Here is a 72089-nt window from a genome sequence, read left to right as displayed (position 1 = left end):
GGTGTCATGCTAATTGATAATAAACATGTCAGGGTAAATTAAGTATTGTTGGAAAATACTGACATAAATAAATGATTATGAAAATTAATGTATTTATTATAATAACACTATATCAAAGTTTAGTCTGATGCATGAAGGAAAAAAAAGGTAACAAGCAACTGAGAGTTGAGATGAATTATTCTGTGAATTTACTATAAACGTATCCTTTGGTCCTGGTGCTGCTTTTAGTTTCATTTACTGGCTTTGTGGGTGTGAGAAGTGCCTGAGACTCCACGTTTAGGGTCTTTAACTGAGTCTTGTTTGGCTAAACCTTGCCTTATCTAGCACACTGGTGTTCCAAGTCATCAAGCTTTGATAGAAACATTTGAAATATAGGACTTACTAAATAAATAGTTTAAAACTTAATTTGTACTGTCAAAAGAATGCTATCTTTTTTTAATGGTTTGTTAGGTTAAGTAGCACCCACTAATGTATTGTTACTCTAAGGGTTGCTTGCTTAATTACTTCTAACTAGACTTTTTTTTTATTAGCAAACAAAAGTCCAGGTAGTCCAGACCCTCTAAGTCAGTAACAATAATAATAATAATGATGATAATAATAATAACCTGCCTAATATCATATGAAATCTTTTAGTCTTTTAAAACAGAATCTTGAGCTAAAATATGTAGCTGTGAAAATTCCCCCTCTGGTCTTTTTTCAACATGTAGATCTCATGTTAACAGAAAAAAAAAATGTTATAGTAATTTTACAAAACAGTAAAGGAGGCAGAGTGTTTATACGTTTTAAAATTTGTTTTGACCTAAAGGAAGAAACTCATTTTTCAATGGAGTGTTACCCAGTCTGTGTTCATACGTCTACATTTTTGCTCCAGCTTTATCACTTTCTGGTTTTGACGTGATAATTATACACCTGGATCATCTGCTCGTGCTTTTTGTTGTCATATCCAGTCTAAGAAGCTGAGCCCTCCGCCCTACATCCCTTCATCATTCTTCATCTCACAAAATGTCTGTGGTTTAAATATGAAATGGAGAATGACTGACAGGCTGGCACAAGGAAATAACTATCACCATTTTCTTGTAGTGGTTAAAGCCCTTTAAGAGTGTCAGGTTTGGTGGAGGAAGTGGAGGTGCTAGTAGGGAGGTGGGTTTCTTATCTCTCCTAAACACCTGTACCTGCTCTATAGTGCCATTTAAGAATTCATCACTGCATAAACAGGAAACACAATGCAGATTTTTGGGTCCCTTTATGAAATACTGCAGGCTAACTGATAATAGTTCCTGGGAACAGTGAGTCTTGTATTACTGAGCCTTGAATTGACTTGTATTGCTTTGCAGAGGCATTTATGTTTTAGATATATATCTTTGTGGTAAAATTACTTAGTGCTAATTTTTGGAAATGGTTGTATTTTGTTTATAAATTAGTTAATTGTTGGTATCTAATTTTTGTGATTCCTAAAATGCACGATCTGATATCGTCGTGTTGGTGTTGTTCCCAGATCAACATAGTAAATGTTGTTCCAGGATCAACATTGCACCAATCAGAATGTTGTGACGTCATACTTTTGCGACTTCGGGAAAAACCGCCATAAAACAAAAAACTGTACTTAATCTGCGAGAAACCGCCTCTGTCAGACGATCAACGTACCCTGACCCTAACCTTTTAATAAACGCTAAGCAGAATTGATATTGTCCTTGCAACATTGGAATTTCATAAATGCACTAATGGCTTGGCGCGCCAAAGAATAACGTCACAACAATGTGATTGGTCACTTGCAATGTTGATCCTGGAACAACATTTGCTATGTTGTTCCAGGAACAACATCAACACGACGATATCAGATCATCCTCCTAAAATAGCCTTATTGTAAAGGTCACAGTGGAAAACAGTAATTGAAGTAATAGTAATAGAACAGTAATACTCACTTTAGTCCAATTTCCATCATTATATAGCATGGTCATGCAAAATTACTGTTGGTTTTCCTGGAATGGCATTTCTTTCAAAGTTTTAAGGTGGATGACTGTCGCACCTTGATTGGACTGACTCAAGCTGGGAAACTAGAGAGTCCGTAAGTCTCAGACAGCTAATTAACATGTTGATTTTAATCAGGCTGTCATTAAGCTGTCACTGGTCTGAGGAAAAGGGTGGTGTGAATTTGTTCATTTACCATGCAGTTAAAATCATGGTAAATATTAACACATTCAAATGACTCAATAGGGTCATGCCTTTTATGTGAATATGCTAAGATGAAATTATAGAACATGGAATGACTTGTCATTTTACATACGTAAGAGACAATCAGCTTAATAATCATCTGTCTATCTATTTCTTTGACACCAGCAATTTAAAGATTCACACTTTTGTCTTGTCACAAAACACAATTTTGACAAAGCCAATTGTTTCGCATCGAGTGTGCTTTGCAGATGCTGGTGATGAGTCTTCATTTTTAAATGCATTTGTCAAAGTCAGAGACAAGAAAATTATAGAGAATCCAATAAAGTATTTATTTTTGTTCAATGTCAAAGAGGTGCAATTTCCCATTTAGAAGCCCAGTAGTTTTATTTCAGAGAAACAGGCCAGTTAATTTTTGTTGCAGGCTAATACCTCCCTTTAAACGTGACATAAATGCCCATCACTTTCTTTTTTTCACCTCTTCTTATTCCATTAAAAAGTAAAGTGAAAGTGAAACTGCTTTGAAGCAATGTCATCAAAGTCGGGAAGTCTGTTGGGAGGGGGCTGATTTAGTGGATGGCAGGGATAAGAGGATCTTAATGGAGAGCAGCACTTTCTGTTTTGTTAGATGCAGTTAGATATAGCAGGCTGGTGAGTGACTACTAATGAATGACCAGACAAATCACACACAAACAGATACACAGTCAGATGTGAAACACAATGAAGAGTCTGATTCTCATTTGGATCTATTTTCTTCTTGGTATTCTGTCCTTTGTGACTCTTTGTGTATATCTGTAACGAACAGCAGACTGCAGCATTGTTACACTAACAGCAATGGTGGATCACCAAACAAAGAAAGGCTTGATGTTTATAACCTTCTGGTTGACTTTGACGTTATTCTATATGCTTCATATAGAATGATCAGGTGAGCACCTAATGAGCACGTGGTGTGAAAGAAAACAAAATGAAACAATCGTTAAATAAGTCTCAAAAGAGGTAAAAAAAAAACAGAACTTAAAGGAAAAGGTTAAAAAACCAAGATGTTTTAAAATATACTTAGCAAATATATCAGATTCTACACTTGATTAGGGATGTTACTTTGTTAACTTTCATCAAAAGAGGAGGACCTAAAGAACAGATTATTATCTCAGCTTGACAGTAGACAAAAAGATAACGTGTGACATTCTTGGCATTCCACAATATTGCACAGGCAATTTAAAGCACTAATATTCTTAAAAGCTAAATGTAGGAGATGAAGGAATAGACTGCAACTATGCCTGTAGTTGTGTTTCTGGTACATTTTATGACTTTGCATTCTACGGATTCAAACATGCTCAGAAATTTTAGCCAGTCAGGAGCCTCAGGGGCAAATGATTCAGTTTACATCACATGGGCCCTTGCAGGCCCCCAGGGTGATGCTGACTGGGAAAGGAAAATTTGAGATTAATTTTTTTTAGCTCTTTATGTGTGACCATCTGTCAAGTCAAATCATGTCAGTTTTATTTACAAAGCCTAAACTTACAAAATATAAATTTCACTCAGGCTACAACCCTGATCTTTCCTGTGTTTCTTAAGAAGTTATGCTGGTTTAGCTAAATGATTACTTCTCAGCAACTGTTCAATGCTTCACACTCAGAGGGCTGAACTTTTGGGTGCTGTCAAGTGCTTCTCCCCGCCCCCTTTGAGGTTGTATCAGGAAGGGCATCTGGCGCAACCTCTTCCCAGCACTGTGGTACAGTTTGCACTTACCATAGCATCACATGCATAGATTCAGGGGAAGAAAAATGTGTGTACGTGCTTATTAATTCATTAATAAAATCAATGCAAAGCATTTCTCACGTGGCTGCTAACGCTGCTGTCACTTTCCATTGGCTTGTATTAGGAAGCTAGTGGTTGGTTTACACATTTACTTGACTTTGCTAGCATTTAGCATAGACAGCATGAGAGCAGCCAGCAGAAACAGGGACAGTTAAGCATCACATCACTGCACTACACATCACTAAGCTTCTACTTTTTGTTTCTGGCATTGTTACGTTCCCCCCGAAGAGGTCTAGGCATGTGAGTGAGGGGACCAGTAACAAATGAGTCCAGAATCAGAATGAAAAGGAAAACAGACAGAGTTGTTCTGTATTAATTTAGCTTTATTACAAATGATATAGGTTTATTACAAACGACATTAACTTAAAGAGCCGGCAACGCCGTTTTACCAATAATGCCAAAGAAACAAAGGAAACACTCGCAGCAACAAAAGACAAGAAGACTACTAAACAAAAAAGGGAGGCACTTCCTACCCTACTCCTCACCACGGGGAGACACTCTCAGGGCCCACAAGCCCATCTACTCACTAGTCAGAAGGAGGCTGTCTGTCCAAAACGTAGCACAAAAACGTGTCGAGCCACAGAGGGAAAAAACCACCCTGCTCACAGCTCATCCCCAGTTTAAATAGCCTCAGAGGTGATTGCTGACTGGAGTCAGGTGGCAAACGAGGCTAATCAAAAGCAGCTGTGTCCTGGGGAGAGAGGAGAGTGAGAGAGACAGAGGGGGTAGGAGTGGCAAGAGAGGAGGAGGCGGGGAGAGCGGGCAAACACCCCACCCACACACTCCCACAGCCTCAAAGGATGTAACATTCCCCCCCCCCCCTTACATTAAAGCTCTACCAAAACAACAACAACACCTTATCGCGAGCTGCGTTAGAGTGCATCAGCCACTATATTGTCAGTACCTTTCTTGTGTATGATCACCAGATTATAATCCTGGCATCAGTCGCTGGTTGTGGTTGTACATCCGGTTCAGAAAAACGAGGGGATTGTGATCTGTGAAGACGGTCACCGGGGAAGCGCTGGAGCCCACATACACTTCGAAATGCTGCAGAGCTAGAAGCAGAGCTAAGGCTTCCTTCTCTATGGTAGAGTAGTTCAGCTGATGGTGTTTGAACTTCGCAGAGAAATAACAGACCGGATGGCACACACCCTCCTCATCATCCTGCAGTAGAACTGCTCCGGCTCCGGTGGCACTGGCATCGACCTCTAGCATAAAGGGTCGAGAGAAGTTAGGAGCCGCCAACACAGGGGTGCTGCACAGGAGAGATTTTGCTGACTCAAAGGCATGCTGGCACTCAACTGACCATTCAAAAGGCACCTTTGGGCTACACAGTTTGGTTAGCGGAGTCACGACCACAGAAAAGTTCTTACAGAAACACCGGTAATATCCGGTCATACCTAGGAACCGCCTTAGTTCCCGTCTGGTGGTTGGACTCGGGTAGTCCAGGATCGCAGCAATCTTCGCCTCCACTGGGCGGACCTGTCCAAACCCCACCTGCTTACCTAGGTAAGTGACTGTTGCCTTACCAAACTCACACTTAGCGAGACTGAGGGTCAATGAGGCCTCAGCTAGCCGCTGAAACACTGTCCTCAGAAGGGACATATGATCTGCCCACGTGTCTGTGTATAGCACTACATCATCTAGATACACATTGCACTGGGGCACATCTCCCAACACCAACTGCATCAGACGTTGAAAGAGCTGGGGCATTTTTCATGCCAAAGGCCATTACTGTGTATTGCATGAAGTGGTCAGGAGTGACAAATGCAGAAATATCTGAAGCTCTGGAAGTGAGAGGCACCTGCCAGTAGCCTTTAAGGAGATCAAGTTTGGTGATGAATTTGGCAGGGCCGATGCTGTCGATGCAGTCTTCCATACGAGGAAGCGGAAAAGAGTCAGAGACCGTTACAGCGTTTACCTTCCGATAATCTGTGCAGAAACGGGGTGTGCCATCAGACTTAGGCGTTAGTAGACATGGGGAGCTCCAGGGGCTACAACTAGGTTGTGCCAAGCCGTTTTCTACTAAGTACTTAACTTCCTTTTTCATCACCTCACGTTTGGCGATGGGGCAACGGTATGCATACTGCTTGATTGGGGCTGCATCTCCAACATCAATGTCATGCTCACAAACATTGGTACGTGAGGGTACGTCACTAAAGAGAGACGGGTAGGAGTGCAACAAGTCAAGTAAATCTTTACACTGGGACGGAGGAAGGTGAGACAAGTGGGCCTCGGCCTTAGCTAGAAAAACAGAATTTGACAACTGCCCACATTGCTGTCCCTCAGAAAGGGTACCCAGATCATCATCGCCCTTAACTTCTACACTTAGCAGGGTAACAGGGACTGAACCGGGGACAGCCGTCCCAGCAGTGTCTGATGATTCTGTCATGCTGGTGTCTCTGGTATGGTATGGTTTCAACATGTTAACATGGCATAGGGGAGTCTTCCTTCTGAGTTCCGGGGTGTTGAGAATATAGTTGGTGTCGGACACTTTTTTCACTATCACATAGGGGCCTGAGAAACGAGCCATGAGGGCAGAATTAGGCATGGGCAACAACACAAGAACTTTGTCCCCAGGCTGGAACTGTCTTTCCACTGCTTTTTGATCAAATCGTTTTTTCATGTTTGCCTGGGATACACAGAGAGCCTCTTTTGCTAACAAAGTAGCCCGTTGCCACCTGTCCTAAATAAATAAATAAATAAATAAATAAATAAATAAATTTATGGTATTAATAATGACATATTACTCTGAACATCAAAAACAGCTTCCATACATAGTTGTTTGTTTGTTTGTTTTTAAGGTCATCTCTGTCTACATGCATGTCTACTGGACTCTTTGTCCACTCCATTCATAAAATCTTTATTTAAAAAGAAAAAAAAAAGAAGTGGGATTAAATTAGTTTCATCCTGTAGTCCTTTGCTTCTTTCATCCACCTGCTCTCTCTTACCCTTTCTGTCTCTCTCCAATTTGAGTGTGTTGGGCCTTTTGCCAACAGTTAGATCTCAGTGGGGCCCATCCATATGGCCAACATGTTCAGCAGTCATTATTGGCCCATTTAACACATCTAACTGTTCAACATTTGACATCTTGTCAAGACAGTTAGTGTAGATTATTCCTGCCTAAGACACTGTGATGTTGATTTTCTCACAAATTTCTGGTGATTTGTTTGTGTTGCCATGCATGATACTGGTGCTATAAATAGTTGTGCATGTGACAAATATAACAACCTACTCAATAGTTTTCACACTCACGCTCTTTCCCTTTTTTCACCCTTTCCCTCATTCTATTGTATTTACTTGTTCAACAATGCTGTTTAACATCACGGTAATGATCTCATTCAACCTAATTTTTTTGGGTGTAAGCAAAGAGACAAATTGAAAGATAACCCAATGCATAAAGAAACATGTTTTAATTTTAAGTGTTTTATTTATTTACTTTGATTTATTTTATTAATTAATGTATTATTTATTTATTTGGGGCAGGGGTATTACAATGCATTAATATTTCACATTTTTTGTTTTAAAGGGTGGCATGACAAAAAAAAAAGATCTGTCACAAAACTCTGGAAAAAAAACTGCAAATTTCCAGGGCCCAATCAGGTCCCATATTAATTACTTTGTCAAACAGTGTACACCCAAAGATTTTAATTTGCAATGATAGCTTATACAACAGGGATAAATAAGGATTACCTACATTTGAGAATTTTACATCAGTGATTTTTTGTTGTTGTTTTTTGTTGTTTTATAAATGATATAAACATATCATCAGTTATTCTCTGTGGATAGACTCTGATTAATTGAAAATTGCAATAGTCCTTACATAGTTAAATAGAGGAGGTAAGTTTTACAATGGTTTTATATATGTTTTTACATTCTAAAGAAATGGTACATACATATGCTATAATATTAACATTTTGAGAGTCTCCATAACAGGATAGTGTGTGTGTGTGTGCGTGTGTGTGTGTGTGCGTGTGTGTGTGTGCGTGTGTGTGTGTGTGTGTGTGTGTGTATGAGAGATAGAGAGACCTACTACAGTAGAAGCGCATTCGTCCCTGAGGAGAGGTGGAAAGTGTAATTACCTGGCATCTGTCTTGCTCTACCTCATTCACCTATTTAATTCCATCAACACTCCCATTTTTCTTAATCTATTTCCTGATCAGTTCATCTCTCACCTCTTTCTCTCATCTCTTTATTTTCCTCAATAACTATTTTTTTCTGATTCCTACAATTTTCACTAAACATTGTTCTTCTACCTCATTTGTGACGCTGACGCTGAAAAACTAGTTCATGCATTTATTACTTCCAGGCTGGACTACTGTAATTCATTATTATCAGGATGTCCAAAAAACTCACTGAAAAGCCTTCAGCTAATCCAAAATGCTGCAGCAAGAGTCCTGACAGGGACTAGAAAGAGAGAGCATATTTCTCCTGTTTTGGCTTCCCTTCATTGGCTTCCTGTTAAATCCAGAATTGAATTCAAAATCCTGCTCCTCACATACAAGGTCTTAAATAATCAGGCCCCATCTTATCTTAATGACCTTGTAGTACCATATCACCCTATTAGAGCACTTCGCTCTCGCTCTGCAGACCTACTTGTTGTTCCTAGAGTATTTAAAAGTAGAATGGGAGGCAGAGCCTTCAGTTTTCAGGCCCCTCTTCTGTGGAACCAGCTTCCAGTTTGGATTCAGGAGACAGACACTATCTCTACTTTTAAGATTAGGCTTAAAACTTTCCTTTTTGCTAAAGCATATAGTTAGGGCTGGACCAGGTGACCCTGAATCCTCCCTTAGTTATGCTGCAATAGACATAGGCTGCCGGGGGATTCCCATGATGCATTGAGTTTTTCCTTTCCAGTCACCCTTCTCACTCACTATGTATTAACAGACCTCTCTGCATTGAATAATATCTGTTATTAACCTCTGTCTCTCTTCCACAGCATGTCTTTTATCTTGTCTTTCTTCTCGGTCGCAGCAGATGGCCGCCCCTCCCTGAGCCTGGTTCTGCCGGAGGTTTCTTCCTGTTAAAAGGGAGTTTTTCCTTCCCACTGTTGCCAAAGTGCTTGCTCATAGGGGGTCATATTATTGTTGGGTTTTTCTCTGTTTCTATGAAGCGCCTTGAGGCGACTTATGTTGTGATTTGGCGCTATATAAATAAAATTGAATTGAATTGAATTGAATTCATTTACCTCCATATTCTCTTTCCTTTTCCACCCTCTCCTCACTTGTCTACCTGTACTCCCCTTTTATCTTGCAGCTCCAATCTGTTACTGTGTCACAGGAAGTTAACAGGTCAAGCGTAAAGACTAATCTAAATTTCGTTCTCTCTACTCCAGAGAGGGTTGTATTTTTATCTAAAACTCTCTTTTCTTCTTTCAGTCTGTGACAGGTATATCGCCCTTTCCTTTCTTCCTGATTAATCTTTTGCCATGGTGTTTAGTAATGTAAGACTGCTATCACAGTAGTAAAGGGCACAGATTCATGGCTCCAGCAAGGCCCTACAGTTGTTCTTGCTGGTATTAGGCAGAGCTTTGAAAGAGAGAGGGACACATGGAATAATATACTCTTATGTTTGTACTGTTGTTGTACAAACTACTGTAGAGGCGTAGTTAAGTTTACAGTCTGTCTTTCTTACACCATAATACTAAATGAAGAAAGAAAAAAACTCTTTCAGTCAATGATGAGCACCATAAGACAGCAGTACGTTGGGACCTTGTACCTTCATTATAGAACACTAACTACCTTTTAATTTTTGGGAGTTGCTTTAAATCTGTCATCAACTTCTGCAACAAACAGATGTGTTGCTTGGTGATCCTTAAAGACATTTGTGGCCCTCACAAATTAATATACCCTGAGTAATTTTGAATCTTCATTTAATGGTCTGTCTTTCATAATTAGCTCAGAAACTGTTCAAGTCTATTTATGTGTAAAGGACATGCTACATCCTACACCACCACAGACTCACAGCCTGAAGAGAATACTTAATCATATGTACTTAACAGATCACATGCAGAGAGAGATTAAACTGTAAGTGCTACTGCAGGTCACAAAACATTCATGCCCTTTCTCAAAAGAGTGATATTTTAAAGTGTTAGTATGCATAAATTCACAACGTTGACCTTCATGTGACATGCTGTCTGCTCCTAAGAAAGTGAAGTGTACATTAGTGTGTGTGGAATCTTACCATGGGGAGCATTGTTGTCTTCACCTTCCACACCTTCTCTCAATTTCAGCACATCATAGTTCTCAAGCTTCTTGTGTTCCTTCTCCATGACGTTGCTATCACTTGGTATTGAATCAGTCACTACAGCCTTCTTCCTCTACTTGTCCACTTCTTGGTTAGCCATATCTTGTTTGTCTTAGCTTAGTCATTCTCAACCAACGTCGGGGGTCTGTCCCATTTTGATCTTGGGACTACAGGGCCATACTATTGCAGATGTTCCTGTATAGGCCTGGTAAATTCCAAGTATGCCCTGCCTGCTACCATTTTAGACTCTTCTGTTATGAGCTGGATTGTCTCAGGCGCATCTCTGCAGAGCCTGCACCTTGAGTCGAGCCTGATGTGGTAGACCCCAACCTCTATTAATGTTGTACTTAAAGCTTGTTCTTGTCCTACCATCATTAGTGCCTCTGTGCTGTCTTTTAGTCCAGCTTTGTCCAGCTGCTGGTAGGATTTCTCAGTATGAGCCACTATGTCTATCTGCCAGTGGTGCAAGCCATGCTGGGACTTTGTTTCCAACAGTGGTTCCTCTGCTTCATTCTCTTCTATTTCATTCTATGGTTTCTACCACCTGAGATATTTACTAAGCACATAATCAGCTGTGTACTCATTAATGTTTTTTCTGATGCACTCATGAATGTTTATGTTCCATCCTGGATAGTGGTTCTAGCACTCACTAGTTTTTGGTCACCCTTCATCCACTCAGTGTGCAGTCTCAGAGTGCTGGATTTGGGTGAAACTGTTGATACATTGTAAGGAGGTTGTTTGTCTTGATGTTAGTGGCTTATATCTCCTCTTTCAACCTCCTTTGATGTTCTTCCAGTTCTGCTGACTCCTCAGGATTTGCCTTACTCTCAGGCAGGTAGCTGTAGCTTTCCTAGTGGTTAGTTCATGGTTCCCATTTGCCTGTGATTCCAGACTACTTGTAGTTTTCCTTGTCGTTATTATCGTGGAATCTTTATCTTGCAATATAAAGCACTGAATTTAATGTCTGTAATATTGCCTTCTGACTACCTTCCCTCTCCTTGTTGCCACCTGAGTACACTTCTCCAGCCCAAACATCGTTGCTGTAGATCCTAGTGATGTGGACCACTGAATCAATATTTCATTTACTCTTGGCATACAGCTTGATGTCATCCATGTAGAGGACATGACTGATGTTTACGTCATTTTATTGTCATTTTTTCCTGCGTACTCAAGTTCAATTAAATTAAATTCTGTTTTATTTATATAGCTTGTAATATCAAAATCAGTCAATGTGCTTTGTATTGCAAGTTAATGACCAAGAAAAAAACCTTGAAGAATCAGACAACCTCCTATGAGAAAGCATTTTGTGAAACCTAACAACTCTGGCAGAACCAGTCTCAAGGAGGGGCAGCCATCTGCCATGACTGGTTGGAGCTAAAGGGAATTCTAGATTGGTCGTAGGTATAATGTGGATTGTGAATATTTGTCACCACTACAGACTGGAAAGAGTCCTGAAGAGAGTCCTGAATACTCTGAGCAAGAAGTAAACAAAGCCCTCTCACTAAGTAAGAGGGCTTTGCAAGATACAATATTTTGTGTAACTACAAATTGAGGACTATCAACATAGGCATAGAAATTGTGAGGAACAAACATCTTTTCAAGAGTAAGACCAGATTACCTTGTACTGTATGGCTGCCAGTGAAGACACACAGGCTTGACACGCTGCACACGGCTTTGTAAATGGGTCTGTTAGTATTCTCAGTGTGCCCCTAACAGGAGCTTGATGATGTACAAGGTATTTTGATGCATTGAAATTTTAATGATGCCGTGAACATTCAGTAGCCTAGTTAAAACGTCTGAGAAAGAGGAGTTGCTTCACAGTTAAAAATGTCAGTGGTTATTGTTGATTCATTATAAATGACTGGGTTAACATGATGAGTATTATGCAATATATATATATATAGTCACTCCCTTGCATTTGTGCTCCCCATCACTGTCTTCTGGCTAGTTACAAATTGTCGGATATGAAAACCTTTTATTTGTACTGATACGGTAATGAACTCACTCTGAATGCAGCTTACTCCAATAGCTTACTCCCCTCGTCCACAACCTGTGTGCCCTTCTCTGTGATTATGTGTCATGATGGATGTGACCAGGTAACTATATTTAATCATACTGATAGTCATGATGGAGAATTTACTACCTTGAACTGGCAGCATGGCAGTGACATATGTTCACACACACACACACACACACACACACACACACACACACACACACACACACACACACACACACACACACACACACACTCACATTTGTACATTGCCAACACATAAGTCCCTTTAGAAGGATAGCTGGCTGGTAGTGCTACACAAAGCTAACCATCTGTGCTGTATGAAGAAGTAATTGACAGTTGGGACAATTCAAGTTAATTTTATTATTATACCTTCAAGCAGGTAATAAAATGAAGACCTTAGCCTGCATTGGTAATTCTTTAAATATAATCTATGCATTTTTTCTTCAGAATAAATAAATATTAATGACAACAACAGGTGTCCCACTCCTTTCCCATTGATGAGGAATGAACGTTAACGGCACACAAAGTGTGCCAAAGTCATATTGTTACATTAGCAAACCAAAGTTTATTTTTACTCAGCTAAAACTAAGGCAATTCAGAATAGCAGTGCTAATTAAAATTATATTAATTAATATTAATGCTCAGTTCTCTCTTCAACATAACAGCTTGTAATAGCATCTGCATTGTTGCAGATGCAGCAGCAATGCATCTGTCAATCTCCTACTTCATTCTCCTCTGGTTTTCAAAAAAATAAAAATAAAAAATCTGTGGAGCAGCTCCTTTACACCTCAGAGTGGGCACCCCGCCCATCTCAAATGCTTAATACTTGGCTCCTCAAAATTAAAAAAAAGAAAGAAAGATGGGATCCCAAAACCTTCTGCCAGTTGGCTATACCAGAAATTCTGTCGATATAAATATGGATAAAAGTTGATGATAAAGGGTATCTTGCAAGTAACAAGTCTGAGCTCATAGCAGCAGTTTTAACTATGCTCGCTCTATAGTTGTATAGTATATGTATTGTCTGTGACGATGGGCCCAATAGCCCCATACTCCTGAAGCACCTCTTGCATGGAAGCCACCTGAAGGGATGCAGATATGTGCCCTCTTCACGTCCCCAAAACACATGAAAAATGGCTGGGAAAACTACCATAGACACTGTCTAATGTCTTTTCAGAAAGTTTTCGGAGATATCCGATTTAAAATTACAAATTAGATGCCGATGTGAACAATTTTTTTGTGTGTGTTTGTGTTTATATTTGCTTCTATCTCTATTAGTTTTTCTTATTTTCTGCTCACAATGACAAACATGTAGGACTGGGGGGGACACAAATAAAGAAAAAAAGAGTAGGTGAAAGATTGAATAAAGCACTGGTGGGAAAAGGAGTTAAGAGGCAAAGTATGAAGAAAGAAATAACAAACAGGTGAGCGAGGGAGAGATTGTAACGAATGAAGGGGGAGGTACAGGTGGGCAGAACCAGCAGATGGAAAGTTCAGACCCTGCTTGTTTTCTCTGAAATGTCACAACTGTAAAAATGGTTTTATAAAGCATCAATCACGGTGGAGCTGTACCTCCAGGAATAGTCATGGGGCTTCGGAAATGAGACCTCCACATTGAACTGCAAAGGCAATCACCACTGTGTGGTTCAGGTCACCACACTGCTCACAGACAGGAGGAAATGGAGAGGAGAGGACCTGAGTAATAAATGAGCAGGGAAGAGGAGGGAGGGAAGAGAGAAATGTGAAAAGGTTTGGTATTAAAGCTGCTAGTAGCATTTTCTGGTGATAATATATTTGTTTGACTTTCCATATAATAGCAGATCATACAGACCAATGCCATGATTAATCTATTCAGACAAGACAGAAATAACAAAAAAGTCACCTTTCCTTTTTCTTATTCTTCATGTCTATGCATGGAAACATGATTACATCACTGCACACTACTCAATTACAATGCATATCTTCCATAAAACACTTTATACAATTTCTGCCCACTGTGTGTTTGTGCAAGCTCAAACTTTCTGAATCATCTGTCTGTACACATGTGATATTATGGTTAATAACTGTCTATTTTTTATGTTTGATTTAATTGTTTCCTTACTTTCTTTTTTTCTAAGTTACACCTTGCACAATCCCGTTATAAATAAACTCGTCAATTTCACATATCAATTGGAAAAATATACACTATTGCGGTTAGATTTCACAACTAGCAAACTATACTATTTATCCTGTAGTCCCTTGAGTTTGCATTATTATTTTAGTGCATAGTGTTCCTTTATGATTGAATGAAGCTTTATAGCAGTTGTTACACTGATTTTAGGCACCGTATGAAATTTTATATGACATGCAAAGTGCTTCAGGTTCTCTGGTATTTATGGATACAACATATTACTCTGACTTTGCAGAAGTATGAAGAGTGCGTCTTTTATTGGTAGTGTGTGTGTGCACGTATTTGTGCATGTGTCTATGTGAGTGCTACCTACATATGCAATCTGAATTTGTGTGTTCTCAACTTGATTAACAAGGAGACGCTTGCCGGTAATTTATGTTGGGTAAACAAGACAATAATACTGTGTTGCTGATTTATATTCACTTGCAGTAAGGTTCACTGATAAAATGTGACTGTTATTTATTGCTGTTTTATCAGTGCATCTTTAAAAGAAAGATTTAAGGTTTTGAAAAACTTGCTCCAAAAGCAAAGGAACTATTTCTGAGAAGAACAGAGTGTTGAAGATGTTTCTTGAATTGAGTTTTCTGTGGCATTTGCTGTATTTCATATGCCCACTTTATTGTGTCAGATTAGTTTAGCCCACTGGTAGAGGACCTATAAAGCTTTCATATAGATCTCTGGCAGTGCTTCAGAGTTTGAGCAATGAGGATATACAGCAGAAAGCGAATCAAAACACAACACAAAGCCATATAGTCACAGTAATTTGCAATGATGGGACCATGCATAACATTGTCAGGACAGTAGCAACATAATTGGATGACAGAAAGTTGTTTAAAGTCATGTGAAATACCTTTGCCTTTCTATTCAGTAATACTATTAGAAAATCAGAATCAAGGAAGACAGCAAGGAAATGAGCAAGGACTTCACAAATGGGTTTTTTTTATTTTCTCTTCATTTCAACCTGCTTTTATTTTCTGATTCTGCACCCTCTCCTTCCCTCTGCATGCCCATGCCTTTTAGAGTGCACCTTACTTTTCAAAAAGTACTAAGGGCATTTGCTGCTCTTCAGTAATCAATAAATAAATACCCCTTCACTCCAACACTCTTTTTTTAACACGGTAATTCCCAATGCAGTGGAGCAGTACTTTTGTAACAGAACAGTGTGACCTCTTGTTCGATTCAGGAAAGCCCACACACATTTATAATTAAAACAGATCTCTTTTTACTTCTGTGGAGTCTGATCATCTCTAACTTTGTAGGAGGGAACAGGGATACTGGACATCAGCCAACTTTCTTCTTTTGATTACCTGATAATCAAAGAAGAGAGAATGTTCATTTTACATTTACATTTTTCAGCCATACACTGATTGTGATTAAAGTTAATTGAAAAGGAAAATGTTTTGTGACCGGTGTGATCACAGGTGGGAATGAAGTCTATAGGTTCTAAAGGTATTGTCCAATGAGTCTGACATTTGTAGTTCTAATCTAGGTAGAAAAAAAATGCAACAATGCAACAAAGAAAATGTAACATTTCATTGTTTGCTTTCCAATAAGCCATTTAAACCTGTCACTTGTAATTCATTTCAGCTACATGCTTCCTTTTCACACAAAGAATAATAATGTGCTATTGATGCGATGAATTTTCATATTAGATTCATACTCATAAGGTTTTCAACTTTGTTTCTATTGGATATACTTTATAGTTTCCAGGGCATTCATGTGCCCCAAAGTAGGGCTGCATGATTTTGCATAAAATGAGAATCACGATTTTTTTGCTTAGAATTGAGATCATGATTCTCTCACGATTTTCTTTTCCAATATAAATATTTATTGCACTTATTAACTGCACATCAACTTTGTAACAGTTGAGACTGAACATAAAAACAACAAATGTCTCACATTTTGTGGTTGCCGCAAAATGTTGTACTGCTTGAAATTCCGTCTCCACCGTTGCTCGACACTGCGTGTATAGAGCAGGTAGTGCAACAATAGAAAAATTGTTGCGGGACGGCACTGTGTAGCGTTTGTCTAGGGTGTTGATCATTTTCCTAAATCCCTCGTTTTGCACAGTGTTGATGGGAGCCATATCTTTGGTCAGGTGATAAGTAATAGCCTCCGTAATTTCTTTGTGCCTGCGGGAGTTCGACGGGTATAGGGAAGCAGCCAGGTGGCTTCTGTATCACGTGGTATAAGGCTCCGCCCTTGTCATTTGTTGAGCAGGAAGAGTGAGCGCTTGTTTTCATGCAGATTATGTCCCGGATCAAAATGCTGTACAATCGTCATCTTTTTTTTTAAACCGTTGCCATTTGGAAATGAGATCGCACATAAGTATGAATTGAGATCGCGATTTTCTAACGATTAATTGTGCAGCCCTACCCCAAAGGGTGAATTAAAGTAATTAAATCAATCTCTTTACATTGCCCCAATATAAACTTTGGATTTTAAGAAAAGTAATTGCACAACACAATTTGCTAAATATCACTTAAATATTCAACAAGTTTTAGGAAAGAAGAAAACAGCAATTAGTTTGTTGCAAAATATATCTATTCAAGTCATATTACCTTTTTATCCATTGATGTACAAAATGTGCTAAAAGTGAGCAAAGACTTTAATCCACACATTTTGTCCACAGTATTTTCAGTCCCTATCCCTACAAATAGAATTATGTGAGATTTTTTTATTCCTTTAGCTGCACTTTGCCTTGATTACAGCTTTGTGTGACATTTTTGTATAATGCTGTCCCATGAAATGATTTTCAGATTTTAAAAAATGTAGACCTTGTCAAAAGTAAACTGGTAGAATTTCTTTCAAAGTTGCAATTGTGCTTGAGATTACTTGAGCTTGGACTGGTAGGACCGATACACTGGTACATCTGTTTTAATTAAACATGACAGTAAGACGCGTTCAGCTATTCAAGGATGAATTATTCCTTTGCTAGAGACACCATTAGTGATTCCTTTAAGGCCGCGTGGCTACCACAATATTCTGCAGCAGCCCTGGAGCGATGGGCAATGAGCCAAAAATACACCTACTGCTATGACACCACAGACTGGGATGTGCTCCTGAGCCCACATGGTGAGGACATAGAGGGGGCGACACACTGTCTTACAGACTACCTCAACTTTTGTGTGGACACAGTCGCCCCTGCTAAGACGGTACGGTGTTATCCTAATAACAAACCGTGGGTAACACAGGAAGTCAAAGCTGTCCTCAACATGAAGAAGAAGGCTTTCAGGAGCAAAGTGAAGGAGGAGATGAAAGCAGCACAGCGGGAGGTGAAACGCTGCCTGAGGGAAGCAAAGGACACCTACAGGAGGAAGGTGGAGCAGAAGTTGGAGAGGAACAATATGAGGGAGGTCTGGAATGGTGTGAAAACCATCACAGGCCACAACACCAAGAAAAGCACAGTGGGGGGGACTGTGGAGAAGGCAAACGAACTCAACAACTTCTTCAACAGGTTTGACCAGCCCACAACCCCCCCACCCTCACCCTCACCTTCACTACAGAGTCCTCTCCCCACTCTCCTGCCTCCCTCGCTTCCCCCCCTTCCTGACACCATGACACCCCCCTCCTCCAATCCCTCTCTCAGCAGCAAGACATCTCCCCCCCTCCCCTCCTCCCAAACATCTCCCAGTGTCACAGTGGATCAGGTCAGGAGGCAACTGAGGAAGCTTCGCCCCAGAAAGGCAGCAGGCCCAGACAAGGTGTGTCCTAGGATGCTTAAGGCGTGTGCTGCTGAACTTGGGGAGCCGCTACAACGAGTCTTCAACCTCAGTCTGCGACTGGGGAGAGTGCCCGCCCTATGGAAGACATCCTGCATCGTCCCGGTCCCCAAAAAGAACCGGCCCAATGAGCTGAATGACTTCCGACCGGTGGCACTGACGTCACATCTTATGAAGACTCTAGAGCGGCTCTTCCTCAACCTCCTCCGACCACAGGTACAACATGCCCAGGACCCACTACAGTTTGCATACAAGGTGGGTGTCGGAGTGGAGGATGCCATCCTGTACCTCCTACACAGAGCCCACTCACACCTGGATGGGGGAAAAGGCACGGTCAGGATCCTGTTTCTTGACTTTTCCAGTGCCTTTAATACCATCCGGCCCTGTATGCTTCAGGAAAAACTGAACAGGATGGAGGTGGACCCCTGCCTGGTGGCTTGGATCTCCGACTACCTCACCGACAGACCACAGTACGTCAGGCTGAAGGACATCACGTCTGACACAGTGGTCAGCAGCACAGGAGCACCACAGGGAACTGTGCTGTCCCCTCTTCTCTTCACCCTGTACACCTCTGACTTCTGCTACAACTCTGAATTATGCCACATTCAGAAGTTTGCAGACGACACAGCCATCATGGGGTGTATCTGGGATGATCAGGAAGAGGAGTACAGAAGTCTGGTGAGGAACTTTGTCGCATGGAGTCACACAAACCACCTGCAACTCAACACCTCAAAGACTAAGGAACTGGTTGTGGACTTCGGAAGGTCCAGAGAAGGTCCACTGCCAGTTCAGATAGAGGGGGAGGAGGTGGAGGTGGTCAACAAGTACAAGTACCTCGGGCTGTGGGTGGACAATAAACTGGACTGGTCATGCAACACAGAGCACCTGTATAAAAAAGCCCAAAGCCGACTGTACTTCCTCAGGAGGCTGAGGTCTTTTAACATCTGCAGGAAGCTCCTGAGGATGTTTTACCAGTCAGTGGTTGCTGGAGTACTTTTCTATGCTGTGGTGTGCTGGGGGAGCAGCACAGCAAAGAGGGACTCATCCAGGCTGGAGAAACTGATCAGGAGGGCTAGCTCTGTGGTCGGCATGAAGCTGGACACTCTGGTGACAGTGGCAGAGAAAAGGACATTAAAGAAACTGATGGACATTATGGACAATGCTGGGCATCCTCTGCACACGGCCATAAACAATCAGAAGAGTCTGTTCAGTGACAGGTTGCTTCTCCCCAAGACAAGAACTAACAGACTTAAAAACTCCTTTGTCCCACACGCCATCAGACTGTTTAACTCCTCTCTGGAGGGGAGAGGGAGGGGAAACAGGAGGACAAAGGAGGGGGGAACAACTAAGCTGCAGTGCCTCTGCACCTCACTGTACAATACCTTGTGCAATACTTTTTGTAAATAGTCAACAGTGCAATAGACTCAATACTTGAAATGTGCAATTCACTTGTATTTTTATTTTTTATTCCTATTTATTCTATTTATCCCCTTTGTATATTTTATTTATATTTGTCTCTGTATTTATATATGTGTGTGTGTGTGTGTGTGTGTGTGTGTGTGTGTGTGTGTGTGTGTGTGTGTATATATAACAGTTCTGTAACTGTAACTTCGGTCGTTGCTGTGCTTTTTTTGGAAGTCGAATTTCCCAGAGGAACCCACCCGAGGGATTAATAAAGTTCTATCTTATCTCTTATCTTATCTTATCTGTAATGGTTGTTTGGGCAAGAAGCAGAGTGATGGAGTGCTGTATTAGATGACCTGGCCTCCACAATCAACCTACCAAAAGCCACTGAGATGTTCAGAAATTACTTTGGACTACAGAGTGAAAGAAAAGCAGCTAACAAGGATTTAGTATATGTGAGAATGACAGACTGAATAAATAAAAAATCTCAAAACGCTGACGGAGAATTAAACTGATTTTAGTTGTTTTCGTTCTTTTTCTTTTGCTTATGTGTTACTGTAAATGTGTCACTGTTATTTAAATAGGGAAAAGTTCACTTACAGGTCTCAACGTGAGAAAACAATGAAAAGTCCTTAAATGTGTTACTGTATCCAAACTGTCAGTGTGTGAGTCCCTTCAGTCTTTCGCTCTGTGTCACACACACACACACAATGACAGAAGCACATTTATCCATTTTGTCCATCTCTGGGATGTTAAAGATTCTCTGCCATACTCTCTCTTCAAGGCTTTATCTGTGCTATTTTCAGAGACCGCAGTAAGTGAAGTATTGTGAGAAGTGATACAAAAGCTTCCTTAAGAGAGGAGAGCGAGAAAGAGAGAGCGCGGGGGGGAAAAAAAGAGTTCATAAAATATGCCTATTCATCTCTCCTTCTTCCTAGTTCTGTTTCACTCCATGACTCTTTCCAGACTAGTAGAGAGGGCACTTCAGAGGCTTAGTCAAGAAGACTGTTCAAAGTATTAAATAATGCAGGTAGTCGACAATTCCTCCATTTCTCCTTCCTTTTTTCCCCCTGGCCATTTTGAACACCAGATCCAAACCAGTGTATAAGCTGTGAATAACAAATGTGACAGATCATCATAAACACATTTCTGTTTTTCTCCCGCCTGGTACATTATTTAAAATAACTGTTAGAAGATTTTCTACATTATACATTATAACCAAATCTCTATAATACAATATAATCAAGTAGGCCTTATATTCTAACCAAGTATGCCTTATATTTTGTGTGTTCATATATTTTCACATAACCAAGCCTATTGTTGAAGAATTACCTAATCAAGTTTATTGTAAAAGAGAACATAATGCATTCCTTACTTAAGTGTCTGAAATGTTTGACAGCATGATATAATGATGCATTCTTTCCTATAATGTCTGTGATGTCAGATAAAGCATGATATACTTCAGTATTTTTATCCCAGTGTGTGAAAGATCAGATAAGCTGATTTAATGTTTAACCTCTTCCCTGACTGATAAAAAGAGGAAGTACTATGTAACCCATTTTTGCCTTATAAATAAAGCAAGTGAGCCTGTGCTCGGAGTGTGTGTCTTCTCAGAGAGACATTCACCCGTGCGCACGTTTTCTAATTACACTCTGAGTCGGTCTGCAGTTGTCTCATTTCTCTTACTTGTGTCTTGAACAAATGTCTACCCCTGACATTTAATTGGTCCTTCGAGCCGGATAACTGACTGTTATTTTTAACGTCTAGTTTTCCACAGCGGTCTTCATCGGATCCTGACGTCGTGACGCCTGCGCTGGAAAAGAGTCTGTGCACAGCAAAAGAAAATCCGGGAGCGTGAATTCGATCTCCGGTCAGCGTCTTATACAGGCCCCACGGCGCCAGGACCAGATGAACCGAATTCAAAACGCAGCGCCACAGTAAGGTGAATATGAAACACTGCATTCCATCAAGCGTTAAAATACGTTGATATTGAGATTTTCCTTTAAAATAGTGTAAGCCTGGTGAGCGCCGACAGATCTCAGTCCAGAGAGGGACTTAGGAGACAACAGGCAAGAGCGATATTCTAGAAATCGCTATTAAAAGTTCCGGTTGCTCTGGGTAGCAGCTGTAACGGAACGAGTTCCGGTCACTCTAGGAGTGGCTGCAACGGAACAGGTTGAAGGTTACATGAAATAGGCCTATGGAAAATCTCAATAAAAATTATAAAAACGCGCTTTGTTTGTGTTGAAATAGAGGAGTGAGTTGTTTTTACGACCCAATAAGCGGTCGAACCACTTAAACTGTTTTCCTGTGTACACTCACGTATTGGTTAAAGTGGAAAAAGGGTTGTGCGTCATCACGTAAAATCAATAACCGCTCACTCGAATAGCGAGTGAGTAGAAGGCTGTTATTGAAAACCCATTCTCACTTTTTCATGCCAAAGAAGGTGTCACAGTTCTGACGTAATTAGTTCAAAATGGGTAATTCTAAAACTAAAGTAAAATTAACAGCAGATGAAGAAAAGCTTGAAAAAAACTGTCAAAATGCAGGAAAAGTCAGTGCAAATAGGTGGAGAAATCCACATAAAATTTATTGTCCAGCCTGGCAAGGCAAATGTAATCAAGAGTCAATAACTGCTTTAAAGGCTGCTTTGCAAAAAGAACTATTTGAGGAAAAAAGTCAAAAGAAAAAAGCAAAACGTGTAGCAGAATGGCGACTTTTCAAAGCATGGGAAGCAGAAAATGATAAACGCAGTGCTAAACGTGCCCAAAAGCAAGAAAATAAAGATAAACAGAAAGCTGCTGGAGAGGGAAAAAACCCCCCTCCTTATGCACCTTCCTCTCAGCCCACACACACAGCAGCAGCAGCAGCAGCTGCACCAATTCCTGCGTCACCGCTTCCTGTAATCTCTCCTCACAACCCTTTTGCTCCAGATCCCTATGCTGAGGCAAAACATCAGCTTAATCTTATGACTAAACATAATCACTACAAAAAAGAAGGAACTGTAGGTCAGTTTCCAATGGTTGCCTTATCAAATCCTAGGTATGGGCAACCCAGTGGGCCCATAGACGCCCAAGGAATCATACCAATAGATGGAGAACCTCTGATATACGCATTCAGACCCTGGTCCCATAAGGACAGAGAGAATGTGCTAAAAGATGTCCCACCCCTTAATGAAGGTTTTCAACAGTGGCGACATGCAGTAGAGTTAATTCGTCGTGGTTGGGGTTTGAATGGTCATGAAATGCAACAAGTTCTTCAAGATTTATTAGGTTTACGTTTTCCTAGAGTCAGAGGAGCCTACACAGGAAACGACCAAAACGGCGATGTACTAGGACCAGACACTCCTCTGTTAGATCAACAAATAAATGACTTGTACGGCAGAATAGAAATCAATTTAGCCCCAAGGCCAGATTATGGAAAAATAGGAGAGTGCAAACAAAAGGAAGGAGAGACAGCATCAGACTATCTGGATCGCTTACGTCCTGTTTTCGGGCAAAATTCAGGACTGAATCACGATCCAAATCCACAGTCTGCTTTTCAACAACAATTAAAAAATGCCTTCCTGAGTGGCCTAATGCCCAAAATAAAGACACATGTAGACAAACACTGGGTGACACAAAACACAGGCACTCTGCCTGACGCCCTGCAATATGCTGAGCATGCAGTTAAAGTGTATAAACAGAAAGAAAAAACAGAAGGAGTTTTCATGATTGACCCAGAGACAGGCTTTATAGCTTTCTCAGGACAACAAAAACACACAGCAGGTTTTAAGCCACGTAAGGGAAAGCAGAAAGTAGGACAAAGAAGAGACAAAAGAGATATACAATGTTATAACTGTGGTAAATACGGGCATTTTGCCCGAGACTGTAGAAGTGTAAGCCAGGAGCAAGAAAGTGATGATGACAGGCGCAGACGCCGTGATGAATGACTAGCACGAGAGGAAGGAAGTGAAACAAGTGAAGGGGAAGTTTACAATATTGAACAACTACTGCTAGGATCAGAAGCAAAGCCAACAGTTATAGTACACGTGAATGGTGTCCCAGTAAAATTCCTTTGTGACACAGGAGCGTGTAGATCTGTCTTAACAGTAGAAGTCCCAAATGTAACTTTTTCAAAAGACACTTTAATTGTGAAATCAGCTTCAGGACATGTGACATTGCAACAGCTAACCGTTCCCCTCTTCATGTCACATAGAGAAAGTGGTCGTGGCTGCAAAAATCAGTGCATCTATGACCCATCTTGTCCACTAAATTTGTTAGGAAGAGATGCTTTAACAAAATTAAAAATAGGAGTTATCCCTGAAGAAAGTGGCATGCAAGCCAGACTCCTACTCTCTGAAAGTCAGAGCCAAACTGAAGACATTTTTGTTTGTGAAGGTTTAGGTGAGCCAAATTATTACTGGACCTTAGATTTACCAAAACTTGAACCTCTGGAAGCCAAGGCTAATGTGTACTTACCTGAGCACTCACAGAGGCAGGACCCAGCAGAATACCACAACACCCTGTGGTATAAACATGTCCCAGGCCCAGACAAAATTTATGATCAGCAAGTGCACAGATTAGGACCACAAAAACTAGTCCTACAACACCTGTATGTAACACAGAGTGGCAATGCAGTATGCTCAGTGTTACAGACAGATGCAGTGCAACGCATAAATAAAATGTTGAACCCTCATGTATCTGTTGCATGCAACGACCAAACGCCTTGGTCTGAGTTAGGCACAGTGCTGAGAAATGTAGAAATGGACAGATATGACAAAACAGAGTGTGAGGGCTGGCAAAAAGGCCGTAGAACAGGGTGCATGAGACTCACGCTGTGTTGGCCGGTGACAGCCACACCGGCTACACATTTAGCCACACCAGAGAAGAGAATGTCTATGATAATCTTAACAGAGCTGATGTTTAGATACTTCACTGAATGATATGCAAGTTGAAAATGTGATTTAACAAGTGACTATGCATTGATATAAACATGTGAAATATATTAACAACAGGAGGGAAATGTTAGAAGATTTTCTACATTATACATTATAACCAAATCTCTATAATACAATATAATCAAGTAGGCCTTATATTCTAACCAAGTATGCCTTATATTTTGTGTGTTCATATATTTTCACATAACCAAGCCTATTGTTGAAGAATTACCTAATCAAGTTTATTGTAAAAGAGAACATAATGCATTCCTTACTTAAGTGTCTGAAATGTTTGACAGCATGATATAATGATGCATTCTTTCCTATAATGTCTGTGATGTCAGATAAAGCATGATATACTTCAGTATTTTTATCCCAGTGTGTGAAAGATCAGATAAGCTGATTTAATGTTTAACCTCTTCCCTGACTGATAAAAAGAGGAAGTACTATGTAACCCATTTTTGCCTTATAAATAAAGCAAGTGAGCCTGTGCTCGGAGTGTGTGTCTTCTCAGAGAGACATTCACCCGTGCGCACGTTTTCTAATTACACTCTGAGTCGGTCTGCAGTTGTCTCATTTCTCTTACTTGTGTCTTGAACAAATGTCTACCCCTGACAATAACACAGTACAGATCAAATTGGATAGGCAGCGTTTGAATGCTTTCATGCATCCATTTCTAAACATTTGATGCCAGTTTACAAGCAAATTGCTCTTGTGTTTACCGAGGAATCGTACATTTCTGCTTCATTTGGACCGATCAATCTTGTGTTCTTTTCAGTGTGTTTCTTGCATCGTGTGTGTGCTTAACTTAGTTTCTATGATCCATGAGGGGTTAAACGTGCAAAGAAAAAAAAACAAATAGTTTGGCAAATGATTAGATTCACCCTTATCGGGGATTTATTTTAATTAGGACTAAACTGCTCACGTTTGCCAGTGTGACTGTCTCTTGGTAGCAGTCATGCATTTGTGTTGCCATCAGTTATGGACCAGGTCATGTCAAGTCCTGACATTAAAGCAGGCATGGTTTTATTATTTATTGATATGTAACATTCACAATAGAAGCTTAATGTCTGTATATGTCCTTTTGGCCGCATACGCCGTCAGCGTGGCAGCAGAGGTTGAAAACACCTAAGAAATAAGATAAATTGTTATTTCCATAGCCCTTTTACACACAATGAAACACATAAACATAGAACCACAAAAGACCTGTAACATACCTGAGTGGTGAATTCATTGCGATCTGTCTGTCTAGTGGATTGAGGAATTTCCCTGAGAATCCTGTTGACTGTGCCGAGGATGGTGGTTTTCCGTCTAAGAAGTTTTTGTACAAGTGAAAGCGATGTGAAAAAATTGTCCGTGGTAACATTTCTGCCCTTGTCTAGGAATGGTTCCATCAGCCTCATTACTACATTTTCAGAAAGTCTCTCCCCAGTGGGACGATTGGGGTCCTTGCCAAGATATGGGAAGACATTGCAAATGTACTTGGATTTTAGGTCGCAAGCCTAAAACTTGATCCCAAACTTGTCAGGTTTACTTGCAATATACTGCAGGAAACAGCACTGAGTCTTTGATGGGAAAAGCTGTTCATCAACGGTGATATGTAGACCAGGGTTGTAGCACGTGATGCAGTTGGTGACAAATGATCCCCACACACTGGAAATTGCAGCAAACTTGTCAGTCTTTGCTCGATCACAGCGGGTGGACTTGTCATCAAAGCGTAGGTGTTGCATGATGTTTTGGAAGCGGTTTCGTGCCATAGTTCCAATTATCTGTGGGTTTCCCAGGTTTCCTGACCAGCAGTCATTTACAGATGGAACCCTGTAAACCCCCCGCAAGATCACAATTGCAATAAATGCCATTAGTTCAGGGAGGTCCATGAACCAATGAACATGCTCCGTTTGCTGTGCATGTTGAATAGTCCATTCTTGAATGCTACGAAGCATGTCAAGAGTGATGAAACACAGGAAGCTCTGAAGGCGACTCGAGATACTTCTCCTGGCCTTAGCCGTTGGCTCTCCATCTGCAGCGTACGCTTCTATTGGGGTGAAAGGGAGACAGGTCCCCACATGTTCTTCACGCCACACTGTGCCATCTTTCGCTGTCTCAGTCCCCAAACAAGCTCTCTTTTTCGGTGGAGAAGCAGTCTCCTCATCTGCAGTGTGAACAAATTCAAATTGTGAGCAAAATGGGAAGGTCAAACAAAATCACAAATGCATGCATAGATACTAATTATAATTCCAGTATCTCCTCCTCTGTATCAGAATAATGTCTGAAATATCTTACTTACTAACTACATCCACTTACTTGTTTGAAATGAAAAAGGAAATAACATGAAATGAAACTAACCGGAAGACTGATCAGACAGCTCTGAGTCCGAATCCGGCTGAACTTCTAGGTCTTCTCCATCCGAGTCACAAGGGTCGACTTCCGTCAGGATCATTTCCAAGGCCTGCTGAGTGGTGAGACTTTTAGCAGCTCCCCCACGCCCTCAATCACACACCCCCACTCCCCTCCCTCCAGAATTCCCAGATAACGACCTAATATACATATGAATGACTAGCCAATTTAGCTTCCACTTGGCTGAAGCTAAAGCTTAGCTAAAAGCCTACCAGCCATTTGGCTGCTCTCGGGTTTTATAGGTAGAAAGGTAGAAGCCTGGGGAAGCTAGTGTTAAGAGACAAAAAATTTCTAATTTCATATAATTCACAGACCATATATGTAGGGGTCTGCAGGAAGTAGTTAACACGTCCTAGTGTTAAACAGAATTCTGAATATTTTCTATTATGAATAGCAGAGAGGCTTATTTAGTATGCACCTGTCTGTGCATCGGCCCATGGGATATTTGCAGCTGATGATCTTGCTATTGATTTAACATTTCTGTGCACTAAAAACATATTTATAAATAAATAAAGTTACTTGAGGGAGCAATTCTATCTGCTGCAATTGTCATTCCTGCCTTTGATGGATAAATAGTATGGTAGGAATTCGTGTTAGTCAGCAGTATCATCCACGAGGTTCAGGCCTTTGACAGTGACATCTCTCTAACTCTGATAATAGAGCTCATTTTTAGACCTTTCTGCACCCCCACACCGACATACAGCAATTTGGGAGACGCAAATGTCAACACTTGTTTTCCTGTAGTGTCACAGATGCCTTTGCTTATGGCTGTATCTGCCTCGGCTGGTGTGTGTACACATATGATGCCTGGCATCTGCTTGACTGCTCCGTTTGATTGCTCATTCCTGTGGCACTTTGGAAAATGTTAATGGAGGGCAGCTAATGTCAGATACAGTTCACTGCCATCTGTACGTGACCCACAGTCACCCCAACAGAGCTATCCACAAAAAAAAAGTACAGAAAGACTTACCGAATGGCTTTAAGAAAGTCAAAGAAAGTAAAGAATGAAAACCTCCCTTGTATTGCTTTAATCTGCTTAATTGCGTTTATGTGTACTTGTGTTTATACTTGTGTTTATTTGTCTGTGTATGCGCAGGCTTCACACATTTGTGATTTTGTGATTGAAGCGTGTTCTGTTGTGTAAAGCATTTATATCACTGTGTAAAGAAGGTGTGAAGCAGACAGTAAGGACCATAATGTCCAGTGGCCCGTCCACCACTTTAGATACTGTTGCACTGTTGGGGTTTTCACAGACACACCCACACACACTGCTGTAACTCTGACCTGAGATTGCTGTGTGCTGCTACTCTCATCCTTAGAGGCACTGGACCATACAAGCACACATACTCACACACAGACAAGCTCACACTCACGTACACAATGATTTATGGCCTCCAATATAGTCAATAAGAGCCAGGGCCAAGATGAAGGACTTGGGCAGCAGCTAGCTGGACATACACATAAAAAAGAATCACACACAAACACACATACAAACAAACACACAAAGCAAGCCCACACAGACACAGGTATATACACATACACTGTTGTCCATTAGCTAAATGTACGGTAGGGAGCTGCTTTCCTCTTTGACTCTCTTTATCTCATTCTTGCTTCATGCCATTGTTACTCCCACTGCTCCGTGTGAAAAACTCACAGTCCACATATCCATATACTATACTATACTTTTATCATAACACAAATATAAACAGATATAATATTTTTATATGGACAAATTTGGCATCAGAAATTAGCATTACCCACTTTAGCACTCATCCATTCAATATTCCATCATTTTCAATATGTTTGAGTGATTCTGTGCAAGTCTCCTACTGCTTGTTTCAAATCTCCTCACACCATTTCAGTTTGATTTAAATCAATCGGTAATTGTCATTGAAAGCATGTTAGCGTGTTAACTCAAAGCTCCACTGGGGTAAAACAGTTTCACGTAGAAAATGTATACTGTCATCAGTAAGTCTGTCTGTTCCACTGACATTGCTTTTACAATTAAAAACTTCTATCCGAATTATTTACACAAGAAAAAAAAACTGTCCTTGAAAAGGCTTAGTACTTATTACAGTATATTTCAGTTTGTCTGTGAACAAAGTCATAGTATATAGTATCTGTTCTTTCTCAGGTCTTCTCCTGCTTTGATTTCTTTTTTCTGCTGTCTTTATCATCCCCTATTTGCTTGCTTACTTTGGTTTTCCTAATAAACACAGGAGTATCTGGAAATAAAAGGAGTTTTTTTCTACAACAGCAAAAACTGTGGATCTCATAAAATCTATCTCATCTATCTTATTTTATCTCTCCATCTCTCTCTCTCTCTATCTATCTATCTATCTATCTATCTATCTATCTATCTCTCTCTCTCTCTCTCTCTCTCTCTCTCTCTCTCTCTCTCTCTCTCTCTCTCTCTCTCTCTCCATCCATTGTTTTAATTTTACAGGTAGAATACAACAATGCAAAGCCAGAATAAATGTCCATGAATTTATTACTACTGTATTTAATAAAGCTAAACTGCTTCATATGCTTAGGAGAAAGAATGCATTTACCAGAACTCAAAGTCACTTCTTGATTATTTTGCATAATGCTTTTAGTTTGGATTTAATCTAAAAATGTACTCTCTGAAATACAAAAGGGTCCAGCTGGTAAGAGGAAGTGTGACTCATAAATGTCATGTGTATCCACTGAGTTACAATATTGCCACGAAGTTACAATTTTTGTTTCATATTGAATGGATGAAAGCTTTAAAAGAATTCAAAATATGTTGGTCCCCCCTTTATGTCTAATTCTAATTCCAGCACGCCCCACTGGCCTCCAGAGGAACTAACATTCTTGACTGCAGTTTAAGTCCAGATTTGTAGAAACGACACTCTCTTGGAAGCACATAAATTGGTTCAGAATAGATATTAAACATTTCATGAAAAGTGAAAACTCTGTACTAAATTAGAGCAAAAGACTCATTCTATTGTTATCCTCCCTTCTCTCTCTCATTCAGAGAGGGGTAGGAAGTAAGAGCAACCGACTGGTGTATCTCATAGAGTGTATCGGCCGCTGACTCTGCGTTTTCCAGTGCCTGGGTTATCTCTGTGGCATAATGAATGGAGTCCGATGGAGTTAAGTTGAGATGAATGGAGACAAGTTCTAGATTCTGCACTCAGGCCTTATCACTGGAGTATGAAGGTAACTATTAAATAATGGCTACAACATACAGTGCATAGAAAGGGACTGGTCGATTTAAGCTGGCTCATCATTCAAAGAAGACAATTTATAGTAACAAGTAGACTCTATGTTTGGTTTCTGCAGCTGTTAAAACTAGTTATCCTTATATCCTTGTGTATATATGTGTGTGTGTGTGTGTGTGTGTGTGTGTGTGTGTGTGTGTGTGTGTGTGTGTATATAAAAAAAACACCCAGCACGCCCCTGCGGGCGGTTTATCCTTCGAGCTCGGGTCCTCTACCAGAGGCCTGGGAGCTTGAGGGTCCTGCGTCCTGCTCTGATGTTATTCCCGGGATCTGCTGGAGCCACTCGCCTAGCTTGGGAGTCACCGCACCTAGTGCTCCAATTACCACGGGGACCACCGTTACCTTCACCCTCCACATTCTCTCGAGCTCTTCTCTGAGCCCTTGGTATTTCTCCAGCTTCTCGTGTTCCTTCTTCCTGATATTGCTGTCATTCGGAACCGCTACATCGATCACTACGGCCGTCTTCTTTGTTTGTCTACCACCACTATGTCCGGTTGGTTAGCCACCACCATTTTGTCCGTCTGTATCTGGAAGTCCCACAGGATCTTAGCTCGGTCATTCTCCACCACCCTTGGGGGCATCTCCCATTTTGACCTCGGGACTTCCAGGTTATACTCGGCACAGATGTTCCTGTACACTATGCCGGCCACTTGGTTATGGCGTTCCATGTATGCCCTGGCTGCTAGCATCTTGCACCCTGCTGTTATGTGCTGGATTGTCTCTGGGGCATCTTTACACAGCCTGCACCTGGGGTCTTGCCTGGTGTGATAGACCCCAGCCTCTATGGATCTTGTGCTCAGAGCTTGTTCTTGTGCTGCCATGATTAGTGCCTCTGTGCTGTCTTTCAGTCCAGCTTTGTCCAGCCACTGGTAGGATTTCTGGATATCAGCCACCTCCTCTATCTGCCGGTGGTACATACCGTGCAGGGGCCTGTCCTTCCATAATGGTTCCTCGTCTCCCTCCTCTTTCTTGGGTTTCTGCTGCCTGAGGTATTCACTGAGCACTCGGTCAGTTGGGGCCATCTTCCCAATGTATTCTTGGATGTTCGTTATCTCATCCTGAATTGTGATGCTGACACTCACCAGTCCCCGGCCCCCTTCCTTCCGCTTAGCGTACAGCCTCAGGGTGCTGGACTTGGGGTGAAACCCTCCATGCATGGTAAGGAGCTTTCTTGTCTTTATGTCAGTGGCTTCTATCTCCTCCTTTGGCCAGCCTATTACCCCAGCAGGGTACCTGATCACGGGCAGGGCGTACGTATTGATGGCCCGGATCTTGTTCTTACCATTCAGCTGACTCCTCAGGACTTGCCTGACCCTCTGCAGGTACTTGGTGGTTGCAGCTTTTCTAGCGGCCTCTTCATGGTTCCCATTCGCCTGCGGGATCCCCAGGTACTTGTAACTGTCCTCTATGTCTGCAATGTTGCCTTCTGGTAGTTCAATCCCCTCAGTTCTGACTACCTTCCCTCTCTTTGTTACCATCCGACTACACTTCTCCAGTCCGAACGACATTTCAATGTCATTGCTGTATAGCCTGGTAGTGTGGATCAGTGAATCGATGTCTCGTTCACTCTTGGCATACAGCTTGATGTCATCCATGTACAGGAGGTGGCTGACAACTGTGTGTGTATATATATATATATATATATATATATATATATGTGTGTGTGTGTGTGTGTGTGTGTGTGTGTGTGTGTGTGTGTGTGTGTGTGTTCTCTCATTTCTTTCTCTGCCTACCTATTCTGCCGACTACTAGTGGCTACAAATGGGGGAGCAACTCCTTCCCAACCCGTGTTAGGCACAACACGCTTTTCTGGTTCAGAACCACTGACTCAGACTTGAAGTCTTATCCACGCGGCAAAACATATTAATTAATTAATTTAAAAAATCATTTGGGTCAAAATATTGAAATCAATTTTTCAGGGTTTTGTTTTTGTTTGTGAGGCACTCTTCTGTGTGGATTTACCTCATTTACAGCTGATACAGCAGGTGATTTTTGAACAAAAATCATGCTAAGAGCACCATCTGGAAAATTTTATCCAGGTTTTCATCTGACAAAAGCAACAGTGAGTGCAATCAATTAGCAGTCTGAGACAGTCGGCAAAGCATACTCAAAGCACTGTGCTGGAAGAGTAGTCTCTGATAATTGGTAAACTGTCCTCCCATTGACATGATGAATAACCATGGAGTTTCTGGAAAAGAAGCTCTCTAATATTTTCCTAAGGTGGGATAACTGCCACTTCAAATGAAACTGAAGATTGTGTTCATAAGGAATAAAGAGGGGGAGAAAGGTAGGTGGTGGTGAGGGATGGAGGAGAGAGTGGAAATGTATACTGAAGGAGTGGGGAATGTTCTGTGTGTGGCTCATTAACTTGGTAGATGTAATCAGTGGGAGGGAGCGAGACATTTTGCCAACAACTAATGAACAGCATGGGTAGTATAGTGGTGAAGCCATACTGTACGTGCACTGGCTGAACTCTCTAGCTCGGAGACTGTGTGCATTTGCATCTATGCTCTTGTGGTAAATAGGATGCATACATAGTAACTTCACTGATCTCGCTGTGAGACATCCAAGTGATAAATAGCAGTGGTACAAGAACTGATTTACAGAGTTGCAAGACCATCACCACTTTCACAAATCACAAAGCAGCTAACCCAAGTGAAATAAATACTATGCCTGTGCCATGTTTGGCTTATTTCCTCACCCCTTTCATACATCATACTAGAATAATTGCCTTATGTAACGTCATATGAATTGGTATTTCATAAAATCATCATGCCTGTTTTTGTTCTCTTATCTATATAACATCAAAGAAATCCAATAAGTTATGACTTTTCTTTGAAATAGTTGCCAAATTCATATTTATGAGCTTATCCATTGTAAAGATGATAAAAGATAATACCTACAGTGCATTTGTGTAAGTACAGCTTGCATCCCCAGCACAGAGAGCAGCCATATGGGACACATTATGGTCTCACTATGTGGTGTCGTCAAACTGACAAGATACCGTGATTTAGCACTGCTGGAAGTGGATGGATCCATGCTTACCTTCAAAGTCATCTGTCTCCTGGCTCTGTGCGAGCCTAAAAGCCCCCAGGGACATAGTACAGCATGTTGGCCATTCAAGTACCTCTCAATTACTGCTTTTAATTCCCCTTACATTGCTGGTCTGTCTCCATTAGGTGTGACATTTCTCTGAAAATGTGAAGGATATAGCAGATTTTTTTTAATGGTTGCCACAATCCCGGTCTGCTGCAGATATTTGTTAGAAATCCATGTTTTCATATACTGAAAGACAAAATGTGAATAGCTGAGCTTTAGATGGCATTTCCCTGCAGCCAAACTACTTAATATTTCATTTAGCCTTTAATTAAAAAGCTGAATGCTCTGTGAGTTTCTTTGAGGTTTCCACGTTCATTAATTGATTGAGTTATTAATATTTTTGTGAAAGAGGTCATTTTCTTAAATGCAATAGCTAATAAGTGTATTTACTCTGAATCATCTGAGCATTTTACTGTTTTGCCAGTACTGTCGGTGTATAAATGGACATTTTATAGCCATACTTGTAATTAGATTTAAATTTAGATTAAAACATTAAACGAAATGTATATTCAAAAGTAAACCAACTATATTATTCCACTTTAAAATACATAAAATTAAAAATAACAATCAGACGTTCCAGATTAGGTGCACTGAAATATCGTTACTGGGTGCATGTGACAAACAACCTTTATACACTGTAACCAACAAAATTCCGCATGGTCGAGTGGTTACAAAAATAGCAAGCAAATGTCAGAGACTAGGGAAATAATATGGAAAACAGCTAAAACAAAGGGGGGGGGGGGGGGGGGGGGTTGGGGTTGGGTTTTTTTTTACAATTTCTTAATCACAGTCACTATTTTTTCATTATTTGGACCAGCACTGACCAAGAATAGTTCCTTAGAATCAGTGATCAGCTGAAATTGTAATGCATAAGACTTCAGACTGAGCTGCAAATGGTTGGTGTCATCATGAACCAAAATTATATAATCCATATTAACAATGAAATCAATCTGTGACCTCAGAAATATAGTATAAGGACCTATGTCTCAGCAAGGCTCCTGGGGATTACTACTTATTCAGCAAGAGGCAATAATTTGTTGCCCTTATGCCCTTTAGTAGGTTACCTTGCCATGACACTGACATGCTGACGTTAAAATGCTTCAAGCAAGGATAACTGTTACTACTGCCTTGTTACTAAGCTGTCTCCTTTCTAACAGATAGAATGTTTAATATATTCTATATGTAGAACATCCCATGTTATTTCTATCAATCTATCTGTGCAGTGATGTGGTTATACTTAAGAAAAGTAATGTTTTCAGCATTACTTGTTACTTTTCTTAAAATAAAGGCAGTGTGTTACTTCATTATTTGCCAATTAACCATTTAAACCCATAGGCTACAGTCCTATACACCAACACAGATCCTAATGAAGACACACGTGCAATTTTTCTTGTAGTTTTTATGCATGAACTTCAAACCAAGGTTGAAAGTCAGCCAGAAGTGACTTCAAAGCAATCTCCATAGTGGTTCTACTTTACAAACATGAACAGGTAGAAACAGAGGCTTCAAGCCTGACTGCTCATCACTGCCTTTGTTACCTGTTGAAGTTCAGGTCTGATTTTTTTCTTTTTCTCTCAGGGGCTCTCTCTCTGGTTTACTGGGACAGTGACTTTGGATATGTGTCACTGTACACATACACCCATATTATGAAACACATGCACTCATTAAAATAAATAAATAAATAAAATGATTTTAAAAAATCAGGTTGCCATGTTTTTTTCACATCTTGTTAGGGAGCATTTACATCAGAAATAAACCTTATCCTTTCACTGTTTTTCTCTCTCCCATCTTGATATGCCCTCAAGCTGATCTGGCAACAGAGTGACCAAATCTGACCTATTCAGTCTCATTTTTAACATGTTTGGCCCTTTCTGACATTGCAATTTTCCACACAAACGGTGACAGAGACTAGTAAAAGAACAGATTATGGTTTAAGAATATTCCTTTGATCTGTCAAGATGTCAACAGTGTATCTGTGTGTGTTACTGATTTGCTGCATTAGTGATTTGCTTCTATTAGTAATTTGAATCAATGTGTATGGAGCACCTTTTGCTCCATACATATGGAGCAAACTGATAGGCAGTCAACAGGTGATGGGAATCTACAGACAGCTGCCACTACTCATCTTAATGCAGGTAGTATAAAAAGAAAGAAGAAATTCCTTGTTTGCACATGACAGAATACAAATTTTAATCATTGATACACAGGGGGCTAATCTGATTCTAAGTGCCTTTGATTATAATAATGGTTCATCAAAGCTTTATGACTAAATTATTATTCTTTAAACATATTTTAAAATTATTTTGTATTATTTAAAATAAATGTGTTTCTTGTGTTTGTGCTTACACTGCTGAAGGGAAAAAATACCTTGATAAAGTTCAAATTTAGCATCAGAATGGCAAAGAAAGTCTATTTAAGTGGCACTGACTGTGCCATGATTGTTGATGTCAAATGGGGTGGTATTAGTATTTGAAAAGCTGGAATTTCCATTTGGTCTACTGGAGTTTTCCCACACAACACAACACATTAGTATTTGCAGAAAATTGTACCCAAAAAAGATATCAAGTGTACAAAGCAGAAGATAATCTCTCAATGCGCAAGACGTAAAACCTTGAAGTAGTTGGGCTAGAGCTGCATAAAACCACACATTAGAGGCCACAATTTTTTACAGGTTCATCAATATGAACAATATTTGACAGGAAAAATGTCACCTGCTATAATGACTCTCAATTTCTGCTTCAACATTTAGATGGTACGCTCAAAATTTGGTGTAAACAAAAAAATATACTGATCCATCCTGCCTTGTGTCAATCCTGGTGATGTTGACCAGTAAAGTTACAAAGTGGGAACATTAATCCAGAGAAGTGAGCCCACATTTTAAATATGAAGTATGTAGTAAAATAATGATATCAATTTTGTTTGGCTGGCCTAATAAGCTCTATAAAATATATTATTTAACAAATTATAGTGAGATTTATTTCAGTTCAGATAAATATACTTAGCAAACTGATTGTTAATCAATATATCTAATTAATCATGGTTAATTGAGTGGCACCTCAAGCTATCGAGGTGATTCTTCATTAAAGATTTAATATTATGTAAACTGGGAACAGATAAGCTGAGTTACCAATTTACCTTTAATTGTTTGTGTAAATGTTCCAAGGCTGCAAATTACAAGAAAACAATCCTATTAAGTTCAAGCCAAATGAAAAACAATTTGTTTGGTTTTTCACCTTTAAAATCCTGATAATGACTCTGAAATGATTAATGCTTGCAATTTAATTGCTGCACTGAACAGAGCTTGCTGCTCTACAAAGAATGAAAACCGAGAAAGAGAAAGGAAAAAAAAAAGAAATTGTTTCAAAATAGAAATTTCCAATGAGAAGAGGGAGCTGTGTATCCAAGATCTAAAAGCAATTAAAATAATCAGAACACGGCCTCTTCTTGAACTCGGATTAAATGTTCTGATTGCAAGAGAAATCACTTTCTAAGAGGGAGATCCATACCTGCCTCTAGTGTAAAGTGGCCTATTGGTAAATCCATTATCCTCAGAGACAGAGGTGTGTTAGACAAATGCTCTAAACGAACGTTATTAAGGATCAAAGGGCAGTATTTCACAGATTCTGCAAGCTGCTAAGAGACTCGCAGGCTTTGCTTCAGGTTGAAAGCCTGAGCTTTCTTGGGGGTGGGGGTGGGGAGGTATTGTGTGTGTGTGTATGTGTGTATTACATTTACTATTGTATACTGAGAATCTGAATCCCAACTCATCCTGTCCTATTGAAGGCAACCCATACACATTGAAACATTAGAGATCAGTGTGTAAACGTGCTCCACGGAACTGGTGTGATTAGGACTGCATGTAACCATCCAATTGCATGACCATTTATCTTTTGTCAATCACAGTTGCAATATCTAGCATCTATATCTAGCATTTTGGGTCTTTCGCCAAGTGCATGCTTGAGATAACAATGGATACAATGGATTGATGAAATTTTCATGATGCAAAAAAAGTAGGAAATGGGCAGTGATATTGTTTGAAAGACTGTGGAAAAACCTTAAGTGTAGTAGAGTGAAAAGAGATATTGAGGATGTGTAATACTTACATAAAGAATAATCTTTACTGCAGGAATGTCCAATTAAATGTCATTTCTTTATTTTCCTTCCTGAGCTAGAAGGCTTTCAATTCATACTGTAATCTCAGTTTTATTGCCCCGTCCTGGTACAGCGAAGTCCTGTATAACTAGCACAGGATCATGATGGAGCTCTTACTTTCTTATCTGTTAAAATACAGTGAAAGCAACACAGAAGACCATCAGCACACTTAAACTGTTTGTGTTTCTTATTTTACTCACTTGTTTAATTGCTGTTAATAACACAGGGGATTTACGTAAATCCCGGAATGCAGTTCATATCTAAAACTGAATTGATGCTTCAGAGTTGGGATCAGGAAGCAGAGTTGCAGTCTTGCAGTCACATCTCTCTGCAGCTTCTCTTCTCCTGTCATGCACCCGAAACCCCATCCCTTTAGAGACTGATGTAAAAGCCAAGTGCATGCCAACCCCAGCTCAACACCCCCAGGCCCAGCATGTGTTTAGACATTTGTAATAAGGTATATGTGTACAGTGACTGCTATCCAAACTCACTGTACTAGCAAACCAAAGAGATGGTCCCTGAGTAAGAGTAAAAAAATTCAAAGCCTTAACTTCAACAGGTAACAAAGGCAGTGATGAGCACTCAAGCTTGAAGCCTCCGTTTCTGCCTGTTCATGTTTCTAAAGTAGAACCACCGTGGAGATTGCTTTGAAGTCACTTCTGACTGATTTGAAACCTTGCTTTGTGTTGTCAACTTTGTGTTCATGCAAAAAACACTAAAAGAAAGATTGTATGTGAGTCCACATTGAGATGGGGACTTGTGTTGGTGTGTGAGACTATAGCCTATAGGTTTATATTGTTAAATGATAATTATGAGACAAAACACAAAGTAATGTAGTGAGTAATGTAATTAATTACTTTATCTTGGGAATAATGAAGTAACATAATGAATTACTTTCGAGAAAAGTGTTCTGTGTAAAATGCATAATACACTGACTACAAAGAGAGGAAATACCTCAAACATGGACAAACATTTGACCACACAACATGCAACTGATTTGCACAAATGTAATGTCTTTAATATGCTGCTTAGCGATTGGGGTTTAGCGAATGGAGAGCCATTGAGAACCCAATGAGAATCAGTAAGAGAATCGATAGAGTTGGATTGACAAGTGAATCGAGAATAGAATCAGAATCGCTAAATTCTTATCAATTCCCGTTCTTACGTTTATCTAGTAATGACTTGATTAATTTCTTCACGAACGACAATAACATTAGAGAAACATTAGAGACTGGGACAGTGGCGTGGCTGCCCCTCTGTTGGTCTTCCTTGGTCTCTTGTGTTCTGGGGGCCTCTGGATGTCTGGAGTTTTGATCTCCTCCATACCTGCTTCATACCCTGGAGGACGGGGCTGTGGCTCCCCACACTCCCTAGCAGATCGTTACATGGAGAAACCTTTGGAATGCAAGCATGCTGATCCGCACAGGTATGCACACAGGTGTACACACGGGTATTCACAGACGCGGACTACAGCTTTCTTGGCTGCTGCCTCAAAGCACATTGTGCGCTGTCTATCTTGCGTGCTGCACAATATCGTTTATTATTTAGTATCTACTGATATCTACTGCTAGCTAGTTTATTGTGATGGTGCCGGTTTTTTTTATTATGTTGCTCTTTGTTGTTTGCTTTCTTTTCGGTTTTTTTTCTCCATACAGGTGACCCAGGTGTTTTTTTTTTTTGTTTTTTTTTTTTTCTTTCTTCCCCCCCTTCTCACCGTCTCTTCTCCCCTTTGGTTTTCTTTCTCTCCCTCTCTTTCTTTCATTCTTTCTCCCTGTCCTATCCCCCAGTCATGTCTGTCCCGTTTGTAGGAACTGAAAATAAAATAAATTCATAATTATAATAAAGGTCAATCAAATGGACCAATATGGCAAGGCCATGATGATCCACTTGGTAAAATAAATCCGCTCGGCATCTTTCTTGGCCTTAAGACAACAATTCTGATGGCTAAAGATCCAAACGGGACACAAAAAAAAGGGAAAAAAAAAAAAGGTGAAACATTAGAGAAAAAATGCTCATAACCATCTTGCAGACGTATCCTTAAGTACACCTACTTTCAATACTATTGTTATTTATTTAAACTATTTATTTAAACTATCTCTCCGATTGATCTCTCTGAGTTAACTTCAGTAATCAGCCTTTAAGGTAACAGTAATTAAACCATTACTTAAAAAGCCTTCATTTGTTCAATGTAGTTAAGTTAGGTTACTGGATTTCTAGTCATGGTAATTAGCTGACCTAATGACCTAATTATAGCTGACCTTCTTTTTAACTGAAAAATTCTTGAAAGAGTCATTGAAAAAAACCTACCTGATCTGATACTGTGCAGATGATACCGAACTTTATCCATGAAGCAAAACTACACACACCAATTACTTAAAATGAAGGAATGTCTTAAATACATAAAAACCTGAGTGACCTGTAATTTCCTGCTTCTAAATAAAGATAAAGGGGAGTTTTTTCTTTCCACTGTGTCCAGGTGGTTGCTCCTAGGTCATCTGATTCTTGGGGTCTCTCTGCATTATTGTAGGGTCTTTACCTTACAATATAAAGTGCCTCAAGGTGACTGTTGTTGTAATTTGGTGATATATGAAAAAAAAAAAATCTTCCTTTGTAAAGTTTCAAAAAAGGAGGAAACTACTAACAAGAGGGGAAAAACTAATCAGTTCACTTAGGTAAAACAGGTTTTTATCCATAATAACGAAGGTATTTAGAAAACCCCATTAATAAGAAGCCACCAATAAAATGTAGAAGCTTGTGCCTCAGATGTGTGAGAAACAATTTTTCCTTACAGTCTCATGATACTGCTTGGTGCCTGTTCCTTAATGGATTAGCCATGAACATCTAAAGGCCCTGTTTTAAATAGCGACTAAGGGGACTGAGCAGTGGTACCAGGTCAAGTCAAAGTTGGAATCCAAGGAGTTTTGTGTAGCTCAGCTTTTCTCACCTGGAAACATCAGCAGGGAACTGAGTAATTTTGTCCCTATACCAGAAGCCTTTGCACAAAACAGAGGGAATTAACAGCCTTCCAGTGACAGATTATAGTGGTTAAGTGGCATTTCCATTCCATTTTCCTCTCCAAACAGAAAAGGTTTGGAGCCATGACTTTCCAACTGAGGTCTTTGCTCCCACTATTTTCTATTTGCGTGATTTCTAAAAATGTAATCCATATAATAATTTGACTTCAGATCAGCACAGATATGTTATATGCCTTCACCATATTTCCAGAAAAAGGTATTTCCTTACTTTCCACTCTCCTACTTTGACATTTCTGTTTGGTTGAATGTGCGGACTAGAAGTTGACCTTTTCGGCAGACTACCAGTGCTGATGGAATGGCTTTGGCTGTCATGGCTTCCATTAACCTGTAGTCCCTGGCTTCATGGGGTCATGGATCTGTTATGTCAATAAAAAGTGAAATATCATTGAAAACGTACATAGACTGTATTCTTTTAATCAAACTGGCATCCCTGGTTCAAATGCAGATATGCATGCATGTATGCAACCAGAAGAAACAGAAGGATGCATGATTAGAGGTCACTGCAGAAGGTGTGAATTGGGGCTGTTAAGAAGAAGAGTTGGAGCATCTTAGTGGCCATTTTATTCTGCTCACTGGAGCATTTAGGAAGCAAAGAGATGAAGGAAGAAGTCAAGTGACATTTTCATTAATTTGTTGTCAGGCATAAACTCTCCCCACCAGTGAGCTTGGCATATAAGTCTGTTTTCTTACACAGATGAATTTTTCATCATGGGACGCTGGGGCATGATTAGATGAAGAACTGAACTAGTGTGAAATAGAAATGGATTACTCTAGTGCTTGTTTAAGCTTTGCAGTACCATGTAATGTCATCATTCTAAAGAAAATTAAACTGCCTCTGATTTGAGCTAAAATCAGTTGGCCTGCAGTACATATTGGCTTATATTAAAAGCCACAAGTAAAAAAATTTTTCGATCCGATCGTCTACATCACATTGATCACCTTTGAATTTTGTTACCAACAACTTGATAGCGAAATGTTAAATATATATTTTAAAGTGATTAAAGTGGTTAAGCAAGTCTTAACCCTTAAATCTCTTTTTGTCTGTGAATCCTGAGAGATGTTTGGAGCTTCTGCAGATGACAGTTGACTCACTGATGATTGCCTCAATCTCATATGGCCCAGTGTACCTAGGATATAGAATTCTGAACAGGGATTTCAGCAAAATATATTTGGAAGATAATACGACTTTCTGACGTTGATTGCAGTGAGGGTTTGGAGTCCGCTAGCTGGCAGTTCTGGTCTATTGTGCACTTTAACATTGGGCAGATATTAGATGTATAGAAAAGAACACACATGGGCAGAGCTTACCTTTAATGGGCCTGAGCGCTGGGAAAGGTGCCAACTTTGGAGTTTGAAGCATCCATCTCCACTATGAACTGCTGTGGGTCCTATGACAGGTGTAGTGGACTATTGTCTGAGCAGGTGAAAGGCAGAGTCTGCTTCTTTGGAGCAGGAGAAGGACACGAGTTTTTTTTAATGGAGACACTTGATGTAGTAGCAGATGAATCAGCAGTAAAAATTTGTATAGCTGAGATCATTTCTACTGCTGGGCAAACAGGGCACCGGTAAAGTTGATGGAACAGTCATAAGGTCAATGCGGAAGTAGAGAGAGGGCCTTGTTCTTCCCGAACACCTCCTATAGGGAGTGATATTCTTTGGAAACAGAGGAGTGAGTTAGTATTAGCAGATGCTTGTTTGGCCTGGGAAATGGCTGACCTTCAACAGTGAGAGAGGCAAATACACTCCAAATTTCCACTCTTTCTTTCAGTCCAATAATTATTGATTATGTTTGTCTAACCATGGAAAGCCTGGGATAACTAGTGTTTGTCAGATAGAAAAAAACAGTACACAAAGTACTAACAATGCTTGCCAGAGTCAACAAGGTGGACAGGCTCTGTCTATTGAGTGATTCTAGCTAGGATCTGTCCCTGCAGTCCTGACACTATGAAAGTCATATCAATGGGTTTTGCTGGAATATAAAGTTGTTGAGTTAGATTAGGATCTAGGTTTTATTCCGCCACAGAGTTAACAGATACTTGGAGAGGCGAAGCGTGATGATTACAACATAGGGTAACTGGCAACATTAATCGAGGCTGACTGATTCCGAAGGAGCTGCCCACCAGTAAATGTAGGAATATTGGTGGGCGGCTCCTCGGGTATCAATCAGCCTCGATTTTGGATTTTTGGCTGCACAGAGCATGCAGCAAAATGCCCAGCCCGACTACAATAGAGACACTCTTTAATCACAATTCACCTTCCCTGCCCGTTGGGATCTAACCACGCTCTTCCTAGCTACCTTGGCTCAGCCAAAGTATCAACTGGAAACACATTTATTAGAGAAGGTGGGCAAGTGGTCCAATTTAATCTGGCAAACAGGTGAGCTGATATTGGCAGAGGGAGTGGGAGGTACTCTTCAGTCTGACAGGGAACACTGGGAAACAGTGAAGCACAAGGGTTAAACTGGAAGGTTTACAAAAACACAAGGAAGTCATGCAAGGGCGTGGCTTCACACTAACATAGTAGACAGTCTGGTGTAGAGTGGATATCAGAGCTCGTCCTTCAATACTGGCTGAGAATGAGATTTGAAGAGCAGCAGGAGTGAAAGCTAAAAAGCGAGAACATCTTTACCTGTTTAGCTCTCCCTAGACTTTGGAATGAGTGAAAAGACCAAAATGGAAAACACACCGATGCAGGAATATGACAGATACTGCATTATTGTGGTAATATAAGCAGCAGAAGTGAAGCTTCTTATGTGTTAATGTTCTTTAATCCAAATCATTGGAACAGAATGCTTGTGTGCGACAGTGTAGTAGAAATTTACAGGCTACAATGTCCATGTTCCCTTTTCTCTCTTTAGCGCAAAATATTATCTTCTTAAAACACTATTGTTTATTATTTATTATTGCAAAAACTTTCATTGTGCAAGAGAGAGTTTTTCACTTGCTTGTTCTTTTGTAGCGCCGTCCCTTTCCTCATTTCACCACCCACCTCCTCCCCATACATCTCCCTCCAAGCCATTAATCTTTATCCTTCATCATTCCTTCACTCATGCCTCTCTGTCCCTTGTCTCTGTCACTGCCATCTCGGCTGCGTTCTGTCTTCATTTTCCAAAAGCTCTCGTACTGTTAGCGGTACGCTCAAGTCAATTTTCACGTGGTTGACTGCTCGCTAACTGAACATCTGGACATGTATTTAGTGTTTTTGTGACATTTTTTATTTATGTTTCGTTTTGTTTGCATTAAGCGATTTACATAATGGGGGCAGATTCTGACAGGAATTTCATAGGTTTCTGACCATAAATATGACTGAGCTGTGCTTTTGAGATGTTTTCTAATAGATTTAATTGAGATGTATTCATTATTAAAAGCATGGGGCTACAGTACGGATGTAAATTTCTATTTTATCTCACTGACAGATTAGAATAGGTGCCACAACTGACAGTTGATATAACTTAAAGTTAAATAAAATGACAAAAGTTCTACATTCAAGTTCTTTCCATACAATAGTGACCAGAGTACTATCACCAGGACTGGTGGTGGGGCAGAAGAGCCACTGACATTGGTACCCTTAAACTTTACCTTTAAAGTTTGACTGGTCTGATTGGCCTGATTGCATATAATTCCACTTCTGAGAATATCACTATGTTATTATGAAAGTATTAGTAGGTCCCTGTTTCTCGGTATTATTGTATTTACATCTAGTACCACATTAACCGTATTGTGTTTTTTCATAATCTTAACCTTCATCTTCCCAGTCCAGTATTTCTTTCAATCCTGTCCACTTTTCTATCCCAGTACTAACTTGACCCCACATGCTGTTTCACCCTTTCATATTTAACACTTTTTCCTTGGAGATTCTCATCTTTCATTTTGCTGGTCTTTTCTTCTGCCCCTTTTTCAATGTTTTTTCATATTTCTCTGTCAGATTGCTTTGTCTATATCCCAAATATTGCTCTACCTTTTCTCTTTCTCCCAGCAGGCGAGTATAGTAGTGATCTGTGATAGAGAGGATGATTCATGATTGACTGGCAACGGAGAAGAAGACATTAATCAAAATGCCGTTGTAGAGCTCTGCCACAATGCAAATGGAGTGTTAATTGAGTGCTGGATGGGTTTGAATAATGGCCCAGGCTTTTCACTTCAATCAATGCACATCACAACAATGGGCTGACAGCAGGCTTTCACAGTGTAGGTACATCCCATAATGCTTTAATGCTTTATTTCAGTTCTTTGTTTTAGTATAACAGAGAAGGTTGACTGTTGACTGCCTGCACATTAAAGACTTGATGTTAATTGAGAGAAATCACAGGTTACAGACTGATTTGGAGTTCTTCTCTGCATCTTTTTTAAAATGTGATTTGAAATGAGATTCAAAAATGAATGCAGTCAAATGGAATAGAAGGATGATACTGTGTTTATTCAGCATGCAGCTAAATCAAGAAAAATGAGCTGCCAAAAGTTGGGCATTTGTAGCTGAGAAAATACTCACCGACTTCCCAATTTCATTGTTTTGGATTTGAAATGAAACAGGGCATTTTTATTTCACAGCTCAAATTTTGCAGCCATGAATAATGAATTTTATATTACAATGGATCATTTGACTACTTGAAGTATACAATATGTCACTTTTGGTAATAATTAATCCATTATCACCCTTTTAGTGTTATGCTCCTCTTGCATAATTACATAATTTCCTGAAGGATTAATAAAGTATTCTAATGCTGATTCTGATTCTTGCCACTGCTATTCACAGATACAACAGGCAATGTTTTTACTGGAGGTATTTTAATAATTCACAACACACTACCAACACCTACCAAGTATCTGTTTTTAGCAACATGAATAGGAACATTATGGAGATAACATTATTTATCTTAACAAGTCGTGATGACCAAAAAGAGGTAAAAAAATACTTTGTCATTTATTAAAAGGGTATTTTTTTAATCTACATTTTGCACAATGTTTGCTAGGATATTAAACCTAAAAAAAAAACCATTAGTTGTTGTGTTTTCAACTTGTTGCACTGATCCCTTGTGATACTTAAATTGAAGTGATAGATGTAGTTTTAGCTGAAATGTTGAGACCCATATCACAAGAAAGAAGAAAACTCAAACTCAAATAAAATAACTAAGTTCCTCATTTTCTAAGGCACGTTCAAACACCATAACTGTTTTTATAACATATCAGGGTCGTTTGGTTTCCTTCAGGCTTGCCACAAATCACTTACCACATCATCAGGATGAAATTAACTGGTATATATGCCTTCATTTTTAAAGTTTGTCTCTACAGTCCTAAAACATGTTGCTCCATGAAGGGACCATATGTATGTCCCATTTTTCCAGCTTCAGATGGATACCCTCTCTAGACTTTTTTGCTTTGACTGTCAAGTGCAGTCTAACACATATCTCCAAACACACACACAAATATTCCGTTCCGCATACCCAAGCCTACATACATACAAACACACATTTCACTCCATTTCAAAAAACATCTGGTGTACCCTTATCCCCTACCCCACAACACCCCGTCCCTCGCAGGAGACTAATAGACTCATTAGCAGTCTCTCCAATAGAAAACAGAATGCAGGAACAAACTGGGCACCTGTAATGTTATCCAGTGCTACTCTTAATTACAAAGCATCAGGCTGCTAAATGAGCTCTGCTGAGGGACCATGTGGGGAAACAGATCGGCAAACATAGGATCTCACCAGCTGTAGGGAGGTGCTTGATCGCCATTACACTGAAATCCACAGGATTAAGACAAGCTCAATGATGAGAAGAGGCCTTGGAGGTTCACCGAGCACTGCTGCCGGCAACTGTGATTGGAGAACAGTTTCTGCAACAGAAGACACAAAGCTAAAGTCTGAAAACTGGCTATGTGGTTGTAGTTGTAACCAGCATTGCTATGGTTAAATGCACGACATAAAGGAACCTGCTTATAAGCCTAACAGAGAGTGCTAAGTGAACCCCTAAAGGTTTGCAAGAAGTTGAACAGCCTACGACAAAGTCAGTGATAAGGTTCAGGCAAAGTAGAAAAATGGCAGCATTAAAAATCGGTTTCTTTTCAGAACTTATCTCAATTTTCCATCATCGTAGACTGTGTTGAAATGCGTGGTAGCAAAACCTTATTTCTGAGGATATTTGCAATCAATTTTCTAAAGGAAGGAAGCAAATATACTGAGTTTAATAGAAGTATAAGCACATCTTTTTCTACCAAAGAGATAGCAAGTCACACTAATCAGTGATCAGTCAAGGTTAATCAGGCTTCTCTATGAACATCTTCACATTAACCAAAACTAAAATGCACTGAAGTTAAATTCAACAGACAGCAAAAGATGAATGCAGCATGGTGGAATGTGTGAATAAGAGAAAGCAACATTCATATCGTTTAAGTAGATGATCCATTAATCTTGTCTATATATTCTATAAGCTTCTGTAATCACACTGAATATGCATTGAGAGCTATGAGCTCCACTTATCATATTGATTGCACTATGGAAAGATGGCAACTAAAACCAGTTATGTCTTGCTCATCTGTGTTTAGCTTTTAGAGTGAATAATCTATGATGTGAGACACAATAATAATTAAAAAATAACTTTTGTATTGTATTTGTATTTTACAGTCAATTTTTGTTGAACGGAAAGAAACAACTCTCCATTAAAACTGCCCACAGCCCACAGCTGCTGACAGTTCTGACTGTATCATTAATTAGTTCATCACCAAGTATTTAAAGATAAGTTGTCAGATCAGCTGATTGAATTGTTGCTTGGTTGACACTATGTTTTCCACTTCACTTCTCCATTCTCTCCCCCTCTCTATTTGTCTGGATTACTATTTCTCTCAAAGGGGAAAAAAGCACGTTAAATTAGCACATTAATAACCCGATGTTCCTCAAACACTAATTCAATTAATTAACCCAAAATGAGATGTTTAATTTCCTCTTGCGTTAACAATCGCAGTACCTTATGCTAAACAGGCAAAGCATCAGGTTGAAGGGTAGAGTTGAACTGCTGTCAAATTGAGCAAAGCTTAATTTCTATGCAAATGAGAAAAAGCATAGGGGTAAAACTTTGTGCACCATTCATGCTAATGCGGAAACAGTGGGATTAATTATATAATGTCCCCTTTGTGCAAGAACTCGGGTATTTGGAATGTGGCTCAAAAACATTATTTATGATGCTGTAGTAATTAGTGATAAAACACACAAAGCACGCGTAATCATCTTTCGGAAATATTTTCTTTGCACTTTCTAAATAGATAAAAAAAAACTATAAGCTATTTTGTTTTAGTTATTTGTAATGTGAAAGATATAAAGTTAAATCAGACATGCTTCATCGGGTGGAGCACATCATTGTAGGGCTTGTGTATGTGTGTTATTTCTAATCTAAGGTGAGGAGAATTGATTTCTGAAATGCAGCAATAATTACATTCCATGAGAACAAATGGATTTGAAGAAGGACAGGCTCTATGGGAAGATCAGAATGTGCAGAAATAAAATTGCAAACTGTTTTTTAAGGTCACATTTTCAGTGGTGTGAAACTGTGTGGACGAACTAATCAAAATTCTGGGAGGGTTAAGATTTGTCACATTATAGGAGGAACATGGCAGGTTATGAAATCATCAGTTATCTAAGCTCTACAGGGGACAGCTGCACGATGGGACTGGAGCTCCCCAGAGTTTTAAGGGTTAGCTGACCACAGATAATGTCCCCTGGGACATAACTATGGCTTTACAGCAATAAATAAGTAGATAAATAAATGAAAAAAAAAGGTAGCATACACTTTCTTTACATCTTGAAATTTTGAAATCTGATGCACTGCAAACCAAAAGTGTAATTGAAAAATACCTAAAATATCAAAGGAGATTCAACAAAATCAGAATTCCTCTACTCTTAGCAACCTGGAAAATACAAATATACAAGTCAGCAAGCATTTTGGGGGTTGTATGCTGTCTGCAGTCTTCTTGCTCATCAGAAGTCATACAACATGATTACAATGTCAGACTGAATGAATACAGAGACACAAACGGGTCAGTCAGATTGGCTACTCTGACAAGCACAACAACATAGTATATTTGATTGGTTAACCTGATATATGTCGATTTGCTTTTTGCGTTCCCACTGGAGTTAAAACGAAAATAAAGCTCTAAAACTGAAAACTGAAATCTTCACAGGATTACAATCAGAATTTTAAGTTCTTTAAATGTATAGATAACCTCACCAACAACACTTTTCCACATTAAGCACATGTGGTTCTCTGTTAATTTGCTGTTCTATTCTATATCAAACAGTTGCCCAGTACTGATCATGTCTCCCTGCTCTAATCCTTTCATGGCGCATAATGCAGCAATATGCACGATGAAACAACATTACTATTTGTGCATGAAGCACATTATTAGAATTTTTAGTAATCATAGACATGTCCCGACATTTGAGAGATCAGACAAAATTTCACAGAAAATAATCCGAGTCTGTGAAATCTTAATGTTTTAGCTTCTTAATCTTGCCTTCTTTTCAGAGTGTTATGGAGTCCTTGGACAGTTCATATGGCTTCATATGCTTATAGTAACTTTAGTGAAACATTCAGTGGGCCAGAGGGTTCACAGGAAATAGAAGGCGGAGACACTTGATTGTGTTTTACAGATAGCTGTAGAGGGCAAATAGTGGAGGAAAGAGTAATTGAAGACAGTTCATTAGATGCTGATCCGGTTCCCCCCAGAGGGCCCGGTGAAGGCTGGAGGGAATAGGATTCAAGCTGGGCAGAGAATTAGACAGGATTTGCTGCAGGCTTTGGTTCCTCTGGACAAGTTCTTACTCATTACTCATTTGAGACAGGCAGGCTCACTTGCTAACACTACTATAATACTCACATTATTAGCTGAGGAATATTACTTGGGAGATAGGTCCATATAAGGGGCAAGAAATGCGTGCTAGTGTTTAAAATCTATCCTCCAAATTGTGTGCTAGTCTTATAATAATGGAAATTTAAGATTTCAGTGTATTTCAAAATCAGCCTGCAATATATTGATTCCCAAAGAACAGATATAGATCACATTCACAACATTACTGTTGTATTCAGGTTGACAAAAAATCTATATATACTGGTGCTATTACAAAAGCACACATACAAATTCTTTCATCTGTGAAGCTGAGTCTTTTACCGCTTTGAAAATAGCCTATCCTATATAAATTTTATTCAGAGACAGATTTTTCAGTTTGAACTTGTGAATTAAGAAGTTAAATTTTTTAATCATTTTATCATTAAGACATGCACTGGAAGTATATTTATACATTCCAGTAGAGTTGAGGCTCGGGTGTGAAATTTATGGTTTTCAGGGTTTTTATCTTTTTTTATTGCTATTTTTTATCATTTTTATTGTTAACTCGGTTTCCCTGGGTCTTTTCCGGTGTGTTATGAATAAATCTTCTTTGGCACTGGCACTGATTTTTATTTTTGTTGGATTTATCTGCAACACCTTAAAGGCCAGTCCGTGAAAATATTGTCAGACATAAACCGGTCCGTGCCCCAAAAAGGTTGAGGAATGTTACAGATATTTACTTCAAATGATCAAAAATGAGTAAAATTACAATTTTATACTTTTTTGTTACTTCTAAGAAGGACCGTTTAAAACACAATGTCTTAATGTTACAAATAATTTCAATGAACAATTATGAATGTTTTTTTAATCTATTTCTTTTATTTCACCTACAAACTTTGTCTTTAACTGACAACTGGTAACTGACACTGATCTGATATAACAAGACAACATGGCTCATTCTAGTATTGTATAGCAGAAAGGCAGGGTTCCAGGCTCCATATTCTACAATAATCAATACTGCTATTTTGTGTGGGAGATGTGACACTGTCATCTCAAGGCATTGAAACAGTAGTCGTCTTCTCCCACTACACTGTGGTGTTTCTCAGCTAGGCTTTTCTGCATCAAAATGTCATCATTTCTACCCCTAGTCTTTCAGAAAGGAACATACTGCAGAATGAGCTGCAACATTCTTTGCTAACGTTGAACTTTACCCATGCTGATCATGAGGCAAAGGGTTATGCACTAATGGTAATTATGAAAGTGCCGAAGTAAAGCCTTTGACTGTTACAATTATTCAAAAAAGGGGAATATTTTGATAGAAGCAATATATCTGCCAAAGATAAGCCACTACATAGTACTTTCTTTACTGTTTTTATTTTTATATGAAACAATTAATTAATGTTTTATGTGATTGAGTAACGAAAAAAGCAAATAGATAGCAGTGAAAACTTCTCTTGCGGGCAGTTTTTATCACACTCCACTCCACTTCTCTACCCTCAGATCATAATCTGCTTTCCAGAATTTGTCATGCTTTTATAGTTCTTTTATTGGCTTTATTTCTCTCTGTCCTTTACTCTGATCTTCTCCTCTTCTCTTCGTTTTCCTTTCATCTACCTCCACTCATCTCTCCTCCTTTGATTATCAGTTCTTGTAAAACTTTTGTACTCCCCTGAACTCCTCTTCTTTTTCTTCTCTCTTGTGCACTCCTTTCAATAGCTTTCTCATGCGTACATGCGGAGAAGTACTTTCTATGACCTGGTTGGAACAAGGGAGAGTATACAGCCTAGCAGTAGCAAAGCAATTTATTTATCTTTCTCTGTCTGGCTTGACCCCTTTTTGTGGGAAGCAGATTGCTTCTGAAAGTGAAATTTGAGGGCAAAGCTAAGGTCCTGTTTCATGGACATGTAGATATGCCATTTCCTCCCCATCAATGCCATGTCAAGGTGTTAGGTTGAGAACATCTGCTGTTTTTCTCAAAAAATACAGAAGGCTTTGACAGATCTGTTTTGGTTGTGGACTTGCAAAAACAGCAGCTGAGCTATAGTGAACTTGTCCAAAAGGACGCCTCATTTTTCCGTGTGGATTTACAAGATTTGTAAATGTCAGGTTTCTGGTATAGAGATAACGGGAGAGACACTGTCTAGTCTACATCCTGCTTGTAACAGAAGTCAGTCATGTGTATATTTTTAATTAATTGTATTGTGTTTGCTTATTACTTGAATGGCATGGAGTAAGAGTAAGAAAGGGCCATTAATGCGGTATGATGGTAGTTGGTTACAGATTTAGCTTTAGTGGTCAAACCAGAGCACTGCACGTGTTCACGTTCTGTTAGCCTTCTTGCTTTGAATCTGCAGGATCATTACACAATGAAAAAAAGGCCATATTGGATTTACTTAATTCAATAGTGGACATTGGTTGCACACAAATGTTTTGCTTTGGCAGAAACTTAAACAACTGAGTTAAATCAAAACAACTTATTCATATTCAATAAACCTGTGCATTTTGTGTTGATAAAACGCGATTGAAACATGTTTAGATGAAGTAAGTTGAGCTCTTGGAATATTTTCATCCTTCACAATTTTGTCATTTTATTTCAACACTATTCAAAAACTTTTACCCCAGTACTACTTGGTCACTTAAATACTACATGTTGTCTTCATATTACATAATGTTTTTTGTTTTGTTTTGTTTTTTTTTCTTTTTTGCCTGTCCCATTTGGTTTTTTTGCCATCAGAATTGTTGTCTAAAGGCAAAGAAAGATGCCCAATGGATTTACTTTACCAAATGGACCATCCCAGCCTTGCTGTATTGGTCTATTTGATTCACCTTTGCTTTTATTGTTTATTTTATTTTCATTTGCTGAACACAGGACAGACTTGACTGGGGAAAAGAAAAGGAAGAAAGAAAGAGGGAAAGAAAAAGTGTGGGGAAGAGGGACGGTGATAAAGGGCAAAAACCAAAAACCAACAAAACAAGCAGACAAAAAAAATACATATATCAGTCACCTGGATAACCTGTTGAGAAAGAAAAAAGAGAAAACAAGCAAAGAAAAAGAGAGCAATATAATAAACAACATCATCACGATGATCTATGTGAATATAACAGTAAATACTAAATATTAAATATTATTGACAGAAATATTCTCTTTTAGGCTTTGAATACACGTGGAATGCTTCACCTAGAACTGTTTTTTTTATCTTTTGTAAATGTATGGATAAAAAAAAAATCACATTTTACTACATGTCATTCACATTAACTGCACTATTCCACACTATGGCGATGCATTCACTCCTCTAATCTATACCACCTCTTCTCTCCTGAAAACACTCCAGTTTATCTTCCCTTTACTTCATTATGTGGTCTTAATCATTTTAATTGTGACTAGACAGAATTCAATACAACATTAGAGCAATTACACGGTATTCTCACACTACACCGATTAATAAATTGTTGAAATGGTCATTCCTTCTACTAATTAAAAGTAAACAATATATTATCCACAATGCAAAGAATACCTTAGCATATGCAGTATGTAACTTTCAAAAGTGCAGAAAAATTTGCACTGATTAACAACTAATACTGAACTACTAATACTCCTTTTACCATTCAACTGATCAGTATTTTTACTAATTATGATGAGCCATAGATTATTAAATGTTTGAATGTGCAGATTCACGGCTCATAATTAGGATATCTTTAGTGTCAAATTCAACATGGTGCATGGTGCCGCCAAATCAAGGAAATTCTTTAGTTGCTACTCATATCTGCTCTTTCATTTATCCTCTATATAAACAGTTAGTTCACATATCATCACCATCTGATCAAGGTGCCAGTGAATTCTCCTCCTGTGTTTCCAGCTTAGTATCTTGTGTGGGACACCAGATGGCAAACCTGAAGGTTGTAGCCTCTCCCTTGTAACGGCATGCATTATTCAAAACTCATTTATCACAGAAAAGTCCCAGTGTAGCCACATTAAACATTTGCCTAGTCGTTTGTTTATGCCTTATTTATGCCTTCAAAATACAGAGCAAGGTTTGATATGTGTACAATTAGTGACCTATATTTAACCCAGTGTGACATAATGAAATGATGTCTGCTAAATAATGCAGCATGATTCACTTTATGCTACATTCTATCTTCTAGGGAGATACATGAATATAAAATGCTAAACATGAGACTCGGTACATAGTGTACACATTAATGTACTTTCCAATACTCTTCTTCATCTTCTAGCTATTTCTCTTACTGTGCTGAAACATTGGTGTACATTTAGCTGCAAATAAATCAGTTTCAATAGGCTGAATTTATCTCTTTTTTTTGCTCATTTACTTAGAATATTATTTGTTATTGTTTCAAACTTGAGACACAGTTTTTAACGTGACGCTGAGCTTCTTAAGCCTCTGAAAATGAATCTGTTGAACATGGGAACATGGGGTTTTTAATGTTAAGCAAGGTTGAAACCCATTTTGATTTAGTTAATGTACACACATGCACCCACAGGCAAAGCTGCTGTGAGGCCTCGGTAGTAAAGTCAGGGTGGTGATCCATGTGATCAGTAGCCAGCATCCAGGCCCTGCGTTCACAGTGGGTGAATAGAAACAATACTATTGTTGTACAAAGCTTTAACCCTGCATAAAAATGAGCTGCTCTTTTTTACTGAAATTCTTTGGCACTGACACACTGGCAATGACTGTTATAGCTCCATTGAAAGTCATAAAGTCCACAGGCTACCTTTAAATCTATACAGTGTCTACACTGAGGGAAATACTTGAAGACCAGTTTTATAACTTTAGATCTGCTTTATATTTTTCCACTTGAGTGCCAAGTTTCTCCTTTTAATCTCTTGAAGTACAGACACACAGTCTCCACAAACTATTTGTGAATCCATCATCAAATAAAATACACTATATCCCCCAAAGTATTGACTCATCTTTGAATTCAGGGCCTCCAGTCACATCCATGGACTCAGGTGTATAAAATCAAGCATCTCGGCATGCAGACCGTTTCTTTATACACTTGTGAAATCAGTAGTTCAGTGAATTCTAGCATGGTACCATGATAGGATGCCAGCTGTGCAACAAATTTCCTCTCTTCTAAATATTACGCAGGCAACATTTAGTGATATTATAACAAAGTGGAAGCGACTAGGAATGACCGCATCTCAGCCCTGAGGCTATGTAAAATCACACAGCACAGACCCGGGTCACTGCATACTGAGGTTCATAGTGCATAGACATTGCCAACTTTCTGCAGTCAGTGGCAACAGAGCGTAGACAGTGTCATGGAATGGGTTTCCATGGCCGAGCAGCTGCCTCCAAGAGTTACATCACCTACGCACTGCAAAATCTCAGATGCAGTGGGGTAAAGTACTACGCCACAGGACTCTAGAACAGTGGGGATGTGTTCTACGTGTTTGGTGTGGAAAAACTTAACTGGTCCAAAGAGAGTCCTAAGATCTACCCGGTGGAACACCTTTGAGATGAATTAGACCAGAGACTGCAAGCCAGGCCTTCTTATCCAACATCAGTGTCTCACCTCATAAATGCACTTCTGGAATAATGGTAAAATATTCCTATAAACGCACACCCAAACCTTGTTCAAAGCCTTCCCCGGAAGAGCTAAAGTTGTTATTGCTGCAAAGGGTGGGACAACATAATACTAAACCCTATGGATTAAGAATGGGATGTCATGCTAATTCATATGCATGTAAAGATAGAAGAATGAATACTTTTGGCAATATAGTGTATTTTGTATATGACTTCATCACATTCCATCTATGTCATTAGAAATAGAATATGTACACTTGGTGCTCAAAATCAAACTCAACTTTCATAGCCTAAGTTTCACAAGATGTTATATTCCCTTAAGATTTGGGTCAGTGTTGAAATCTTGTAATTTTTACAGATTTCATTCATGCACCAATCTCCTCCACATTTTGCCATATCCCTGTTTTCTGCTGCATATAGACTTAGCATCTGGGAAAGCCAATAAAATCAGCTGAACTCAGTGTAACATTTATAAATCCAATTGGAAACAACCTATGCTTAGCGACATGGTTCATTGTCATGCTGGCAGTAGCCTTTAGAAGCTGTTCAATTCTGACCTTAAATAGGTTTATGTGGTCAGCAGCTATACTCAGCTATACCAGGGGTAATTATAATTAACTGGTTTAAGAACCTAAAGTATTCCAAGAAAGCATTCTCCTTACCATGACACAATCCAGATTAGATTCCTGGATTTATATGTTTGATGCTCAGTTCTGATCAGTATAAAATGAGACTACTCAGACCAGCTTACCGTATTTTCCGCATTAAAATCCTTTATTTATTTATATATATATATATATATATATATATATATATATATATATATATATATATATATATATATATATATATATATATATATATATATATATATATATATACACACACATATATATATATGTGTGTATATATATATATACATACACACATATATATATATGTGTGTATATATATATATATATATATATATATATATATATATATACACACACATATATATATATATATATATATATATATATATATAATTTGGTGCGCCTTTTGTATGAATTCTGGTTGTACTTACTGACCTCGAACCGATTTTATGTGATACATGTGTATTATGTGGCACTCAAATATCTGTCAAAAATGTTTTAGTACGACTTTGGTAAGCTATGAAGCAGCACCGCTTGGTGGATTGTCGGAGCGTTACGGCTACCGTAGTCAAGAGCCTCGTGGAGCAAACTGGGTCCAAAACTCTGTCTCCTTCAGGTCCCAAAGTCAATGAACACTGCGTCTTCAGTGAGAGTTAAAAACTGTCTAAATTCTTTCATTTTTAATAAAATGATCAGCGTTGCTGCTTTACCAGGTGAAACAATTACGTTTAACATCCATGAAAACAGAATTTATTACATTTAACAGAGTTAGAAGTTAGCAGGAAGTTAGCTCGCCACCTAAACATGATATAGCATGTTCTGACTGAGACAGCTCTGCTATCACTTCCAACATAAAGGAAGACAGAAAACTAAACAGCAGTGACTTTTGTAGGGTTAATGAAGTTGTACTAGCTGGTATATAATGACATGCTAGGTGATCGCTAGCGGCACAGCTATGTTAGCATAACAAACACTGAAGGTGGAGGATGAATGCTAAATTTTTTTCCACTCGATAAAAGTTAACGTGAGGGTTCCCAAAAGTTAGGGGAAAATGCAGTCGCATGGCAGGATGCTGTAAACAGACCAAACTTCAGTCAGGAGAACAACTGAGATAATCCATCCACAATACGAGGTTAGTCATTAATATACTGCAACAACATGGGAATAGAGCAGCTGCGAGATAATTCAACAATAATGAATCAATGGTACGGAAGTGGAGGAAGCAAGAAGAATGAGTTGAGTAAAGCTTGACTTATCTGACTGTTTTGTTTCGCTTAATGCGCCTTTTAATCCGGTGCACCTTTTGTATGAAAACAGACACGTTCATCGACAGTGTGCCTTATAATCCGGTGCACCTTATGGTCCGAAAAATACTGTACATTATTCTAGCTTTCAAGTTTACTCTTTCAGTGAGTGCATTGAACACAAAGTAAGCCTCTGTTACTCTAGTCCATCAGTGTCAGGGTTGGAGGGATCCTTATTCAGCTCATAATTGGGCAAGAAGTGAGGTACACCACATGGTCAAAAGTCCATCTCATAACTAACATAGAGAGACAGACTGCCATCCAAATTCTCTTAATTAGAATCACTAACTAACTTATCGTACATATTTGGACTGAGAGCACAAACTGGAACAGACTGCCTCTGAGGACCAAAAGAGAGCCAGAAAAACTGGATCTTGTAGTTATAATCCTAAGCGGGACAGAAAGAGAACTCTAAAGAAATATATACCTTAACAGGTTCTTTTGACAACACGTTTTTTTAGATTATTTATTACACTATCTGGAGTAGGTTATCCCAGTATTAATGCAACTTTGAAACTGTTCAAACCAACTATGTGTATGTTTTCTACACTGAGTAGCTTTGTGGTTTGCCAGCTATTGGTCCTCTTGAGCATTAAAGAGTTTTCCAATTACCAACAAGATGAATCGTAGACAGTCCAATCAATGGCTTTTAGAGGGTTTCTGCTGCTATAATAAAAAGACAGAAATTAAGGGCTAAAGGTATTTCTCGTGCTCATTTGTCATATTGGAAACCAGCGAGATGATGGGTGATTCTAAACAGGAAGTGATGCAATAAGATCAAAGTGATTTACACAACAATTCTGATGAAAGCCTAAATAAATAGATGAAGTAATCATATGAGGTGACCTTTTGAAGGGACTATTCTTGTTTAATACATTTCTGTTCTTTATATATTGTAATGAACAAACTGAAAACAGCATTAAATGTTCCACTCATAGGTCTAAAACTATCATTACACATAAAATGGATGCTACTTACAAGTTAGATGAATTAGTCTACATGCGACCATAACTAAAATTGACACTGAATGAAACGAATGAATCTCATCCCCCAACTGTGGCAGGCTCACTGAACCTGGTTCTGCCACAGGTTTCTTCCTGTTAAAAGGGAGTTTTTCCTTCTCACTGTCACCATGTGCTTGCTCATAGGGGTCATCTGATTGTTGGGTTTTTCTCTGTAATTGCAGGGTCTTTACATTTCAACATCAATTGCCTTAAAGTGACTGATGTGATTTGTTGCTGAATAAATAAAATTCAATTGAATTGAACTGAACTGAATGAAAAGATACATTTCAGTGAGTATTTTTTCTTATTCCTGTGTGCAGTAAAGTATCCAAATTACAGAACAGCCATATTGCTATATGAAACAGAGCACCACCTGCATTCTCCTTAACATTATTAATTTGTTGATAAATAAATTAAGTATATTAAATCTATACTGATTCATCATTTTATTTAATTGTTACTACTTATTAGTTTTTTTTAGAGCAGTCAATAAATCATGGAATAAAGGAAGATACTTTATAAAACTTTGTCATTATAATTTAATTCACTTAATGGATTTGGTTTTCTAATTCAGTGATTAATAACTCAGTCTAAACCACATTTTTCACACTCATAGTTAGGTTTATTTTTTTATATCCTGGTGTTTGCTGCTGTAAAGGCTACAGCTTATTTTAGCCATCCTTGGCTCAAAACAAAAGTCTTAGACATATAGAAAGGTTATAACCTGATTTTGAAGTAGTTAGTGTAGCGGTTTACGCATTTTCCTAACATGCAAAAAAATTATGGTTTGAGAATAGAACGGGACACAAGTCCCTTGGAAGTTGAACGAGCACACCCCTTGTGAAAGAGGGAGGAGCCAAAACACTATTTTAAAAGTAAGTTAACAGCATGATCAGCTGATCAGCATCTAAGGGATAGCATACTAAAATGTATCTGATAATTATTGTCTGATATTAGGCTAGCTTTTTGTACTTTGTTATGTATGTTATGCAGTTATAAACTGTAACCAGCAGGCACAAACCGAAATCTTTGTCGCGACTACTGTTGGGTTTACTGTGAAACCCTGAAAAACTGTCTGTTGTCCTATCGGGTAAGTCAGCAGACTAGGCAATGTATTTATACTACCATGCTCAGTAAGTTGAATTTGAATCTTTTTACCAACTGTTTACCAACTGTTAAGCTACATTAAGCTATCTTGCAAAGATCTTTGTGTTATATTCTGACTTTTATTCTCTCTCTAACTTGGCATCCAGTTCCACGCCATCTGCATTATCTGATTCACAAAAGATCTGTAAAGTGAAGACTCACACTGACAGTGTGAAAGGAAGAATTGCTCTGTTATATAGCAATGCAATTAATATTTTAGTTATATTATATTTTAGTTTGTTCATATTGTGGGTTTTTTGTATTTGTTTTTTTGCGTGGCGACAGTGCATGTGCTTGGAATATTGGACTATATTCAGTTATAGGAAGAGAATAATACACATTAAATTTGATTATATTATTATATTATATTTAAAATAATCGCACTGTCAAATTCACATCATTATTCACATCAGCACCAATCCTTACATCCGCTGAAAGAAGAAGTGAGAAAGTGTGTTTGAGACCACTTGCAAATTTGATGATTTTTGGATGTGACTTTGTATTTTTCAGTTCATATTCTTCAAGTGCGGGTCACAATCAGAGTCACAATTTAATGGTCAATGACCCACTGATTTTGACAGATAATCCATTTGAGTAGTCAGTCAAAAAGACAAATGTGCAATCATTCAATGAGAAAGCTAAAAACTAGCAAGTCAGATGGATGTTTGCAAAGTCAGTCAGTAGGTTAAGTCACTGAGACAGATGGAGATGAAGAGATCAAAGTGGGAAAACTAGATGGACCAGCAGTCCAGATGGCTATAGAGACAGATCCCAGCCCAAGTTAAGAGTGCTGCAGCCAACACATTACCAGATAGAACTGTCTCACCAGCAGCCAACTGCCCAAGAGCTCAGTAGGCTGTCTGTGGATGCCAGAACTTGCGAGTCTGGGAACTGGGTCAGACAAATAAAATTGTAGTTCGAGTTTGATACTCCCTGGATCGCATGCACATTAAATGTCTTTTTCTTTGACTCGTGGAATCATGTACAGTATAATGAAACACAGTTTTCAACAGTCATCTGCCATTCAGAAGGAATGTTAAATGGGTACAGTACTGGACCATTAGAAGTCTATATTTGTTTTTAGGAGTGCATCACATCCTTAATGTAAAAATTCTTCTGGTCTCACATTTCTGAATATAATTAGTAGTCAATTGCAGCCAGATTAGATAGTGAATCTGTATAAAGAAAAATAATAATATCTGCACAACTTGTGACCAATGAGAGTTTTTGAATATCTGTTTTTAGTTTAGGCTAAGGCACTTATTGAGAACACTTTAAATGACAAGCCATATCCATTTACAATATATCTGTTTATTTGCACCCCTGAAATTTCTGAGTTAACTATTCGATTAAGTGTTTTTAAAGTAAATGTGCAGAGAGAGCCATGCCGTCAGGTTGAGATGACATTATAAAGTAAAGGGTTACTATGCAGAATTTTGAATGGGTAAGACTATTGTATTTTGGTCTAGGGCTGCTCAATTAATCGAATTTTAATCTCGATTACGATCTGGGCTTTCAACGATCATTAAAAATGACTAAGCCGATTATTAGCCCCTCCCTCGTGCTTTACTCTCGCGCTGCTCCGTGTGGCAAAAGGAGAGCACCTCTCTGCATTTCGAACACGTGTTCGTGTTCTTATCAGTATTTGCACACTATTTTATATTATTTTTTGACAATCTTTAAAGTCATTATTCAATACATTGTTATTGTTAAATAAATATCGTCAAATAATCGAGATCTCAATTTCAGTGAAAATAATCGTGATTATCATTTTTGCTATAATCGAGCAGCCCTATTTTGGTCTTAATGATGAATCTTAGACTTCATTTTATACTGATTTGAGGCAACAGTGTGGAGCTATGTGGTATGAGATGCATTGTCTGCGATTTTCATTAGTATTAGTTTTAGGTCCTGCTGAAGTGTACGTCCTGCTTCTGAACCTGGGAAACAGGTCTTGGAGAAATGTTGAGCTACAGGTCAAAGGAGCTTGGAAAGAAAAGCGTCTGGACTTCTTTAAGTTGCTTGAAGACGTTTCACCTCTCATCCGAGAAGCTTCTTCAGTTCTAAGGTCAAATGGTGGAGAGTCCCAGATATAAACCTAGTGGGAGTAACCCCCCACAGAGGGACAAAAGGACCCCCTGATGATCCTCTAATCGCCTGAGCCAAGGTGTGAAACTGGGTGTGGGTCCCAATCAGCCAGAGTTTCGGGTGTGTTCATTGTGAAACCTGGCCCCACCCTATCATGCGAATTCCTGAGGTCAGATGGCCCAGGATGTGAGTGGGCGTTAAGGCGTCTGGGAAGGGATCTCAAAACTGGATTATAGATGGCAGAGAGTTGGTGTCGTAAACCCCCGCCTCTGTTCAAAGATGGTCGCTCACAGTGGACATAGATGGCTTCTTTCACTCCTCTTTCAAACCATCTGTCCTCTCTGTCCAAAATGTGAACATTGGCATCCTCGAAAGAGTGTCCTTTATCCTTAAGATGCAGATGGACTGCTGAGTCTTGTCCTGTGGAGGTGGCTCTTCTGTGTTGTGCCATGCGCTTGTGAAGTGGCTGTTTGGTCTCTCCAATGTAGAGGTCTGAGCATTCCTCGCTGCACTGTACAGCATACACCACATTGTTAAGTTTGTGTTTTGGCGTTTTGTCTTTCGGGTGAACCAGTTTCTGTCTGAGCGTGTTGCTGGGTCTGAAATACACTGGGATGTCATGCTTGGAGAAAACTCTCCTGAGTTTCTCTGATACACCGGCTACATAGGGGATGACAATGTTGTTGCATCTGTCCTTCTTATCCTCCCTCGCTGGTGTCTGGTCTTCTTTTCTGTGCCTCTTTGCTGACTTTAAGAACGCCCATTTAGGATAGCCGCACGTTTTGAGTGCTTCCTTTACATGTGTGTGTTCCTTCTTTTTTCCTTCAGGCTTAGAGGGAACATGTTCTGCCCGGTGGTGTAGGGTCCTAATTACTCCAAGTTTGTGTTCCAAAGGGTCCTCTTCCATACCCGCCCTGGTTCCCAAACCAAACAACCGAAACCGGTTATGAGTGAAAAAGGTGTTTTTATTTAGTGTCAGGAAGCAGAGCTCCAGGGTGAACCCAGGACAAAATAATAAACAAAACCAACTAAGTCCCGCTAGAGAAAATTAACTAAACCCTAAGAAAGAAACAAAACAAACAAATGACAATAACTATCTCTCGCTTCGTAGCCCAGAAACAGGAGAAAACAGTTCAAAAGAAAAGGCGGCTCACCCCTTCAGCTACAGCCTATGCACGCATAAGCACCGAATTTATACACACAAGTGGCGGCTCTCACAGAGCACACTTACACATATACAAAACAGCACAAGAATTTGGAAACCAGGGCCAGGTCCACATCTGCTGTCAAAACTGCTCACTCTCGCTCGCTTCTCTCTCTCTCCCGGCAGCTGTCAGAGCGGCTTTTTGAACCCAGTCACATGCCCCATGGTCCAATCAGCAGCTCACTGCTCTTTATTAGAGGAAGGACCTGCAGAGAGTCTTAAGACAAAGTAAAGGAACACAATACAGCAGCTCACACACACTTCTTATGGCCACAGGCCATAACACTTAGTTTTCTGATTAACCAGTTGACATGACTAGTTGCAGCAGCAGCTTCTAGATCTGATATAAAAGAGCAAACTCTCAAGTACCAGAAATGGCAAATCCTCAAATGGCCACTTGAGACTGATTTGCAAAGCAAGCAATTCCCATAGACTCTCTTGTTAAAATGCTGCAGCATAAATAAATAGAAACAACCCTTTCAAATAGCATGCTTTGCTGTGTGGTTTTACTAACAGACTATTAGGGCTAAAAAAAAAAATTCATTAATTTATTTATTTTGAGTAAGTGAATTGCACTCTACTATAATTTTAGTTTCACATGCACACATTTTAGTAGATAGTGGTGCATGTGCTATGTGTGACTGTGGTCGTGGTTACTATCAAAGTTTGTTCACATATGTAGATAATTTCAATAAGCAGATAAACAAAAAACATATGAAAAATAATGGGCTAACACTGATTTTTCTTTTTTTAATTAAAGGTTTAACTTTCATTTATTGGTGCCTAAATATAACCAAGACGTTTTTAGTTTCCCCTTCTAACTAAATCAGTGAGAAAGTGAAAGCTAATCAAACAAAGCTAATAAAGTCCCAAACAAGACACAAACCGTGCATTACATTAAGTGTTTAAGGTGCTCTGACTACAGAGGAAGGTGGTGGATGCCAGAGATGTAATTGAGGTGCATTATTGTGAACTAAAGCCAAAGTACAAGTGAAATTTCGTGTCTGAACAGCAGTTTAAAAAGAATTGAATATTGATTGTTGCCATGCTGAGCTTGCATTCAAGGTATTTTCTCCCAGGTACAATTGTGCTGTCAGTCAGCCAGATGAAGTCAGTTTGTCCAGCTATACTCCTCTAAGCAGCTCTCTGCTGCTGACAGACAGACGGTTTTCAAGGACAGAGATCAGAGTCAGTGTGGATTTAGTGGATTGAAGGCTCATGTTTCTCTTTTAATGTGAAATCCCAGTTTAACCAAATCCGAAGTGCTCTGAGGCTGTACAGTACGCTAACATCAGCCTGCATACATGCTCACAATGACCATAATATAGTAATATTAATCTATAATAATAAGCTGATGTTAAGCAGCTGTGCTATAACAACTATCAACAGCTAAATACTTACTTTGCTTAACATCACGTTGAAGTAAGTGCTAAACAAATCTGCTATCCCAGGTCAGAAGTCAAGTTCTCTGAAAATGTTGTGTGAGGGCAAATATCATACCACTGATACCATAACTGTATATATTAAAAATCCTGCAAAAACCTTCAAATATCATTGATGCAATGTCAAGGTCAAGTTTTCTAAAAATCCTGTGAATGCTATAACTCAAGAAGAAAGTCACCTAAGATTTTCAAAATCTAGGATCCTTGAGTTTAACTGCAAGAATTTTCTGCCATTAAACAGCTGTGCCACTAACTACTCATAACTTTGTACATGAGTAGCAGCAATGGAAAAAATTCTGCCCTTGAATTAAATTATCATCACCTTTTAAGTTCAAAATAGGCAGGATCTTCACCTTGTTACATTCAGTATTAATTTGTAATGTTGTCTTTTTGTCAGTATTCATTACTTGATCCTCTTTTTTTGAACCACTGGCCATGATATAACCACTGCACATTTTGTCCTGCCAATAGCAACTAATAAAGCCTGCAGGAAGGGCACTCTGCGTGCTGTGTGTATGCCTCATTTTCATCTGAATACTTAAGGGACAGTATTCATATCTAAATTATCAATTGCCTTAGGGCTGACTGAGATTTTGACATTCAGCCATTTCTGTTTTTTTTTCTTTATATTCATAATCGCATCTATAACTTATTATACCCTTTTTCTTCTTTTTATTAATTATCTTCTTGCGTTTTTCCTTGTTATTAACCAAAATAATTCCATCCAGCTTTCAAGCAAATGCTGAAGTGTTAGACTTTGCTCCAATACAGCCAATCAGCTGGGTGAGTAAACTGCTGTTGAATTATCCGCTATATTGTCCACTTTATAGTGGGATTTGTAGTATACCTCAAAATTTTCATCTGACTCATTGAAATGGAAAATACAGAGGCTGTACTCATCAACTGGATAGACCTTGCTTTATTGTGACCTATCTCTCTGTTGTCAAAAGGAAATAAGCCTCAGATATGAAGTTGATGTAATTATTTTCTTACCGAGTGCCTTATGACCATGCTTCTATTCTATATTTTAACCATGAAGAAGCTTGACCTCACCTTAGAGGACAGAGAAACAGCCAGAGAAACAGGAGAAGTATTTAAACCTAAACGATAAATGATCCTCCAAATAAAGAAGTTTAGATCATTTTTTTGACTACAGATTGAGTAATGGCACTGTAAATTATACCTATATAAATTTTGATGACTAGTATTTCCCACATTTACACCTCTTTAAAGGACATTGTAAAAGTTCAGTTTGTAAAAGTGTGGAGCCATCCAAAAAAGGCACCTAAGCTTTTGATGGTTTGGTAAGTTTGTCTACACAGACAAACTTAACAAACTATCAATTTAAAAATGTATCTGTAAGCGCTTTGTTACTAGCAGCCTGTCTCAAAGACATATTTTTTCCCTATTTCTTTAGTTCAACAGGTCTTATGGAGTCAACACTCTGAATTTCAAACATTTGTTTCAGGTAGTAGTCAATATGTGCAGATGAGGTCAGGGGAGGAGAACCATCATTGTACAGCCATCTGTAAAACAGGGTAGAGGCTTTCTAAAGGTTTGTTTTTTCAACATGGCGATGATCCCAAATATACTGGCAATTCAGTAAAATTATACTGGAATAGAACAAAAACATAAGGGAAGACTGTTAGTTACAGACTGGCCTTCCTAGAGCCCAGACCTCAACGTTATTGAAGCATCTTGACAGAGAACTGAACAAAAAGCAGCCAACATCCAGACAAGACCTTTGTCCTTCAAGAAGCCTATTACTGAAGTATAGTTAAAACAATTACAAGAAAGCTTGCCTGAGAGATATCAGGCTGTGATGAAGAGTAAATATAGTCAGACAATTTGACTTTTAACCTCATTAGATCTGTTGAAACACTTTTTTGTCTATTATACTGAATTTCCATGCATGTTTGCATGTTTCAATTAATTGCTGAACATATTTCTTAATCACACACAATTTCCATACACACAAATGTGGTAAAGGGCATGAGAGATTGGGTGTAAGATGTTCAAATGACCTTGGGTTGATTAATATGTTTGAGTGGAATATTGTTGTCACTCTTCCTACTCAGCTTTTGGTTTGAGGGTTGTGAAATATAATGTGACAGCTGGGGGTTGATTCATTTACACTGAAATATTCCTTTTTGGTGTAAACCAGGTTTTTAGTCAGACAAATTAAAACTGTTCTTGATCAGTTTCCAAATCATTTATTAGCAGAGCAAGAGCTACACAAGACAAATAGGCATGAGCCAAATTGCTTGGTGATAATTCAGACAGATACCACATGAGTTAAATACTCTAGATAAACTTTTGGCTGGTGGACAAATAAGGACTGATAAGAGCACTGTTTGTGTTTATTACTTATTTAGAATGTGATATTGCTCTCTTCACATATTACTGTAGTTAGTATAATTTTGTTATAGTGGTAACACATTTTTATGACAAAAACGTCATAATAAAACCGTGTAACTTATCATTATAATTTATTCAGGGTTAGATTTCATAAGAAAGTCATCAATATTGATTTGCAGCCAGCCATGCAATATCTGCCATAAGAAATCGAATCAACAGCTGTTGTTGTAATCCTAACAATAATAGAATCTCAATCCATTTTACCCTTTTCCTTGTGCTTTTAAAAATAAATCATACATTTGGGCTGATACTCGGAGTACTTGCTATCTTTCTTTTCCGTGTCTTTCTCCCCCACACACACATAATGGCAGTGATCCTTTGTATCTATGCCCTCACAAAGGCATAATCAATTTAAGAGTTTGTCTTGGGTCATTATTACCTGCTGGAGGACCATCTGTTCACTGAGACTGGCCGAGAACTCTGCCAGGTACACACACACAGACACACGCGCGCACACGCACACGCACACACACACACACACACACACAACAACCGTTCACATACTCCCACCTAGCCTGAAGCATTGCCAGGTAGATTTGGGCTACACTAAGATGTGAGATGTTGAATAATTGTGCTTCAGGAAGAGCTGAAGAAAAGAAATGCTAGCTGTCACACTTTCTCTGGCTATGCTAATGTGGTAAATGTGTATGAGAGCATGATGATGTCACATGATGATGAACTGACCAGAAAGACAGGATCATGGTGAAGCTTGAAACCTGGATCCTCCATAGCCGGTTACCAAGACTAAGTGAAGTACCCTCAGAAGAGATACTAGATTATGTGAATGCAGCACTACGGACAATACCTACCGCTACCATTACCAAGACAATGATCAGTGATATGCTTGGCTATAAGTTGAACAGTCACAAGGACCCTCAGCGGAGAAGGAGACTAGAGGCCAGGATTAAGGTAGCATGGAGGGAGGTTAGTCAACTATTAGAGCTGCAGAAAGGTGTGACAAAAAAGGTGCCTAAGAAGTACAGAAAGCTGTCTATTCCTGAGGCCTTGGAAACTGCTAAGCAGAGACTCAAAGACATGGCCAGCCACAGAGAGAATAAACCAGCTGTTCTCCACAGAATCAGCCAAGGTGTACTCTCAGTGGCAGGGGAACAATAGGAGAACAGCATCACCAAGGCTGGTACGGAGCAATACTGGAAGGAGGCAACCCATAGTGGCTGGGGTAACGCTGGTTCTGTTGGCTAGTAGATCTAAGGGTAGACCATGGCAACCTCCCTGAACAGGGTCCAGTAACCATCACAGTGGCAGAAATCCAAGACAGGGTCTCCATTATGAAGATTTCTACTGGCTGAAGAAGCTGACTGCACTCCACGAGCATCTGGCAACACAAATGAACCAACTGCTAGTCAATGAGAGACACCCAGAATGGCTGCCCAAAGGCCAGACAGTCCTGATCCAAAAGGACCCTCTGAAGGGACTGGTCCCTTCCAAGTACTGACCAATAACCTGCCTCAATACCACATGGAAGCTCCTGTCAGGTATCATAGCAGCTTAAATGAATGGATCAATACATGAGCGGGGCACAGAAAGGAATTGGCAAGAATACCAGAGGCGCAAAACACCAGCTACTGGTAGAGCAAGCAGTCGCCCAAGACTGCAAGGCAAGGCTGACCAACCTGTGCACTGCCTGGATTGATTACAAGAAGACCTATGACTCAGTGCCCCACACCTGGATCCTGGAATGCCTAGAGTTGTACAAGATCAAGAGGACCCTAAAAGCCTTCATCAGGAACGCAATGGGGATGTGGCATACAACACTAGAGGCCAACTTCAAGCCCATAGCACAAGTGCAATCGTCTGCCGCCTCTTGTACATGGATGACATCAAGCTATATGCCAATGGTAAGAACAAGATCCGGGCTATCAACACCTACGCCCTGCCCCTGATCAGATACCCTGCTAGGATAATAAGCTGGCCAAAGGAGGAAATAGAAGCCGCTGACATCAAGACGAGGAAGCTCCTTACCATGCATGGAGGGTTTCACCCCAAGACCAGCACCCTGAAACTGTATGCTAAGTAGGGATGGGTATCGTTTAGGTTTTATCCGATACCGGTGCCAAATCTGTACTTTTGAAATGGTGCCGGTGCTCAAACGGTGCTCAAACCGGTGCTTAAAGAATGGAGAACACAAAATTGGTCCAAAAACCTCTCATGTTCAGCTGGTTTTTGTAAAAAGATAACAATGTTAGCCTTTTCTGCAGCTATGGGGCATATATGGTATCACTCTTGGCTGGAAGCAGTGCTTAAACAATGGAAAAAACACGAACTTTATCCAAAAACCTCTCATGTTTAGCCGTTTCCCTCTTTTTCTTTGGTCATTTTAGCCTTTTTGGCCAGGGTGAAGGGAGTATCTGCCATCAAACAAGAAGACAGCCGCATGTAGCTATGATGATGTTTGCTAGTTCACCTTACCTGCATTAATGTAATAACGTGGTTAGCCTACTCAACGTGAATTACACACAAACAACATTAAGCTACTCACGCAGAGAAGAACGGCTGCTGCTGCCATCATCATCCGTCATCATTTCTGCTACATTGGCAGGGCTAGGGGCCAGGACTCTCCTCTTCGTGTTTTTAGGGTTGTTGCTAACTCCGGGTCTGATAACTGGCACCACACTCGCAGTAGATGCGCTCGGTGTGAAGTCTCGCAGCAAGCTATCAAATACAGCGCATTTCTTGGCTTTTTTAAAAAAACGCTATGCGTCGCCAGGTGTTTCATCGGATTCGAGGTGTTACCTCATTTGACAATATCACAGTATCAGCTTAAAGCACTTGTTGCAGGCTGCTGAGTTTGCATATTTTGCTGTGAAGTACAGCCAGACTTTTGACCGCTTCGCCTTGGGAATTTTTAATCTGTAGCTCTGCTCTAAAAGAACGTACATACCTGGACCCACCTACTATCCTCGGAAACGTAAAATGATTGGCTAGAAGTGTATCACAGCTCAGGGAAAAAAACCACCGAAATAAAGCACCGAAATGTGTGCTGCTTTTCGGTCTGGTTACTACCGTTTATGTCAGAACCGGTGCCATCATGGCACCGGACACCGGTACCCATCCCTAATGCTAAGCACAAAAAAGGGGCCAGGGACTCGTGAGGTTCAGTACCACAGTCTAGGATGAGACAACAAACATCCACGAAGACATCAGAAAGATGGCCCCAACCGACTGTGTGTTCAGTGAATAACTAAGGCAGCAGAAACCCAAGGAAGAGGAGGAACCATCATAGAAGGATAGGCCCCTGTGCAGTATGTGTTACTGGCAGATAGAGCAAGTGGCTGACATCCAGAAGTTCTACCAGTGGCTTGACAAAGCTGGACTGAAAGACCGCACAGAGGCACTAATCATGCAGCATAAGAGCAAGCCATGAGCACAAGATCCACAGAGGCTGGGGTTTATCACACCAGGCAAGACCCCAGGTGCAGGCTGTGTAAAGCCCCCTGTGACAATCCAGCGCATAACAGCAGGCTGCAAGATGTATGTATACCTACAACCTGAACACCTACAACAGAGGCTGTGTGGATTGTCATAAAATGACTCCAGTCAGACAGCTACTTACACAACAGAACCAGCTTCAACTCAGAATCCGATTTGCATGTTGTTAGACCACTGCCTTACAACTACATATTTTAAATACAACAGTAAGTACAGTGGGGCAAAAAAGTATTTAGTCATCCACCGATTGTGCAAGTTCCCCCACCTAAAATGATGACAGAGGTCAGTAATTTGCACCAGAGGTACACTTCAACTGTGAGAGACAGAATGTGAAAAAAAAAATCCATGAATCCACATGGTAGGATTTGTAAAGAATTTATTCGTAAATCAGGGTGGAAAATAAGTATTTGGTCAATAACAAAAATACAACTCAATACTTTGTAACATAACCTTTGTTGGCAATAACAGAGGTCAAACATTTACTATAGGTCTTTACCAGGTTTGCACACACAGTAGCTGGTATTTTGGCCCATTCCTCCATGCAGATCTTCTCGAGAGCAGTGATGTTTTGGGGCTGTCGCCGAGCAACACGGACTTTCAACTCCCGCCACAGATTTTCTATGGGGTTGAGGTCTGGAGACTGGCTAGGCCACTCCAGGACTTTCAAATGCTTCTTACGGAGCCACTCCTTTGTTGCCCGGGCGGTGTGTTTTGGATCATTGTCATGTTGGAAGACCCAGCCTCGTTTCATCTTCAAAGTTCTCACTGATGGAAGGAGGTTTTGGCTCAAAATCTCACGATACATGGCCCCATTCATTCTGTCCTTAACACGGATCAGTCGTCCTGTCCCCTTGGCAGAAAAACAGCCCCATAGCATGATGTTTCCACCCCCATGCTTCACAGTAGGTATGGTGTTCTTGGGATGCAACTCACTATTCTTCTTCCTCCAAACACGACGAGTTGAGTTTATACCAAAAAGTTCTACTTTGGTTTCATCTGACCACATGACATTCTCCCAATCCTCTGCTGTATCATCCATGTGCTCTCTGGCAAACTTCAGACGGGCCTGGACATGCACTGGCTTCAGCAGCGGAACACGTCTGACAGTGCGGGATTTGATTCCCTGCCGTTGTAGTGTGTTACTGATGGTGACCTTTGTTACTTTGGTCCCAGCTCTCTGCAGGTCATTCACCAGGTCCCCCCGTGTGGTTCTGGGATCTTTGCTCACCGTTCTCATGATCATTTTGACCCCACGGGATGAGATCTTGCGTGGAGCCCCAGATGGAGGGAGATTATCAGTGGTCTTGTATGTCTTCCATTTTCTGATGATTGCTCCCACAGTTGATTTTTTCACACCAAGCTGCTTGCCTATTGTAGATTCACTCTTCCCAGTCTGGTGCAGGTCTACAATACTTTTCCTGGTGTCCTTCGAAAGCTCTTTGGTCTTGGCCATGGCGGAGTTTGGAGTCTGACTGTTTGAGGCTGTGGACAGGTGTCTTTTATACAGATGATGAGTTCAAACAGGTGCCATTCATACAGGTAACGAGTGGGGGACAGAAAAGCTTCTTACAGAAGACGTTACAGGTCTGTGAGAGCCAGAGATTTTCCTTGTTTGAGGTGACCAAATACTTATTTTCCACCCTGATTTACGAATAAATTCTTTACAAATCCTACCATGTGAATTCATGGATTTTTTTTTTCACATTCTGTCTCTCACAGTTGAAGTGTACCTCTGGTGCAAATTACTGACCTCTGTCATCATTTTAAGTGGGGGAACTTGCACAATCGGTGGCTGACTAAATACTTTTTTGCCCCACTGTATATACACACACACACTTCTATATACATATGCAGGACACCTTAAACTAGTTTTTTAATTAAGCAGCAAGGCAGAACAAAGTCGGGCCTGTATCAAGACACAGGGACTAAACCCCAACTCAACCAGACCCAGAACTGATCCGGAATTAAAACAGGACTACAACAGTAACCAAGACAGAACCAGAATCAGAACTAGATGATAGTAGCACTAAAAATCATCATAGACCTGCACTACACTTATTTTTTAATTCTACCAAAGTGCAATATTTAGATTGAGAAATGTTTATATAATTGTTTAGCCTTGTTGTGCAAACAAGCCTGCATAACTTAATAAATATAGAATTTGAAAAGTAACAAATGGTATCTAAAAAGAAACACTAGGTACTAGATACATGTTCTGATGAGTTTTGGCAAACATCCATTTTGGCAACATGTGTGTCTCACCTGCTCTTGTTCCATCTCTGTTCTGTCCTCATTCTCTCTCTCCCTCTCTGTTCCTCTCTCTCCCTCTTTGTGCTGACAATCAAGCCAAACACCAACATCATCAAATATACAGTTGAAACCAGATATTTATGTACTCTTCAGATAAAACCACAAACACTTTTTTAATTGTAACATCAAATCAGACTAAATGTTTATTTTTTTAGATTGATAAATATAAAAAACATATTTGTTAACTTTAAGAGTAAAGAGAGAAAATATCTGTATTTCTTAATTGCAAATGGCACCAAATTGTATTCAAAATTGAGCCACATTTATGGAGCTCCACAATTCTTTTCCTGGGGTTTTGGTTGACATCTCTTGATTTTCCCGTGTCAAAGAAACA

The sequence above is a fragment of the Diplotaxodon limnothrissa genome, linkage group LG23, assembly GCF_057381915.1.
Source record: "Diplotaxodon limnothrissa isolate DT_005_m linkage group LG23, D_limnothrissa_male_GT1.1, whole genome shotgun sequence".
Lineage (NCBI taxonomy): Eukaryota > Metazoa > Chordata > Actinopteri > Cichliformes > Cichlidae > Diplotaxodon > Diplotaxodon limnothrissa.
Note: the sequence above shows the minus strand (reverse complement) of the source record.